General features: G+C 42.6%; 1 protein-coding gene and 2 pseudogenes across 2 annotated transcripts; 1 reads left to right on the forward strand and 2 right to left on the reverse strand.

Moving 5' to 3' along the window:
* Positions 1–22,011: 22,011 nt before the first annotated feature.
* On the reverse strand, positions 22,012–22,631 carry LOC105739746 (annotated as a pseudogene).
* A 91-nt stretch (positions 22,632–22,722) lies between these two features.
* Positions 22,723–58,203, forward strand: LOC100603526 (zinc finger protein 252-like). 2 transcript variants are annotated; one of them, XM_030804620.1, is made up of 4 exons: positions 22,723–22,801; positions 25,817–25,983; positions 31,348–31,455; positions 53,270–58,203. In XM_030804620.1, exons 2-4 carry the CDS (start codon positions 25,860–25,862, stop codon positions 55,456–55,458), a joined length of 2,421 nt encoding a protein of 806 aa, XP_030660480.1. In that variant the 5' UTR covers positions 22,723–22,801; positions 25,817–25,859; the 3' UTR covers positions 55,459–58,203. The 2 variants fall into 2 exon arrangements, with proteins under 2 accessions (XP_030660480.1, XP_030660481.1); XM_030804621.1 differs by lacking the exons at positions 22,723–22,801; positions 25,817–25,983 and adding an exon at positions 42,730–42,798 and having other exon boundaries at positions 31,376–31,455.
* On the reverse strand, positions 30,406–31,070 carry LOC101178421 (annotated as a pseudogene).
* Positions 58,204–60,948: the final 2,745 nt, after the last annotated feature.

Here is a 60,948-nt window from a genome sequence, read left to right on the forward strand (position 1 = left end):
CCTTGCCCCAAGGAAATTCCAAAAGAATCAAAAGACCCAGAAGTCTTAGTTTTGGAAGAATGTGTGGCTGATACTGTGGTGGTATAACAAAACAATAAATTTAGAACTATTATAGACTGGGGCCCTCGAGGCCAATTATATTATGATTGTACGGGCCAGACCCACTCATGTTCACAGGCTCCATCTGTCTGGCCCACTAATCTGGCCTATGATAGTGATTCAACTAAAAGGCTAGCCCAGGTTTATAGAAGGCTAAAATCACCCTATCCATGGAAATGGGGTGAAAAGGGAATTTCATCACCCCGACCAAAGTTATTTAGTCCTGTTGTTGGTCCTGAACAGCCAGAATTATGGAAGCTCACTGTGGCCTCGTACCACATTTGAATTTGGTCTGGAAATCAAGTCATGGGAACAAGAAATCATAAGCCATATTTTACTATTAACCTAAATTCCAATCTCACAATTCCTTTGCAAAGTTTTATAAAACCCCCTTATATGCTAGTTGTAGGAAACATAGTTATTAAACCAGATTCCCAAACTATAACCTGTGAAAATTGTAGATTGTTTACTTGCATTGATTCAACTTTTGTTTGGCAGCATTGTATTCTGTTAGTGAGGGCAAAAGAGGGTGTGTGGATCCCTGTGTCCATGGACCGACCGTGGGAGGCTTTTCCATCCGTACATATCTTAACAGAAGTATTAAAAGGAGTTCTAACTAGATCTAAAAGATTCATTTTTGCTTTAATTACAGTGATTATGGGTCTTATTGCAGTCACAGCTACTGCTATGGCTGCTGGAATTGCTTTACACTCCTCTGTTCAAACTACAGAATACGTGAATAATTGGCAAAAGAATTCCTCAAAATTGTGGAATTCTCAGACTTAAATAGATCAAAAATTGGCAAATCAAATTAATGATCTTAGACAAACTGTCATTTGGATGGGAGATGGGCTCATAAGTTTGGAATATCTTTTCAGTTACAGTTTGACTGGAATACATCAGATTTTAGTATTATACCTCAAGCCTATAAGGAATCTGAACATCACTGGGACATCGTTAGAAGCCATCTACAAGGAAGAGAAGATAATCTTACTTTAGATATTTCAAAATTGGAAGAACAAATTTTTAAAACATCAAAAGCCCAGTCAAATTTGGTGTCAGAAACTGAGGCAATGGTAAAAGCTGTTGATAGCCTCACAAATCTTAACCCTGTCACTTGGGTTAAAACCATTGGAAATTCCACTATTGCAAATTTTGTATTAATCCTTGTATGTCTGTCTTCTCTATTGATAGTCTACAGGTATATACAGCAGCTCCAGAAAGACAGCAACCAGTGAGAACAGGCCATGATGACGATGGCAGTTTTGTCAAAAAGAAAAGGGGGATATGTAGGGAAAAGCAAGAGAGATCAGACTGTTACTGTGTCTATGTAGAAAGGGAAGACATAAGAGACTCCATTTTGAAAAAGACCTGTAATTTGAACAATTGCTTTGCTGAGATGTTTTTAATTTGTAGCTTTGCCCCAGCCACTTTGACCCAACCTGGAGCTCACAAAAACATGTGTTGTATGAAATCAAGGTTTAAGGGATCTAGGGCTGTGCAGGACGTGCCTTGTTAACAAAATGTTTACAAGCAGTATACTTGGTAAAAGTCATCGCCATTCTCTAGTCTCAATAAACCAGAGGCACAATGCACTGCGGAAAGCCACAGGGACCTCTGCCGTTGAAAGCGGGGTATTGTCCAAGGTTTCTCCCCATGTGATAGTCTGAAATATGGCCTCGTGGGATGAGAAAGACCTGATCATCCCCCAGCCCGACACCCGTAAAGGGTCTGTGCTGAGGTGGATTAGTAAAAGAGGAAAGCCTCTTGCAGTTGAGATAGAGGAAGGTCACTGTCTCCTGCCTGCCCCTGGGAACTGAATGTCTCAGTATAAAACCCAATTGTACATTTGTCCAATTCTGAGATAGGAGAAAAACCGCCCTATGCTGGGAGGCGAGACATGTTTGCAGCAACGCTGCCTTGTTATTCTTTACTCCACTGAGATATTTGGGTGGAGAGAAACATAAATCTGGCCTACGTGCACATCCAGGCATGGTACCTTCCCTTAAACTTAATTATGACATTCTTTTGCTCACATGTTTTTTGCTGACCTTCTCCTTATTATCACCCTGCACTCCTACTACATTCCTTTCTGCTGAAATAATGAAAATAGTGATCAATAAAAACTGACGGAACTCACAGACTGGTGCTGGTGCAGGTCCTTGGTGTGCTAAGTGCCACTCTCATGGGCCGACTGTTGTTTCTCTATACTTTGTCTCTGTGTCTTATTTCTTTTCTCAGTCTCTCATCCCACCTGACTAGAAATACCCACAGGTGTGGAGGGGCAGGCCACCCCTTCAGATTGTCAAGAACTCCAATGAAGCCAGCTAAATCTATTTGCCAATTGACTGAATTAACAAAGGCTTGCCAAATCTGATTTTTATTCTTTGGAACTATAATCTTATCTGGATCTGAGCCATGAAGTTTAGCAACTCTAAGGTGAGCTTGCCCAATCAAGATTGCCATCTTATCCAAGTATACTGTGAGTGTTCTAACATTATTGTGGGGCAGAAAAGACCATTCAACTAAGTCCTCACTCTGAACTATAACCCCTGTAGGAGAATGGAGAGTAGGGAACACAATGAGCTGTAATGGTAAACATGAGTCTATTCTATTAACCTGGGCCTGTTGTATTTTTTCTTCAATCATTTGTAGTTCTTTGGCAGCCTTGGGAGTCAGTTCTCATTTACTATTGAGAGCAGGGTCTCCTCTTAAAATAGAGAACAGATTAGACATAGCATAGGTAGGGATTCCCAAAGGAGGTCAAATCCAATTGATATCCCCTAATAATTTTTGAAAATCATTTAAAGTTTTCAGAGAGTCTTTTCGAATTTGAACCTCTTGGGGTTTAATTGCCCTTTCCTGAACCTGCATTCCCAAGTATTGGAAAGAAGGGGACGTTTTAATTTTATCTGGTGCTATGAGCAATCCAGCATTGGCTACCACCTCCTGTAAATATGAATAACACTGGATAAGTCAGTCTTAATTTTTGACCGCACTCAATGTCATCCATATAATGAATGATATATGAATTGGGAAACTGATCTCTCACAGGTGGAATAGCCTTCCCCACAAAAGTTTGACAAATAGTAGGACTATTTAACATACCCTGTGGCAGGACTTTCCAATAATATCTGGCTGCTGGTTCCTTGTTGCTCATAGCAGGAATAGTAAAAGCAAATTTCACAAAATCAGACTCTGCTAGAAGAATATTTAAAAAGCAATCCTTCAAATCTATAATTATTAATGGCCAGTCTCTAGGAATCGATGAATGTGTTCACCACTCATAAGTCGGTTAGCATGCGCCATCTGCTGGATTTTTTCTTTATTACAAACACCAGCGAATTCTATGGAGAAAATGTGGGCTCAATGTTTCCTTTGTTTAATTGCTCTTTGACTAATTCCTGTAACGCCCCCAATTTTTCCTGAGTAAGCGGCCACAGGTCGACCCAAACAGGATTTTGGGTCTTCCATTTTAAGGGAATAGGACTGGGAGGCTCAACAGTGACCATCCCTAAAAATGGTAACCTACACGGTTAGTTCCAAGATGGCCAAATAGGAACAGCTCCAGTCTATAGCTCCCAGCATGAGTGACACAGAAGACAGGTAATTTCTGCATTTCCAACTGAGGTACCATGTTCATCTCACTGGAGCTTGTCAGACAGTGGGTGCAGGACAGTGGGTGCAGCCCGCTGAGTGAGACCTGAAACAGGGTGAGGCACCGCCTCACCTGGGAAGTGCAAGGGGTCAGGGAATCCCCTTTCCTAGCCAAGGGAAGCTGTGACAGATGGCACCTGGAAAATCGGGTCACTCCTACCCTAATACTGTGCTTTTCCAACAGTCTTAGCAAATGGCACACCAGGAGATTATATCCTATGCCTGGCTTGGAGTGTCCCACACCCATGGAGCCTTGCTCATTGCTAGCACAGCAGTCTGAGATTGAACTGCAAGGTGGCAGCAAGGCTGTGGGAGGGGCGCCCACCATTGCTGAGGCTTGAGTAGGTAAACAAAGCAGCTGGGAAGCTCGAACTGGATGGAGCCCACTGAAGCTCAAGGAGGCCTACCTGCCTCTGTAGAATCCACCTCTGGGGGTAGGGCATAGCTGAACAAAAGGCAGCAGAAACCTCTGCAGACTTAAATGTCCCTGTCTGACAGCTTTGAAGAGAGTAGTGGTTCTCCCAGCACGGAGTTTGAGATCTGAGAACAAACAGACTGCCTCCTCAAGTGCGTCCCTGACCCCTGAGTACCCTAACTGGGAGGCACCTCCCAGAAGGGGCTGAATGACACCTCACATGGCCGGGTACCCCTCTGAGATGAAGCTTCCAGAGGAAAAATCAGGCAGCAACATTTGCTGTTCTGCAATATTCGCTGTTCTGCAGCCTCCGCTGATGATATCCAGGCAAACAGGGTCTAGAGTGGACCTCCAGCAAACTCCAACAGACCTGCAGCTGAGGGTTCTGACTGTTAGAAGAAAAACTAACAAACAGAAAGTACATCCACACCAAAACTGCATCTGTATGTCACCAACATCAAAGACAAAAGGTAGATAAAAACACAAAGATGGGAAGAAACCAGAGCAGAAAAGCTGAAAATTCTAAAAATCAGAGCACCTCTTCTCCTCCAAAGGAATGCAGCTCCTCACCAGCAACAGAACAAAGCTGGATGGAGAAGGACTTTGACGAGTTGAGAGAAGGCTTCAGATGATCAAACTTCTCTGAGCTAAAGGAGGATGTTTGAACCCATCACAAAGAAGCTAAAAACCTTGAAAAAAGATTAGATGAATGGCTAACTGAATAACCAGGGTAGAGAAGACCTTAAATGACCTGAAGGAGCTGAAAACCATGGCACAAGAACTACGTGATGCATGTGCAAGCTTCAGTAGCTGATTCAATCAACTGGAAGAAAGGGTACCAGTGATTGAAGATCAAATGAATGAAATGACGTGAGAAGAGAAGTTTAGAGAAAAAAGAGTAAAAAGAAATGGAACAAAGCCTCCAAGAAATATGGGACTATGCGAAAATACAAATCTATGTCTGATTGGTGTACCTGAAAGTGACAGGGAGAATGGAACAAACTTGGAAAACACTTTTCAGGATATTATCCAGGAGAACTTCCCCAACCTAGCAAGGCAGGCCAACATTCAAATTCAGGAAATACAGAGAATACCACAAAGATACTCCTCGAGAAGAGCAACTCCAAGACACATAATTGTCAGATTCACAAAAGTTGAAATGAAGGAAAAAATGTTAAAGGCAGCCAGAGAGAAAGGTTGGGTTACCCACAAAGGGAAGCCCACCAGACTAAGAGCAGATCTCTTGGCAGAATCTCTACAAGCCAGAAGAGAGTGGGGGCCAATATTCAACATTCTTAAGGAAAAGAATTTTCAACCCAGAGTTTCATATCCAGCCAAACCAAGCTTCATAAATGAAGGAGAAATAAAATCCTTTACAGACAAGCAAATGCTGAGATTTTGTCACCACCAGGCCTGCCTTACAAGAGCTCCTGAAGGAAGCACTAAACATGGAAAGGAACAACCAGTACCAGCCACTGCAAAAACATGCCAAATTGTAAAGACCATCGATGCTAGGAAGAAACTGCATCAATTAATGAGCAAAATAACCAGCTAACTCATAATGACAGGATCAAATTCACACATAACAATATTAACCTTAAATGTAAATGGGTTAAATTCTCTAATTAAAAGACACAGACTGGCAAATTGGATAAAGAGTCAAAACCCATCAGTGTCCTGTATTCAGGAGACCCATCTCACATGCAGAGACACATATAGGCTCAAAATAAAGGGATGGAGGAAGATCTACTAAGCAAATGGAAAATAAAAAAAAGCAGGGGTTTCAATCCTAGTCTCTGATAAAACAGGCTTTAAACCAACAAAGATCAAAAGAGACAAAGAAAGCCATTACATAATGGTAAAGGGATCAATTCAACAAGAAGAGCTAACTATCCTAAATATATATGCACCCAATACAGGAGCACCCAGATTCATAAAGCAAGATCTCTCTAAGCAGAGACCTACAAAGAGACCTAGACTCCCACACAATAATAATGAGAGACTTTAACACCCCACTGTCAACATTAGACAGATCCACAGGACAGAAAGTTAACAACGATATCTAGGAATTGAACTCAGCTCTGCACCACGCAGACCTAATAGACATCTACAGAACTCTCCACCCCAAATCAACAGAATATACATTCTTCTCAGCACCATATCACACTTATTCCAAAATTGACCACATAGTTGGAAGTAAAGCACTCCTCAGCAAATGTAAAAGAACAGAAATTATAACAAACTGTCTCTCAGACCACAGTGCAATCAAACTAGAACTCAGGATTAAGAAACTCACTCAAAACCACTCAACTACATGGAAACTGAACAACCTGCTCCTAAATGACTACTGGGTACATAACTAAATGAAGGCAGAAGTAAAGATGTTCTTTGAAACCAATGAGAACAAAGATGCAACATACCAGAATCTCTGGGACACATTTAAAGCAGTGTGTAGAGGGAAATTTATAGCAATAAATGCCCATAAGAGAAAGCAGGAAAGATCTAAAATTGACAACCTAACATCTCAATTAAAAGAACTAGAGAAGCAAGAGCAAACACATTCAAAAGCTAGCAGAAGGCAAGAAATAACTAAGATCAGAGCAGAGCTAAGGATATAGAGACACAAAAAACCCTTCAAAAAATCAATGAATCCAGAAGCTGGTTTTTTGAAAAGATCAACAAAATTGATAGACTGCTAGCAAGACTAATAAAGAAGAAAAGAGAGAAGAATCAAATAGATGCAATAAAATATGATAAAGAGGTTATCACCACCAATCCCATAGAAATACAAACTACCATCAGAGAATACTATAAACACCTCTATGCAAATAAACTAGAAAATCTAGAAGAAATTTATAAATTCCTTGACACATACACCCTCCTGAGACTAAAATAGGAAGAAGTTGAATGTCAGAATAGACCAATAACAGGCTCTGAAATTGAGGCAATAATTAATAGTCTACCAATCAAAAAAAGTCCAGGAGGTATAAGGAGGAGCTGGTACCATTCCTTCTGTATTCCAATCAATAGAAAAAAAGGGAATCCTCCCTAACTCATTTTAGGAGGCCAGCATCATGCTGATACCAAAGCCTGGCAGAGGCACAACAAAAAAAGAGAATTTTAGACCAATATCCCTGATGAACATCGATGCAAAAATCCTCAATAAAATACTGGCAAACCAAATCCAGCAGCACATCAAAAAGCTTATCCACCATGATCAAGTGGGCTTCATCCCTGGGATGCAAGGCTGATTTAACATATGCAAATCAATAAACGTAATCCATCATATAAACAGAACCAAATACAGAAACCACATGATCATCTCAATAGTTGCAGAAAAGGCCTTTGACAACATTCAACAGCCCTTCATGCCAAAAACTCTCAATAAATTAGGTATTGATGGGATGTATCTCAAAATAATAAGAGCTATTTATGACAAACCTACAGCCAATATCATACTGAATGGGCAAAAACTGGAAGCATTCCCTTTGAAAACTGGCACAAGACAGGGAGGCCCTCTCTCACCACTCCTATTCAACATAGTGTTGGAATTTCTGGCCAGGGCAATCAGGCAAGAGGAAGAAATAAAGGGTATTCAATTAGGAAAAGAGGAAGTCAAATTGTCCCTGTTTGCAGATGACATGATTGTATATTTAGAAAACTCCATCGTCTCAGCCCAAAATCTCCTTAAGCTGATAAGCAACTTCAGCAAAGTCTCAGGATACAAAATCAGTGTGCAAAAATCACAAGCATTCCTATACATCAATAACAGACAAAGAGAGAGCCAAATCATGAGTGAACTCCCATTCACAATTGCTTCAAAGAGAATAAAATACCTAGGAATCCAACTTACAAGGGATGTGAAGGACCTCTTCAAGGAGAACTACAAAACACTGCTGAACGAAATAAAAGAGGACACAAACAAATGGAAGAACATCCCATGCTCATGGATAGGAAGAATCAGTATCATGAAAATGGCCATACTGCCCAAGGTAATTTATAGATTCAATGCCATCCCCATCAAGCTACCAATTACTTTCTTCACAGAATTGGAAAAAACTACTTTAAAGTTCATATGGAACAAAAAAAGAGCCCGCATTGCTGAGACAATCCTAAGCCAAAAGAACAAAGCTGGAGGCATCATGCTACCTGACTTCAAACTATACAACAAGGCTACAGTAAAAAACAGCATGGTACTGGTACCAATACAGAGATACAGATCAATGGAACACAACAGAGCCCTTAGAAATAATACCACACATCTACAACCATCTGATCTTTGACAAACCTGACAAAAACAAGAAATGGGGAAAGGATTCCCTATTTAATAAATGGTGCTGGGAAAACTGGCTAGCCATATGTAAAAAGCTGAAACTGGTTCCCTTCCTTATACCTTACACAAAAATTAATCCAAGATGGATTAAAGACTTAAATGTCAGACCTAAAACCATAAAAACCCTGGAAGAAAACCTAGGCAATACCATTCAGGATATAGGCGTGGGCAAGGACTTCATGTCTAAAACACCAAATGCAATGGCAACAAAAGCCAAAATTGAGAAATGGGATCTAATTAAACTAAAGAGCTTCTGCACTGCAAAAGAAACTACCATCAAAGTGAACAGGCAACCTACAGAATGGGAGAAAATTTTTGCAATCTATCCATCTGACAAAGGGCTAATGTCCAGAATCTACAAAGAACTTAAACAAATTTACAAGAAAAAATCAAACAACCCCATCAAAAAGTGGGTGAAGGATATGAACAGACACTTGTCAAAAGAAGACATTATGCAGCCAACAGACACATGAAAAAATGCTCATCATCACTGGCCATCAGAGAAATGTAAATCAAAACCACAATGAGATACCATCTCACACCAGTTAGAATGGTGGTCATTAAAAAGTCAGGAAGCAATAGGTGCTGGAGAGGATGTGGAGAAATAGGAACACTTTTACACTGTTGGTGGGACTGTAAACTAGTTCAACCATTGTGGAAGACAGTGTGGTGATTCCTCAAGGATCTAGAACTAGAAATACCATTTGACCCAGCCATCCCATTACTGTGTATACACCCAAAGGATTATAAATCATGCTGCTATAAAGACACATGCACACGTATGTTTATTGTGGCACTATTCATGATAGCAAAGACTTGAAACCAACCCAAATGTCCATCAATGATAGACTGGATTAAAAAATGTGGCACACATACACCATGGAATACTAGGCAGCCATAAAAAAAGGATGAGTTCATGTCCTTTGTAGGGACATGGATGAAGCTGGAAACCATAATTCTGAGCAAACTGTCGCAAGGACAGAAAACCAAACACTGCATGTTCTCTCTCATAAGTGGGAATTGAACAATGAGAACACTTGGACACAGGATGGGGAACATCATACACCAGGACCTGTTGTGGGGTGGGGGGAGGGGGGAGGGAAAGCATTAGGAGATATACCTAATGTAAATGATGAGTTAATAGGTGCAGCACACCAACACGGCACATGTATACATATGTAACAAACCTGCACATTGTGCACATGTACCCTAGAACTTAAAGTATAATAATGAAAGAAAATTCATTTTGTTTACATTAGTGCAAGAAACTCCAAAAGCTCTGCATACAGCAAGTCATTTAATCCTCAAAGCTGTCCAAGAAGCAAACAGCTTACTGGAACAGACACCAAACAAGGGATTATAAGTGTGGTTGCCATCGGTGAAACAAAAATGCCTCAGGAACTGCTAATCTCTCACCTGGATGCTCAGGGAAGGGTAGATAAATGAAGTTTAAACTAACTTGAAGAGTGGCTGGGTGCAGTAGGTCACACCTGTGGTCCCAGCTACTCAGGAGGCTGAAGTGGAATGATTACTTAAGCCTAGGAGTTTGAGGCTGCAGTGAGCTATGATAGCACCACTGCACTCCACTTTGGGCAACAGAGCATGACAGTCTCAAAAAATATATATTTTAAAAATAAATAAAACTTGAAGAGTGAGTAGAAATTCATCAGGGAAACAGAGTAGGAGAAGAGTGCTGTAGCAGAGGGAACAACTTATAGCAAAGATTCTGAGGAAGGAGTTGTGTGTATTTGAGAACACAAAGCAAGGCCAGCATAGTCAGAAGTGACAGGAGGAAGGTGGTTTGAAACCAGCCTGTTGAATGTTGATTCCAGATTACAGCTCCTACAACTAAGGCCAGATAATGCAGACCTTATATACAAGAGTGAGGAATTTGAAGTTTATCTTAGGAGCAGTGATGGATTTTTGAGTCCTGGCTTTGATCAGTAGACCAAAACCAAGAATATATGTCAAGAGAATAGTTAGAAGGTTACTGCAGTTGCCCATTGAGGAAAGAAGGAAGATGTGGGCTAAGGAAGTAATGCTAACGATGGAAGGAAGGAAGTGGAATCAAGAAATATATAGGTGTCATCACTAGGACTTGGTATTGATTGGGTGTGGGAGAGATAACTGTGAAGAAGGGTCCCAAGATGATGTCCAGATTACAGCTCCTATAACTAAAGTCAAGAAAAACGAAACAAAAGACTTGGATCTGGGGGATTTGGTGGGAGAACATGAGGAATTGAATTTGTACACTTTTAGTTGCAAGACCTTTGGGAATTCTGATGGAAATTTCCTCTTACACACAAGTAGATATGAGGTGTGGAGTTCAGGTAGTGGCTGAAGCCATGAAATAAAAGAGGTTTCCTAATAAGACTGTATAGCCAGAGAAGAGCAGAAGGCAAGGACAGAACCCTGAGAGACATTGACACTGTTAAGACCTTTGACAGGAGAGAGGCCCCTGAAGAATACCAAGAATGAACTACCAGGAAGGTAGCGGCACAAGGAAAAAATATTCAGAGAAGAGCACGAACTTACTTTCTTCCTTTCTTTTTTTTTTCTTGACAATGGTGTTGTTTATTTAAAATGTTTACTCCAAGAAATATATATATATAAGACAATTACAGCACTAAACCAGGCACCTTCGACCAAATCACAACCTCCTCTTTGATTCCCCTTCATGCTAAGCCTCTTTCAAATTCTTTTTCCTGAGATGGAAGACCCAGTCAGATGCCCACGGAGTCGGCGCCAAGCATGTTACCAGCTGGACGACTGTGTACCTTTCTCTAGGAGTGCATGATGCCCTTCCCCCCAACTCCTTGTTTTAAAGGATTTAACCCATTAGGAAGTTCATTTTTCAATCTAAGCCAAAAGGAGGTGCAGGACAAGGCAGTCTTCATTTCAAAGGTCCCTTTCCTGCTCCAGTCCCTGGCTAGGGTTCTAGAAGAGGCTGACTGCTGGGTTTACATGAGGCCACCAGAAGATCTAAGTCCAGCTCCACCCAGGGCAGCTCCTGCAAAGGCTGGGTGGGACCTTGGGTGCTGCTTCCTCAACCCTCTTGGTGACCACGACTCAAAGGAGAGACCTCAAGAGTGCCAGGAGCATAGGTGGTTGGGCTGCATTCCAGGAAAGAGGCCTGTCCAGGGAAATGGATTAGGTGGTCACATGGAAGCTTGGGTCAGAGATGGCGATTTTGGGGAGATTTAGACAAATTAGGATAGTTTAGCAAAGCTCTGAAGTGGCAGAAGCTTCTCCCCTGGGCTACTGATTGAACACAGAACAAGAGATGCGCATGGCATCAGACTAAGTCTTAGAGAGATGCAGGCAAGTCTCCTCCCACAGGGCCTTGGGACTGGCGGGACAGACACTGCTATGTGCCCTCCGAGGGAAGAAGTCACAGTAAGGAGTGACTGGGTGGAAAATAGGGAAAAAAGCAAAAACAACTAGATCATTTTTGGCATTTTAACATGGAGACAGTGACAAGTGGTAACAATAGCAAAAGCCCAAAAAAAAAAAAAAAAACTTGAAGAGACCAACATATTATGGGGGAGATAGAACGAACTTTTAAGAGGGACTAAGTAACCACAGTGACAAATTCAACAGAGGTCCAGGGAATTAAGGACTGAGGCATGCACTGGATCTGGCAATAAAGCAGTCACCAGTGATCTCTGTCACCACATTTCTGGCAAAGAGAAAGGCGCATAAATAAGAGGGCAATGGTTAAGATGTGAAACAGGTGAGAAAGCAAAGATTGTACTCACAGAAAACTTTCAGTAAACTTGAAAGGTAGTGCAATAGCTAGAAGGAGACAAAGGACTGTGGGGAAAAGAGAGATCAGATAGTTACTGTGTCTGTGTAGAAAGAAGTAGACATAGGAGACTCCATTTTGTTCTGTACTAAGAAAAATTCTTCTGCCTTGAGATGCTGTTAAGCTGTAACCTTACCCCCAACCCCGTGCTGTCTGAAACATGTGCTGTGTCAAACTCAGGGTTAAATGGATTAAGGGCTATGCAAGATGTGCTTTGTTAAACAGATGCTCATTAAGAGTCATCACCACTCCCTAATCTCAAGTACCCAGGGACACAAACACTGCGGAAGGCCGCAGGGACCTCTGCCTAGGAAAGCCAAGTATTGTCTAAGGTTTCTTCCCATGTGATAGTCTGAAATATGCCCTCGTGGGAAGGGAAAGACCTGACCATCCCCCAGCCCGACACCCGTAAAGGGTCTGTGCTGAGGAGGATTAGTATAAGAGGAAGGAACGCCTCTTTGCAGTTGAGACAAGAGGAAGGCATCTTTCTCCTGCCCATCCCTGGGCAATGGAATGTCTCAGTATAAAACCCGATTGTATGTTCCATCTACTGAGATAGGGGAAAACGGCCTTAGGGCTGGAGGTTGGACATGCGGGCAGCAATACTGCTCTGTAAGGCATTGAGATGTTTATGTGTATGCACATCTAAAGCACAGCACTTAATTCTTTACCTTGTCTATGATGCAGAGACCTTTGTTCACGTTTATCTGCTGACCTTCTCTCCACTATTATCCTATGACCCTGCCACATCCCCCTCTCTGAGAAACACCCAAGAATGATCAATAAATACTAAGGGAACTCAGAGGCTGGCGGGATCCTCCATATGCTGAACGCTGGTCTCCTGGGCCCCCTTATTTCTTTATACTTTGTCTCTGTCTTTTTCTTTTCCAAGTCTCTCATTCCACCTAATGAGAAACACCCACAGGTGTGGAGGGGCAACCCACCCCTTCAAAGGACCAAGAAGAGTTTTACTAGGATGAACGTTCCTTACAGGTATTTGTAGGCAGAGGAACTTGACAGGGAGATGGTAAACTTAAAAGAGGATACTTGGTGGTGGAAGATTACAATTGTGCTGGGAGTGTAGAGGAAGGGGCTAAATCAATAACAGCTAGAGAGGATGGCTTTCAGAGGAGGAAGTGATTTCATCCGAGTTTTCTCTTTTAAATAGAACAGAAAGCTGGATACAATGGTGTGTGCTTGTAACCCTAGCTACTCGGGAGGCTGATGCAAGAGGATCACTTGAGCCAGGAGTTTGAGGCTGCAGCCTGGGCAACATAGGGAGACTTTGCCTCTAAAAAAACAACAAAAAAAATTGTTTTAAAAAATGAGCTAAAGGTGAAGATTACTGATTAAGGTATTGCTTCCTCAAAGAATATTTGAAATCTTAAGAATAATGGATGTATGAGATTTTTTTAATATAGAAGAATAGGCTAAGTGCAGTGGCTCATGCCTGTAATCCCAGCACTTTGGGAGGCTGAGTTGGGAGGGTTCCTTGAGGCCAGGAGTTTGAGAACAGCCTCAGCAACACAGTGAGATCCTGTCTCTACAAAAGGTAATTTTTAAAAAACTAGCTGGGCATAGTGATGTGTACCTGTAGTCTCAGCTAATCAGGAGGCAGAGGCAAGAGGATCACTTGAGCCCAGAAGTTCAAGGTTGCAGTAAGCCATGACTGCACCACCCTGCACTCCAGCCTAGAAGATAGAGACCCTGTCTCAAAAAATAAAATAAAATATAGGAGAATGGATGTCAGTAAATAAATGAAAGGCACAAAGTCATTAAAGACACCACCAAACAAGAAATTAAAAGCCAAAAAAATTATCATCTAATTTTTAAGTTAGGAAAAATTATGAGAAAATATATACCAAGGAAGATGAGAAAAAAGAATATGATATCAATTAAGGAAAAAAATAACCATATATTTCCATAGTTAAAGAGAATGCTTGGGAAAGGGTACTGCTGTAAATTTTCCTGACTGTAAGCATCTCACAAAAATCAGTGAAAATGCAGGACAGGAATGTGCATGTCCTGAAGAGAAGGCAGGTATCGGAGCCTTGGAATCTTCTTTATAAATGGCCCAACTCCAGAGATGGCCTTCCTATAACAGTCACATTTACTTAGACTGGATTTTGCAAGGTTTTAGCATATGCTTCTTTTCTAAAACAGTTAAAGATAGTCCTAAGCTATCAAAAGTACATTTGCTGGCAAATATGGCTCTGAGAACACTAACAACAGTTCACTTGATCTTACAACTAATTAATGAGGTAGATGAGGTACATTTTGTTATTATCTCCATTTTATAAATGAAGGAAATGGACTCCCAGAGAGCTTAAAGGACTTGCCCAAGATCTCAGCTTGGGTCAAAGTCTTAGACTTTTCAGCTGGTCAGTACATCATAGTGCATGGGCACCAGTCTAGCTGGGTTCTAGTTTGGTCAATTATTAGAAGTGTGACCTTGGCCAAATTACTCAGCTTCCATATGATTTATGTCCCTTATCTGTGAAGTAGGAAAAAAAAATAGTAATTACCGGGATGGTTAATTTTACCTGTCAACTTGACTAGCCATGGGGTGCCCAGACTAAACATTATTTCTGGGCAAGGGCACTTCTAGATGAGATTAGCATTTGAATTAGCAAGGTAGATTCGCCTTCCCAACATGGGTGCACATCATCCAATTTGTTGAGGGCGTGAAATAGAAAAAGGGGAGCAAGGAGGAATTTGCCCCTTTATTCCTGTCTCACCTTGAGCTGAGACATCTAATTGCATTTTCTCCAGCCCTGGGACAGAGGTTTATGCCATCAGCTTCCCTGGTTCTTAGGCCTTTGGATTCTGGCTCAGACTGAATTACACCATTGCCTTTCCTGGGTCTCCAGGCTATAGACAGCAGATCATGGTACTCCTCACCCTCCATAATTGTGTGAGCCATTCCATATCAACCTACCTATCTAGCTTCTGCTGGTTCTGCTTCTCTGGAGAAGCATGATTAATATGCCACCTCAAGAGGATTTTCTGGGGAATAAATGGCACAGGATAAGCACTCAATAAATGCTAAATTATATCATTATTGTTGTCAGGGAAAGTACTGACAGAGCATAATCAGAACTCCCAGGAATGCCAGCTCCCTGATTCCTTTCCCCTGAAATCTTCCCAGGCCCCTCAGGACACACACACAGACACAAACACACACACACACACCATTGCCTTCACCCTCTCTTCCTTCCTCCTCACCTTCCAGCCCCCACCTCTATCTGGGAAGGCCTGCGCTGGTGGCTGCACTATATTGTTCTTAGTCCTTCACCATACAGTCTTTATGGCAATCCCAGCCTATCCATGTGATATGGTTTGGATTTGTGTCCCAGCCAAATTTCATGTCTAGTTGTAGTCCCCAGTGTTGGAGGGGCCTGGTGGGAGGTGATTGGATCATGATGGTGGATTTCCCCCTTGCTGCTCTCATGATAGTGAGTTCTCACAACATCTGGTTGTTTAAAAGTGTGTAGCACCTCCCGCTTTGCTCTGCCTTCCTCCTTCTCCAGCCATGTAAGGTGTGACTGCCTCCCATTGGCCTTCTGCCATGACTGTTTCTTGAGGCCTCCCGAGCCATGCTTCCTGTACAGCCTGTGGAACTGTCAGTCAATTCAACCTTTTCTAAAAACATATAAATTGCCCAGTCTCAGCAATGAGAGAATATAGCAATGAAAGAAAGGACTTCCTTTTTTCTTGTTTTTTTTTTTTTTTTTTTTTTTGAGATGGAGTCTCACTCTGTCACCCAGGCTGGACTGCAGTGGCACGATCTCGGCTCACTGCAAGCTCTGCCTCCCAGGTTCCCACCATTCTCCTGCCTCAGCCTTCTGAGTAGCTGGGACCACAGGAGCCCACCACCAAGCCTGGCTAATTTTTTGTATTATTAGTAGAGACGGGGGTTTCACCATGGTAGCCAGGATGGTCTCGATCTCCTGACCTTGTGATCTGCCCACCTCATCCTCCCAAAGTGCTGGGATTACAGGCATGAGCCACTGCGCCCAGCCTAAGACAAGACTAATACACCATGCCTGCTGTATTTAACAGAAGCGCTTGCTCAAAGGCTGACTGAATAGAAAGTTCTCTCTCATGAGCATGTTTGTCTCTCAGGAGCCCGCTCACCTCAGCACCTTCCTGGGTCAGTCATCCACAGCTATTTATCCATGCAGAACTGTGTCTGACAGATTGTGGAGGGTTTAGTAAAGTCAAAATCTTGCTTCTTGGGAACAGGCTCAGTGGATAACGTCTTCCCCAAGAGCTCTGGAGCTTCAGTGGGGGTGATAGCGTTACAGTAGGTAATCAGGCAGTCTGGAGAGCCCCCCCACCCACCAGGAACACCAGGCGACCATCAAGGGACAGTCAGGTAGTTGTTAATTGTCTCTCAAATAAGAATTGTTTGCTGCCAGCACCAGGGAAAGGCAGTCTCCCAACAGATAGAAAAAACCTGAAGCTGGTTATCAGCAGCTTCCCAGTGAGATCTTAGGAGTTGGGCAAGTGGGCTTGAGCATGCACACTGGGTGGTGAAGTGTCAGAGTTTAACCGGTTGATGACCTTATTAGAAGATTCAACTGGTGAGCATATACACAACTCCAGTAAACACAGTGGGCTTGTGCCCCCACCTCCACCCCCAAGTGCTGGTAGGCCACTGCACATGTGGACAGCCCACCCCAAGGGAGGAATCAGAGAAGGGATGGTCCCCAAACCCCGACCGCCACAACCTTGCCAATGTATAAAACTCCAGGTCAAGGGTCAAACCATGCACTTGATCTTTTGAGTGGCCCACCTGGCCCTCTTCCAAGTGTGCTTTACTTCCTTTTGTTCCTGCTCTAAAGCTTTTTAATAAATGTGCACTCCTGCTCTAAAATTTGCCTCCATCTTTCCATCTGCTTTGTGCTTCATGCCTCTCCGTCAAATTCTTTCTTCTGAGGAGGCAAGAATTGAGGCTGCAGCAGACCCATGTGGATTTACCACTGTTAACAACAGATCACGCTGCAGCGAAGGAGACAGAAACGCCACAAAAGACCCTGCAGCCGGTCAGGGAAGGAAGCCCAAGCGTCCCAGACGGCCAGCCCTACCAGGGGGACTAGCGCGAAGAGCCTAACTGTGCGTTCCTGGAGAGAGCGGGGGAGGGTTCAGAGCTGACAGCAGCACCAGGCCAGGAGTCCCACGCACACCCCAAGACTCATCTCCTTTCCTGCTCCCAGAGGGAGGAAACCACCCGGGCGGGAAGTGTGGTCCTGAGGCAGTCCATGTGCGTCTGGACTTGAACACAGCTGGATCCACTCTAGGTGCCTGTGGAGGACGATGGTTTCGGTGGTGTCCGGACGCACTGAGGCATTCTCTCTACCCTCATTCACTCGCCCGAGCTGTGCTGGGTCCCCAAAAGCCCCAGTGGGACTTCCTTGCCCGCACCAGCCCTTGCGCAGCTGGATGCAAGGGAAGCCGCATGTGATCTTTATGGATAGCTGCGCTGTCTTCAGACACTCAGAGCATCCCCCACTGACCTTAGCTTTCTGCCTTTCTAGCTCCTTTACAGTTGGGATGTGTTTTATTGTCGAGTTGCGCTATAGCAGAATGTCTGTGTCCACCACAATATGCCTGTGTTGAAACCCAATCCCCACTGAGATTATTCAGATGCGGTAATGAGGGTGGAGGCCCAAGACAGGATTAGGATGAAGGGCCCCAGGCTCCCCATTTCCGCTAGGCAAAGGTGCTGTGTGAAAACAACAGTCTGCAAACCAGGGGGCCACCTTCACCAAGAACGGCCAGCTGGCACCCTGATCTTGGACTTCAGCCTCCAGAACTGTGAGAAATAAATTGTTGTCAAAGCCATTTAGCCTATGGTAGTCTGTTTAGACAAGTCGTAAGAGTTATTTATATATTCTGGATATTGTGCCCTTATCAGATATATGATTTGCAAGTATTTTCTGCCATTCTATAAGTTGTCTTTTCACTTTCTTGATGGTATTTCTTGAAGCACAAAAGTTTTTCATTTTGAAGTCCAACTTATCTTTTATTTGGTTGCTTGTGTTTGTGATGTCACTTATAAGAAACTATTGCCTAATTCTGGGTCACAAAAATTTATACCTTTTTTTTCTAAGAGTTTTATAGTTTTAATCTTACAAATAGAGGTTTCCTTTTTTTTTTTTTTTTTTTTTTTTTGAGACAGAGTTTTGCTCTGTTGCCCAGGCCGGAGTGCAATGGCACAATCTTGGCTCACTGCAACCCCTGCCTCTTGCCCTTCTGCCTCTGCCCTTCCATGAAGACATCTTCAGCCTGCTCAGGCTGGACACACTGTGCCAGTCTTGCTATATGGATGGCCTCCACCCTGCTGCTCTTTCCTGCTTTGGTTCCCCCAGCCCTGGTATGGATGCTACCTTGCTCAGCTTTACTTTATACCTTTGGGACTAAGTTGTCTAGAAAGGAGAAGAGGAAATGTAGAATCTTGGTCTTTAGAATTAAAAGGCTGTCGTCTTTTTATTATGCCATGTTTCCTGCTTGCTGCATCATTTCAGGTTGTGAGGCAGATAACAAAGAGTTGCCTCTCCTAAAGGAACCCCCAAAGCATGAAACCACAGTGGGTGGTATAAGTGTTAAAAAGGAGATATTGACTAAGCACCCAACTTTTTTAAAGCCTACAAAGTTGTGAGTCTACTAGAGAAATATCAGGGAAATCTTTGTAGAGGAAAACTAAGAAAATGTTTAAGAAAGTACTAGTCAAGTAAATGTGAAGATAAATCACAGTCATCCATAAAAACATTCCATGGGAGAAAAGCCAGGAGTATAACAAGGTTGACAGCATCCTAGACTTGACCTCAAACCCCGTAGCATATCTGAATGTTCCCACAAAAGAGAAAACCTATCAAAGTAATTCATCTGGACACAGCTTCAGATAACTCACATTTTGACAATCATCAGAAAGCCCACATCCTAATGAAATCTCAAAAACATGCAGAATGTCAGAGTACCGCCTTTAATGAGCACTCAAATAGTTACCGTGGAGAGGAATTGTGTAGTGCAGTGAACATGTTAAGCCTTAAGAAGGACTAACACAATTTAGAAAACCCCAGAGATTTCACTATAAAGACAAGTTCTATGAAGGCAGTGTGTGGGAAAACTTTCAACCATAGCTCTAATCTTGTGTAACACCAAAGAATCCACATTGGAAATAAGCCCTATCAGTGTAACAAATGTGGAAAGGCCTTTGTTCAAAGTTCTAACCTAATTTCCCACCACAGAACTCACACTGGAGAGAAACCCTATGAAGGTAATGAGTGTGAAAGGGCATTCTCTCTGGGATCAACCATTATGAAGCATCAGGGGAACACTACTGGTGAGCAACCCTACCTACACATATGCAAAAAATGGGGAAAGGTCTTTGGTCAGCATCCAGCCTTCATTCGACATCTGGAAGTTCACACAGGGTAAAAATCTTATGAGCATACTGGATGTGGAAAACCCTAAATAACAGTTCTGCCCCCTTTGCCATGGAAGAGCAGACTGGTGAAAGCAGTGTACAAAGTAATAAAGACAATTTGATAAAGGCCATTTAAACCACAGGACAGACTAGATCTTAGAGAAGTACAGTTCCTCCAGGATGTGGCTGCTGTGTGCTGTGACCAGAAAGTAAATTTTACTGTACTAGTTTCAGCTGGAAAACAGTAAATATTTTTCTGAAACATTAATCTGACCTTGCCTCTCCCTGCTTAAATCCTTTAATGACTTCCCACATCTTATAGCAGCATTTCTCAAAGCTGCTAACAGCAGAGGTAATGTGGAAGGAAAATAAAGTAAGTAATATTAAAGTTTAAAATAACAAACATAACATAGGTAATAGTTACCATTTAGTGTAGGCTATTCAGAAGTTATATACAGGCTAAGAAATTTAAGCAGCCCCTACCAGCATTGCTAAGAAGTTGCAGCTGCGAGCTTATCTCAACTTTCCAAGCTTATCTCCGGCCTGGCGACTCCCACATTCTTCTGTAATTCCTGTTTTCCCTTACCCCAGGTCTGTCCAGCTTCAAGGTTGACTGGTCAAGATAACTAAATGTAAGTTTTCTCAGAATTGTCACAGGTTGAATAATTTACTTTCTTTGTCTGAAACTTGTATCCTGCCTTGTTTTTCATGCCTCAAACGACATATAAGCAAGCCTGCTTTCTTTGGCTGGGTCAGCAGCCATTTGGGGCATGAGCCTGCTGTAGACTTGGATGCCCGAATTAAAGTTCTCTTTGGTCTCCAACTGTCTCTTCGTCTTCCTTGGCTAAAGTCTTACTGCAACAGTAAGTGCTCACTAAATACCCCTAGTGAGTTTGGGATCAAGGGAGTAGGAAAGCAGGATGAAAAGAAATAGCAGTCAACAGGGGAAGTGAGAGATGTTGCAAAGGCCACTCTCAGAACGGACCCCACTATCCTTAAAAGAAAAGGCCGGCTTGTGCCAATGGGCCAGAGTGGAACAGGCATCCCATGGAGTATACCTGGAAGATTCCTGGGTCTTCTGCATGAGTTGCCCCTAATGCCCACAGTGTTTCTAAACGAGAAGGCAGGTATGTGGTACTTGGGGCGGCCATCTGTGTCAGCTAACTGCCTTTATCCAAAGTTAAAATAAACCTCATGTCTCTATGACAAGCAGGTAATTGCAACTTGGAGCCAGTCACCTGCTAAACTCCCACAGAGACAAGGAGGGAAGCTATCTTCCTTGGCCTTTATATTTCAAAGAAATCACTCCAAGTTCCTTAAGAAAGACATTCCTGGTTTATAAAATGGGCAAGAGGCTTATGCAGCTTTTTAAAAAATTTACAAACATTTCAAGAGGGCAAAAAAAGATTTTCCTATTACAAAGTTTTCTTAAAAATATGGTCTTAGTAAAGGGAAAGGAGTGTCTCTTCCCTTGGGCACCATGAAAAATCCAACTTTTAAAAAAATATTTAGGGCCGAGCGTGGTGGCTGACACCTGTAATCCCAGCACTTTGGAAGGCTGAGACGGGGGTGGATCGCTTGAGCTCAGGAGTTCAAGACCAGCCTGGGAAACATGGCAAAACACCACCTCTACAAAAAAATACAAAAATTACCTGGGCATGGTGGTGGGCGCCTGTGGTCCCAGCTACTCCGGAGGCTGAAGTGGGAGGATTGCTTAAGCCCAGGAGTCAGGCCATAATTGCGCCACTGCACTCTGGCCTGGGAGACGGAGAGAGACCCTGTCCCGCTCCCACCTCCAACCTCCCCCCAAAAAAATTAAAGAAGATTTAGTGTGGTGGCACGTTGCTTGTAGTCCCAGTTGCCTGGGAGGCTGAGGCAGGAGGATCGCTTGAGCCTGGGAGGTCGAGGTTGCAGCCTGGGCGACAGAGCAAAACCCCGTCTCTAAAAAATAAAATACCCGAGGCCGGGCGCGGTGGCTCACGCTTGTAATCCCAGCACTTTGGGAGGCCAAGGCGGGCGGATCACGAGGTCAGGAGATCGAGACCACGGTGAAACCCCGTCTCTACTAAAAAATACAAAAAAATTAGCCGGGCGTGGTGGCGGGCGCCTGTAGTCCCAGCTACTCGGAGAGGCTGAGGCAGGAGAATGGCGTGAACTGGGGAGGCGGAGCTTGCAGTGAGCCGAGATTGCGCCACTGCACTCCAGCCTGGGCGACAGAGCGAGACCCCGTCTCAAAAAAAATAAAATAATATAAAATAAAATAAAATACCCTATGGCTCTTCCCACAACTGCTCATTCTCTGACATCTTAATGATCCCACTGTCCCACTGAAGACAGGCTGCTTTCCTTTCCATTCTCGTAAGTCCTCCCTCCGGGCGCCCGTGCTCCTCACCTGGCCTCTCCCCTCACTCCGCTTCACCCTCGCCAGCCGCCCGTTCCGCACGCGCGTCTCAGCACCGAGCGGTTGGTTCTCGAATTCCAGCTCCACCGGAATAGGTCTGAAACCTCTCTGCACCTCGGCTTCCTCATTTAAGCTATGGCAGCAGCCTTCTCGAGGGGGCGATGAGGTCAAAAGACTACAGGTGGGAAGTGCTAGGTGCACAGCGGGCGCGAGCTGGATTCTGAGCTTGATCACTACTTGGAGGTGGGGGAAAAGGCACCCGAGAGAGGGGGACAGTGCGCGGCGCGACGTCCTAGGTCAGGAAGGGCCAGGTCCAGTGTACGGAGAACAACCCCGGCCTGAGAAGCGTCCGCAGGAACGCTCTATGTTGGGGTCCCTTCCTTCGCACCCACGCCGCCGGCGGCATCTCTGCACCTGCGCCCTCTCACCCGCAGATTCCGCCAAGGGCTTGTAGGGACTAACCAGGAAGGAACAGGACTGCCAGAGCATCGAGTACTATCAGCCGCCTAGAGCGGACCCACGAAACGTGGAATTCAATTGGTTGGTGAGCTGAAGGGCACGGCGGAAGTTCAGATTAGGCATTTCCGGTCCAGGGGGTTTGGCTCTCCGCGGCACGGGATTTAGCGTTCGCGCTCCTTCCCTTCCCGTGGTCGAGCTGAGTGAGTCCCGAGCTAGGGCGCCTGGTGCGGAGGTGCCGGAGTGGCGCCGGGGCGGGCGGGGACGGTGCCGGGGTTCTGAGAGCCCGAAGGACGGGCCCCGCGGCCTCAGTGACCCGTAGAGGACGCCTCGAGGGCGGCTGCGGGCTGCTGAGCGCCCGCTTTGTGTTGACGGAGGGGTGGTGTGAGGCACGAGCGGAGGCAGTGGGGCGTGCAGGTCTACGGGCTGTCGTCCAGGCTCCCGGGCAACACTGAGGCAGGGAAGCCAGAGGGACAAAAAAGGTCTCGCAGAGGAAGGGAGTTTGGGCAATGTCAGGGGACGAGCTGAATTGTGCTTTTTTTTTTTTTTAAGAAGAGAGAAAAGTGCATTTCATTTAGCAGGAATGTATTGACTGAAAGGGTAAGGCTGTGAGAGAGCTGTGGTGTGAAGGAGCTTCTGTTGTGGGAAAGGAAAGGAACAGGCAGGAGATGATATCTCACAGATGGGCTGGAACAAACAACACGTTCATTTAGTATACACTCGGTAAATGCTGACTTACTGATTAGGACAATTGAGACTTTGTATTGTTTGCGGTTTGCTAATACTGTGCTGAGCATTTTATACATCTTCTCATTTAACTCAATATAGTCACTTACGGAGTAGTGTCAATCTCATTTTATGGTCTGTGGAAAAACTCAAGTCAATTACCTGAGACCTCTGCATTAGTAAGTGGTGGATCCAAGGTTAGAACTCAGTCCTATTCGAGTCCCAGCCCATGCACCTAACAGCAGCATTACATGCCTGCCACATGCGTTTAGGAGTGAAGGCAGAGTACATTAAGAGGTACCGCTTGTGATTCACAAAGGACATAAGCAGCAGGGGCCAGTCAAAGGCAAGCCCTGTCTGAGGACTAGAAGATTCCCTCTGACCAAGGTATGCCTCAGCTGGAGACTGCGAAGACATCAATGAGCTTATGTTCCGCGGCCAGTCAGAAAATCTGTCCAACAGAGGCTTGAATGAAGATGAGACAGGGTTTGTTCCAGAGTTTGTTGTGAGATGCCAGGGCTCTAGAATGTGTCTCCAAGGTTCTCTTGTCAATCCTTTCCCCTTATTTCCTTTCAGATGCCCCTTGGCAAACTTCCCTTAACATCTTGGTGACGAGAACTGGGCCTTGCGGTCACCTAGAGCCAAAGGAAAAGGGCACATTTCCTCCTGAACTAAACTAAGGAATTTGTTTATGTGTAGAGGGCTGTGGGGAGGAGACTTGCTGTGTATGCCGAGGCCAATTGGGAAGGCTTTTGTGGGAGTGACACATGTCACTGCTAAAATAAAACCAGATGTGTGGTTTTAGATGTTATCTGTGTACTGACAGTTTTCAGTATATACCCAGCCAGCCCAACCTCACTCCTGAATTTTCAACTTGTATATCCAAATGCCCTAATTTTCCATTTATAAATCTAATAGGTATCTTAAACATTACTGTATTACAACTTTTACATTTAATCCTTCTGCAGCCTTACTCTTTTGAGTATATGGAAATTTCATAATTTCAGTTGCTCAGGTCAAAACTCTTGGTGTCTCGTCCTACATGAAATTCATCTGCAAATCCTATTGATGGTACCTTTGAAATGTATCCATAATCTGGCTGCTTTTTATCACTTCTGCCACCACCAGTCTGGTCCAAGACATTCATCTCTAGCTGGATTGTTGCTAGAACCTTCTGACTGGTTTCCTGTTTTTGTTCCTTACCCCCACCCCATAGTGTATTCAAAGCACCCTCAAAGCAGCAGCTGTAGAGACCACATCTGAGGTCATATCACTCTTCCCAGACATTCCAGGCACTTCCCATCCATTCAGAATAAAACCCATAGCCCTAAGGCCTACAAGGTACCCACCCCAGAGGGTACCCACCTCTTTTACCCTCCCCTAGTCTGTTTCAGCCCCTCTGGCTTCCTTGCCCGTCCTTGAACACAGGTGTGCTTGCATCTCAGAGCCTTTGCACTTGTGCCCTCCTCCTGCCTGGGATGTACCTCACTGATATCCACATGGTGCCTACCCTCACTCCATCCAGATCTCTGATTTGTTGTCACTTTATCGGAGGTGTCTTCCCTGGCCATCCTGTGTAAAATATCTCCTACCACCAGTCGCTGCCCTCATGCTGCATCATTAATTTTTTGTATCCTTTGTCGTCACCTGACACCACCTGGGCGTTGTGTTTGTGTGTCACACATACGTGTCAATTTCTCCATTTGCTCATTCACTGCCTTAGCACAAGAGCCTGATCCGCTGTTCTCAGCTGTTTGCCCTCTGCGCAGGACCTCATAGGTGGGCCTGGGAAATGCAGTCCATTGTCTCTCCTGGCCAAGTGCACCGCCACAGTCCTGGCTTTCACATGGTGGCCTCAGGATGCTGTCATCCCAGGGGCCTCAGGAAGGCCTCTCTTGAGACATGGAGAAGTATGGCAGGAAAGTGGGGAGGGGATATGGTCTCAAAGACCACTGGCTACTTAGTTCATCCACCTTTCCTGGGGTGTTCAGGCAGCTCATAATTGGGTCTCTGCTACCACAAAATGTCTGGGCCTAGAAGTCTCAGAGCACCTGTGGGGAGCAGAAGGTTGGTCAGGCCCCATCACCCTCCTCTCCCTGCAGCTCTGCCGACACCTCAGGACAAGCTCAGACACCTAGTGATGGCCGTCATGCAGCTCCTTCTTGGTGGGCTCCAGGTGAGTGGTCCTCATGGAGACTCTTCCATGTGACCTCAGCCTTTTCTTGGCAGGAGTCTGTCTATAAGGGGCTGGTCCGAGAGGGTGGACAGCTCCCTGTCTCCACCAATGTCCTCAGTTCCTGAGTTCAAGTCCCTGAAATGTACTTCTCACTGTTTTCCTGTCCCTGGACCAGGTACGGTAGAGGTCAGGGTTGGGGCACACCAAGATGAGCCAATATAGTGTCTGCCTTAAAGAGTTCACATTAGTGGGGAAGACAGGTACATGTTCCCAGAGGGATCTTACCAGTCCTAAGCCTAATGTCTTCTCCCTCCAGGTCCTGACCTGAGGGCTGCATCAGGATCTTGTCATTCCACATCATGGTTTCCTTTGAGGATGTGGCTGTACCCTTCTCCCAGGAGGAGTGGGACTGTCTGATCCCTGCTCAGAGGGGCCTCTACAAGGATGTGATGATGGAGACCTATGGAAACCTAGTCTCACTAGGTAAGTTCCATCCCTGGGGCTCAGCTCCTGGGCTTCCTGCTCCTTAACCTTGAGGATCAAGCTTGGGGCTCAGAGGCTCCTCACCCCCTGGGCCCAAAGACCAGACATTTTGACCCTGGTACCATGCAGGTCTGGTTTGCACAGAGAGGGGGACAGGTGGTACTGGGACCCTCCTTGATTTTTTTTTTTAATAGGCAATGTCCCTGTTGCCCATCCTGGGGTGCAGTGGTGAGACCGTAGCTCATTGTAACCTTGACATCTTTGGTTGAAGATATCCTCCTACCTCAGCCTCCCAAGTACCTGGGACTACAGGCATGGGCTACCATGCTTGTCTTATTTTATTTTTTTAGAGACAGAACCTCCATGTTCCCCAGGTTGGTCTCAAACTCCTAGCCTCAAGGAATCTTCCCACCTTGGCCTCCCATGCCTTTCCAACCCTCCCTGATTTATAGAAGGAGAATATTGTTCATTGTACACTTAGTACATCCCTATCCCCTGAATTAATATTTCTGCGTCTTGATGATCAGTGGTAGGATACACAGTTTATAAATGAACCTGAGGCTAACAAATACTGTCACTTTTCTTAAGTTTACACAGCCTATTGGTGGCAGATCTGGGATTTGGATCTGTTCAGTTTCAGAGCCCTGCTTTCCTTTCACTGGAATGTGCTCTTCCCTTTAGCCCTTTTTTTTTTTTTGGTTTCTACTAGCCTTTACTTGAGAAAATTTACACAAAAATCCTCAATGCAACATTTACAAGTGAATCTGTATAAATTCTATATGCCTCTTTCCCAAACTGAAAAATGGCTTTATGACAGGGGTCCATGACAATGTTATAAAAATACTTACTTAAACTGCATCATTCTCATTTATATTATACAGACCATTTTGGATAGCATGCTCAAAAATTGAGGAAAGCACATAACACCCCTGTTTTTAAAGCTTATTTGCTCTTGCATCAGTCTTTGGTCAAAGGCAAATACTTTTTGGATAAAACCAAGGTGTAATATCAATTAACTTTTAAACTAAAAGCACAAAATGTCCCAGTTGATAGTTTTGGCATGAGTAAAGGGAAGGGACATGAGAGAATGTCAGGTCCTACAAAGCTTAAGTTTAGGGTCACACTTGGGAACAAAAGCATCAACAAAATGAAATATTCTCTTCTCCTATCTTCTTGACATTTTGTCGCATCAGAAGAACATAACTAACAGAGTGGCTTTCATTGCTCCTAAAAAGGGGAAAGGCACCAGTCAGAAATAGGAAAGAAAACCTTGTTAGGTTAATGGTACATGATAGAATTTCACATTAAAAAGTTTAATGATGGAGGATGAGCATAGTGGCTTACACGTGTAATCCCAGCACTTTGGGAGGCTGAGGGCAGCGGATCATTTGAGGTCAGGAGTTCAAGACCAGCCCGGCCAACACGGTGAAACTCCATCTCTACCAAAAATACGAAAACCAGCCAGGCATGGTGGGGTGCGCCTGCACTCCCAGCCACTCTGGAGGCCGAGGAGGAAGAACTACCCAAACCCAGGAGGTGAAGGTTGCAGCAAGCTGAGATAGCACCATTGCACTTCAGCCTGGGCGTCACAGCAAGACTCTGTCCCAAAAAAAAAAAAAAGTTTAAGAATGGATCTTAACCCACATATTATTTTCTCTACTTGGATGCATCCTCTGTAACTTAGTATGTGTAATACTGAAGATCTGTACTCAACATCTGCTGCCTATGGTAAGGATCTGCAGCCAGGTTCTCAGAAGCAGTACCTACCAATTCTTAACAGCAGATGGCAATGTTGTACAAGTTAACGACAGAACTACTTTTATGCCACATGAGAGGAAGATACAAGGAGTCAAAAGGGGAAAAAAACAGGTTTGGGTTCATAGTAGCAGGAACATTAACAGAATAGCCTGAGATTTTGACAACATAACTCATTCCCTCTTCCACCTTTGTACTTTATCGGGTCAACACATCAGGGTTCTCTAACAATTCCAGTATTCTGCTTCTTTACTGTAAGATACATGTAATTCTTGCCACTGTGATTAAATAAGCCCTGTAATAGTCAGCAGGGCTAAAAAGAGATTACAGAAAGGATAAACTCCTACTTACTTTCTTGAGAGATGTGGGAAAGATTTCAAGTGACAGCATTTTTCATAACTGTTTATAAACATGGTCATTTATATCCACATTTTCTCTTATTTACATTAGTTTTGGCCCTTAGGCACCTCATATTCCTGCAGTGATTATTGGCTTTGCTTTCATTGGCTTTGTATTTTTAAGTATTTACTCTCTTAATGGCCCTCCTAGATATCTATTTTATACATCATATCTCTTAATTCTCTAGATGGAACACTGAAGGACAGGAATTAAGTAAGTGACTGGCCATGCAAGAAGAGTTGGAAATTTTACTTATTTTTCCTTGGTAGAAGTTATGTTAAAAATTCAAGCAACCACATATCTAACAGAAGAGTTTTATCTAGGATGTATAAAAAAACTCTGACAACTCAATAGTAAAAACAACAAATGACCTAAATAGAAAATAGACAACAGACATGAACAGACATTTCACCGAAGAGGATATATAGATGGCAAATTAGCACATGAAAAGATACTCAACATCATTAGCTTAACATACTTTCCATCACTGGAAAATGCAAATTAAAACCACATGTGTTATCATTACACACATCTATGTGAATGGTTAAGATAAAAAATAGTAGTAATACCAAATGCTGGTGAGGATGTGAAGAAACTGGATCAGTCATACATTGCTGTATGAATTGTATGAGTGGCTGTATGTAAAAGGTACAGCCACTCTGGAAAAAAGAGTAGGGTAGTTTCTTACAAAAATATACGTGTTTACCACACAACCCAACAATTGCCCTTTTGAGCATTTATCCCAGAAAATGAAAATGTATGTTCACATAGGCCGGGTGCGGTGGCTCACTCCTGTAATCCCAGCACTTTGGGAGGCTGAGGCGGGTGGATCATGAGGTCAGGAGATCAAGACGATCCTGGCTAACACGGTGAAACCCCGTCTCTAATAAAAATACAAAAAAAAATTTAGCCGGGGCTGGCGGGCGCCTGTAGTCCCAGCTATGTGGGAGGCTGAGGCTGGAGAATGGCGTGAACCTGGGAGGCGGAGCTTTCAGTGAGCCGAGATGGTGCCACTGCACTCCAGCCTGGGCGACAGAGCGAGACTCCATCTCAAAAAAAAAAAAAAGTTCATATAAAAACCTGTACGTGAATGTTCACAGCAGCTTTATTAGTAAGGGCAAAAAACTGAAAACAACTTTTATGTCCTTTAGTAGGTGAATGGTTAAGCAAACTGGTACATCCATACCATGGAATGCTACTCAACAAACAAAATAACTGCCCAGACTTTACCATGATGCAATATATGCATGTAAGAAGTCTGACTTATACCCCCTAAATATATAAAACATTTTTAAAAGAAAAAAAGGAAGAAACTTGATACATGCAACAACTTGGATGGATTTCAAGGGAATTATCCTGAATGAAAAAAGTCAACCTCATAAGATTACATTCTATATGATTCCATTCATACAACATTCTTGAAATGACAAAATTACAGAGATGGAGGACAGAACAGTGGTAGCCATAGGTTGGAGTAAGGGGATAAGAAAGGGATGTGGCTGTGGCTGTAAAAGGGCAGCACAAGGGATCCATGTGATAGAACTATTCTGTCTTGTGATGGTGGTCACATGAAATCTACACGTGCGATAATACTGCATAGAATTAAATACACATACACGAAAAACGTTCAAGCAGTTGAGCACAAATATTTTAATTGTCTGAAATGACATTTTCTTTAAGAATTATCTACAGTTTAAAGCTCACTTTTATGAAGTGTCACATCCATCACCATTTTAAGAGACATAAAATCATGAAAAGATATCACCAGAAGCTACTCAAACGTTTCAGCTAAGGGTAAAGAGAAAGTTAAGAGTGTTTTCACAAGGAAATTGAAAGAGGGCAATCTGAATGAAGTCAACATGGTCACACAGAAATCTTGGTAAAAGAACTAGAAAGGAAGCCCAAACTGCTGAGCAAGTGGGAGAAGAAAAGAAAACATGGTTCAAACAGATCACACAAGGGAACCCAGGACAAATACTGACTTTGGCATTATCTAGGTAACCCTTATTTTTTTGTCATAGGTGATTCTAATAATAGACCTATTGTTGCAAAACCAGTCAAAATCCTACCAAATTAAAAAGAAGTCCCTCATTGACTTGTTGGGTGTAGGTGGTACCCCATATCCTCGCACACCAAAAGAGATCATTTCTGGCAAGAAACCTCCAACATTCCTTGATGGTGCTGTTGGTAGGATGCCTTAGGCCAGGCACATCGCAGCAATGTTCTGCTGGCTGAGGTACAAAGTGGGAGGAGAATATGCCTCATTCATTATTCAATCAACTTCTTGGCCTTGAAGCATCACAGGTAGAAGACCTGCCAGGTGGCTAGTCCAATGAAGCAGAACATTGAAAAGATGCTGAAGTATAGGACCCGAGTGTTCGTTGACTCACTGGTATCACCATCTCCTCTTCTCTCTTCTTCATGTAGGCAAAATCATTAACAATAGATTCTGAAAGGTCTTCTAGGTGTTGCAGCTTCACCTCTAATGGTTTGAGCTTCTCAACTTTTGCAATCTCTTTGTAATTTTTCACCTCCACTCCATGCTTCATGTCTAGGATCACGAGTTGGTCAGGTATCCGCCCTGTTCCCTTGCTCTCAAAACACTTCAAACATGTCATAATCTTCAGTGGTAAAGGCAGATTTCCCCTTGGTTGCATCCTCTTTGGAGTAGAAAATATGGCCAGCAGAATCTGTGATCTTGAGGTGGCTGTACATGCCGCCAGTGCCCCCAGACTGGTTAGAGATCTCGTATGTGCCAGTCACTAGTAGGCCTTGTGGATCTCCTCATGGAGGCACTTGCGAGAGTTAATGGGCAGATGGAAGAAGATGGCGAGGACCAAGCTGGGGCCCAGCAGGAACAAAAGCAGCAAGGCTGACGGACAAGGGCCATGATGGACTGGTGGGCCAGACAAACCAGACATGGTGCTGGAGACTCATTCCCCCTTTAGCCCTTCTGCTGGGGTTCAACACCCCCCACTATGAGTCATCTACCGTGATGTGTTCAGGCCCCAACGCTGTCCTATCTATGCTGCCTGTCCCCCTGAAAAGCTAGTTTTGGCCTTTCTTCAGCTTAGGCAGAGGCCTGTGTCTCCACGGTTAGAGACCAGGTGGCAGAGAAGGACACAACCAGCTCAAAGACTCAGACCACAGGTCCATCCTGCCCTCTACCTGGGATGAATTTTCAGGTCTTGCTTCCTTTCTCTGGAGCAGGACTTCAAGCTTCCAAACCTGATGTCATCTCGAGGCTGGAGCGGGGGGACGAACCATGGACCCCTCACATCCTGAGAACTCAGGGGAGCTGGAGGCACAAGAGAGAAGGTGAGTTTGCCCCCACTCTGCTTCTGTGGTAGGTGCTGCAGCTTCACTCACGAATCCCTTCTCTACAAGCTCCAGACAAATCTCTTGTTACCCTCAGGCCTTTGCTTTCCTCCTCCTTTTTCTATCTTGTCCTCTTTTCTTGCTGTTATTTGCCCCTGTTATCTGTCCATAAGTAGTTTTGTGTTTTATTTACCCTAGAAAATGCTCTTTCAGCCACAAAAAATAGCTCAAGTGTCTTTCCCTGGCAGCTGGCTCCCAGTCCCTTCACTTCTATGTCATCCACTCCTTAGGCTGTTTGGGAAAAATGCTAATTACGTTTTTCCTCTGCTCTGACACCACAGCAACAATCAACAAAAACTTCGTGCAAAAAAAATTATTAAAAAAAAAAAATCAAAAAAAAACAAAAAAACAAACTTCATGACCAAATGTATGGAGGGTTTTTCCCATGCTCCAAGCGGCTGTAATTCAATTCAATTCTTGTGCTCTCTTGGAGATAGCCTCAGATCCCACAGGCTCAGTCTCTGAGACTGTCCCCTCAAGGCACTAGTTGTAAGTTCGGGGTTTCCAAACTTGAGACCAACAGGATTCAAGTTGGGATTCCCATGACCCTCACTTTGGGTTCTATTAATTTGCTGGAGCAGCTCACAGAACTCAGGGAAACACTCAGATTTACCAGTTTAGGCTGGGTGCAGTGGCTCATGCCTGTAATCCCAGCAATTTGGGAGGCCGAGGTGGGCAGATCACTTGAGGTCAGGAGTTCGAGACCAACCTGGCCAATATAGTGAAACCCCGTCTCTACAAAAAATACAAAAATTAGCCAGGCATGGTGGCGTGCATCTGTAGTCCCAGTTACTTGGGCAGATGAGGCATGAGAATCACTTGAACCCAGGAGGCAGAAGTTGCAGTGAGCTGAGATCATGCCACTGCACTCCAGCCTGGGTGGCAGAGTGAGACCCTTTCTCAGAAAAGAAAAAAAAAAGATTTACCAATTTATTATAGAGGATAAAGATGAAGAAATTTGTAGGCAGAGGTATGCGGGAAGGGGTGTGGAGTTTTCATGCCCTCCCTGGGTGCATCACCCTCTAGGATCCTATCCACTTAGCTATCCAGCAGCTCTCTGAACCCTGCCCTCTTAGGTTTTTATATAGGCTTTATTATGTAGGTATGATTGATCAAACCATTGGCCATTGGTGATAAACTTAACCTTTAGCTCCTTTCCCCTCTCTGAGTTTGGGGCGTTGGGGCTGAGAATCCCAATCATGTAACCATGACTTGGCCTTTCCAGTGACCAGCTTCATCCTAAAGCTGTCAGTCAACATAAGCCTACGGAAAGACAGCACTTTGGAGATTACAAGGATTTTAGGAGTTGTATGCCAGGTCATGGGGATGAAGACCAAATATATATTTCACACTATCCCACAGGGTTTGTTGGCCAGCTCTGTTTTGGCTGCTTGGAGACACCACTTAGAGAGACGTTCTCTTCCAAGTCTCTCATTCCTGCTGTTATTCACTCAGAGCATCCCAGGCTGATTCTGGGTCTTAGGGAAACAGATGAGCTAGAAAGCGTCTCTTCCTGTGTAGTGGGGGACCTGGGCATGTAAACAGTAAGCAGAGCAGAGTCCTAGGGCTCTGCGCTACCACACAGCTAACATTGGTCATTGGTGCTTGATGCAGTCCTGGCACTGTGCTGTCACAATGAATTTATGGAATTTGCCAATATCTCTGCACAATTGGTGCCCAGGAAACTGATCACACAGCCAGCCAGGGACAGAACAGCGTTAGGTCCCTGGCAGATTGGTCTCAGCCCCATACACTTATTTTTTTTTTTTAAAGAACCAGCTTATTCAGGTGTAATTAACATATAATATGTTAACAAGTATTTAAAGTATATGATTTTATATCTTTTGACATATGTATACACGTGAAACCATTGCTACAATCTAGGGCAGACATATCCATCACCCCCAAAAGTTTTCTCCTCCTTCATCATCTTTCACTCCTTCCCACCTTTCTCACCCCTTCCTACTTCTATCCTGAAGCAATTACTGATCTCCTTTCTGTCACTATAAATTATATATAAACTTTATTTTTTGAGACGGAGTCTCACCCTGTCACCTAGGCTGGAGTGCAGTGGCACGATCTCGGCTCACTGCAAGCTCCACCTCCCGGGTTCACGCCATTCTCCTGCCTCAGTCTCCTGAGTAGCGGGGACTGCAGGCGCCCACCACCACGCCTGGCTAATTTTTTGTATTTTTAGTAGAGACGCGGTTTCACCGTGTTAGCCAGGATGGTCTCGATGTCCTGACTTCGTGATCTGCCCACCTCGACCTCCCGAAGTGCTGGGATTGCAGGCATGAAGCACTGCACCCGGCCTTTTATATTCTTTTGAATAAACCAAACTTTATGTAATTTTATGTTTCTTCTCCACTAGCTTTTTAGTTGTACATTCTTTTTTAAGTGATGACTCTAATGATTAAATATGTCTCTTTGACTTACTGTGGTATACCTTAATATTTTTACCACTTCTTGAAAAATGCAAGATCCTTACGTTTCCTTTTGTCCCTCTCCTGCCTTTCATTATTATTGTCACTTATTTTGTACTAGCTACTTTGAAACCTCACCAGAGAGTTTATTCTGTTGCTATTTTTGATGGTAAATATACATTTAGAGTTACCCTTTCTAGTGTTTTTCATTCCTTTCTGCAGTTCTGTGTTTTTGTCTAAGATCATTATTTTCAGTTTGAATATTTCCCTCTAGTATTTCTTGTACTTAAGTTAGCATTATTCTGTGAGCTTTTGTTTGTCTGAAAATGTCTTTATTTTCCTTTCTTGATTTTTTCCTTTATTCTATGGATATGATGTATTAATTGATTTTTGGACGCTAAACAAACCTTGCATTTCTGGGATAAATCCCACTCAGTAATGGTGTATAATTTTTATATATATATTGTGGAATTTGATTTGCTAGTATTTTGTTGGGGAATTTTGTGTCTGTATTCATTTGAGATGCTGATCTGTTGTTTTATTGCCTGTTTTTGGTGTCAGAGTAATACTGTTTTCATTGAATGAATTGGGAAGTGTTCTCTTTTGTTTTTTTTGGAGGAGTTTGTGAAGAATTTGTATTAAGCCTTTTTTCTATTCTCTAGTTCATTAGTTTCTGTTATATTCCTTATTTTCTACCTTCTGCTTGATTTGGGTTTAGTTTTGTTTTTTTGTTTGTTTGTTCGTTTTCCCCAGTGTTTTAAGGTAGAAGATTAGGTTGTTGATTTACTCACTTTAAAAAAAAATGTAGGCATTGAGGAAGGGGCCAAGATGGCCAAATACAAACAGCTCCCGTCTGCAGCTCCCATTGAGACCAACACAGAAGATGGGTGATTTCTGCATTTCCAACTGAGGTACCCAGTTCATCTCACTGGGACTGGTTAGGTAGCGGGTGCAACCCATGGAGAGGGAGCAGAAGCAGGGAGGACCATCGCTTCACCCAGGAAGTGCAAGGAGCTGGGGGACCTCCCTCCCCCAGCTAAGGGAAGCCATGAGGGACTGTGCTACCCGGCCTGGGTACTACACTTTTCCCATGGTTTTTACAATCTGCAGATCAGGAGATTCCCTCATGAGCCTACACCACCAGGGTCCTGGGTTTCAAGCACAAAACTGGGCGGCTGTTTAGGCAGGCACTGAGCTAGGTGCAGGAGTTTTTTTCATACCCCAGTGGCACCTGGAATCCCAGTGAGACAGAACTATTTGCTCCCCTGGAAAGGGGGTTGAAGCCAGGGAGCCAAGTGGTCTCACTCAGTGAGTCCCACTCCCATGGATCCCAGCAAGCTAAGAAACATTGGCTTGAAATTCTCACTGCCAGCACAGCAGTCTGGAGTCAACCTGGGACATTCGAGCTTGGAGAGGGAAGGAGCACCTTCTGACATTACTGAGGCTTTAGTAGGTGGTTTTCCCCTGACAGTGCTAAGGAGACGAGGAGGTTTGGACTAGGCAGAACACCACAGTGCGGCAAAGCAGCTGTGACCAAACTGCTTCTCTAGATTTCTCCTCACTGGACAGGGCATCTCTAAAGGAAATACAGCAGCCCCAGTCAGGAGCTTACAGATAAAACTGTCACCTCCCTGGGACAGAGCGCCTGGAGGGAGAGGCAGCTGTGGGCGCAGCTTCAGCGGACTTAATCTTTCCTGCCTGGCTGTGAAAAGAGCAGCTGATCCTGACAAAGGGAATTCTCCCAGCACAGCACACCAGTTCTGCTGAGGGACAGACTGCCTCCCCAAGTGGGTCCCTGAACCCCATGCCTCCTGACTGGGAGACACCTCTTAACGGGTCAAGAGACACCTCATACAGGAGAGCTCCAGATGGCATCAGGTCAGTGCCCCTCTGGGATGAAGCTTCTAGAGGAAGGAGCAGGCAGCAATCTTTGCTGTTCTGCAGCCTCCACTGGTGATAACCAAGTCAACAGGGTCTGGTTTGGACCTCCATCAAACTGCAGCAGACCTGCAGAAGAGGGGTCTGACTGTTAGAAGAAAAACTAACAAACACAAAGCAACAATAACAACATCAACAAAAAAGACCCCCCCACACACACACAAAAACCCCATCCAAAGGTCATCAGCCTCAAAGATCAAAGGTAGATAAATCCACGAAGATGAAGAAAAACCAGTGCAAAAACACTGAAAATTCCAAAATCCAGAATGCCTCTTCTCTTCCACATGATCACAACTCCTCTCCAGCAAGGGCACCAAACTGGATGGAGAATGACATTGATGAATTGACAGAAGTAGGCTTCAGAAGGTGGGTAATAACAAACTCCTCTGAGCTAAAAAAAAAAAACCATGTTCTAACCCAGTAAGGAAGCTAAGAAACTTGATAAAAGGTTACTGGAACTGCTAACTAACCAGTTTAGAGAGGAACATAAATGACCTGATGGAGCTGAAAAACACAACACAAGAACTTCGTGAAGCATTTACAAGTATCAATAGCTGAATTGATCAAGTGGAAGAAAAGATATCAGAGATTGAAGATCATCTTGCTGAAATAAGGCATGAAGACAAGATTAGAGAGAAAAGAATGAAAAGGAATGAACAAAGCCTCCAAGAAATATGGGTCTATGTGAAAAGACCAAACCTACGATTGATTGGTGTATCTGAAAGCAATGGGAAAAATGGAACCAAGTTGGAAAACGCACTTCAGGATATTATCCAGGAGAGCTTCCCCAACCTAGCAAGATATGCCAACATTCAAATTCAGGAAATACACAGAACACCACTAAGATACTCCACAAGAAGATCAAACCCAAAATACATAATCATCAGAATCTCCAAGATTGAAATGAAGGAAAAAATGCTAAGGGCAGCCAGAGAGAAAGGTCAGGTCACCTACAAAGGTAAGCCCATTAGACTAACAGTTGATCTCTCTGCAGAAACCCTATAAGCCAGATAAGAATGGGGGCCGATATTCAACATTCTTAAAGAAAAGAATTGGGCTGGGCGTGGTGGCTCACACCTGTAATCCCAGCACTTTGGGAGGCTGAGGTGAGCAGGTTACCTGAGGTCAGGAGTTCGAGACCAGACTGACAAACATGGAGGAACCCTGTATCTACTTAAAAATACAAAAATTAGCCAGGCATGGTAGCACATGCCTGGGAGGCACAGGTTGCAGTGAGCTGAGATTGCGCCATTGCACTCCAGGCTGGGCAATAAGAGCAAAACTCCATCTCCAAAAAAAAAAAAAAAGAATTTTCAATGCAAAACTTCATATCCAGCCAAACTAAGTTTCATAAGTGAAAGAGAAGTAAAACCCTTTCCAGACAAGCAAATGATGAGGGATTTTGTCAGTAGCAGGCCTGCCTTACAAGAGCTCCTGAAGGAAGCACTAAATATGGAAATGAAAATCTGGTACCAGCCACTGCAAAAACACACCTCAGAGAATACTATAAACACCTCTATACAAATTAGAAAATCTAGAAGAAATGGATAAATTCCTGGACACATAAACCCTCCCAAGACTAAACCAGGAAGATGTCAAATCCCTGAATAGACCAATAACAAGTTCTGAAATTGAGGCAGTAATTCATAGCCTACCAACCAAAAAAAAGCCCAGGAGCAGATGGATTCACAGCAAAATTCTACCAGAGGTATAAAGAGGAGCTGGTACCATTCCTTCTGAAACTATTCCAAACAATAGAAAAAGAGGGACTCCTCCCTAACTCATTTTATGAAGCCAGCATCATCCTGATACCAAAACCTGACAGAGACACACACACAAAAAAAAGAAAATTTCAGGTCAATATCCCTGATGATCATCGATGTGAAAATGCTCAATAAAATACTGGCAAACTGAATCCAGCAGCATATCAAAAAGCTTATTCATCACGATCAAGTCAGCATCATCCCTGGGTTGCAAGGCTGATTCAACATATGCAAATCAATAAATGTAACCCATCACATAAACAGAACCTGTGACAAAAACCGCATGGTTATCTCAATAGATGCAGAAAAGGCCTTCGATAAAATTCAACATCGCTTCGTGTTAAAAACTCTCAATCAACTAGGTATTGATGGAACATGTCTCAAAATAATAAGAGCTATTTATGAAAAACCCATAGCCAATATCATACTGAATAGGCAGAATCTGGAAACATTCCCTTTGAAAACCGGCACAAGACAAGGATACCCTCTCACCACTCCTATTCAATGTAGTATTGGAAGTTCTGGCCAGGGCAATCAGGCAAGAGAAAGAAATAAAGAATATTCAAATAGGAAGAGAGGCAGTCAAATTGTGTCTATTTGTGGATTACATGATTGTGTATTTAGAAAACCCCATTGTTGGCCAGGCACGGTGGTTCACACCTGTAATCCCAGCGCTTTGGGAGGCTGAGACAGGCAGATCACAAGGTCAGGAGATTGAGAACATCCTGGCTAACACGGTGAAACCCCGCCTCTACTAAAAATACAAAAAAATTAGCTGGGCGTGAGCCAAGATTGTGCCACTGCACTCCAGCCTGGACAACAGAGCAAGACTCCATCTCAAAAAAAAAAAAAAAAAAGGGAACAACAGATGCTGGTGAGGCCGTTGAGAAATAGGAATGCTTTTACACTGTTGGTGGGAGTGTGAATAAGTTCAATCATTGTGGAAGACAGTGTGGTGATTTCTCAAGGATCTAGAACCAGAAATACCAGTTGACCCAGCAATTTCATTACTGGGTATATACCCAAAGGATTGTAAATCATTCTACTATAAAGATAAATGCACACATACATTTCTTGCAGCACTATTTACAATAGTAAAGACTTGGAACCAACCAAAATGCCCATCACGGATAGATTGGATGAAGAAAATGTGGCATATATACACCATGGAATACTATGCAGCCATAAAAAAGAATGAGTTCATGTCCTTTGCAGGGACGTGGATAAAGCTGGAAGCCATCATCCTCAGCAAACTAACACAGGAACAGAAAACCAAAAACCATATGTTCTCACTCATTAGTGGGAGCTGAACAGTGAGAACACATCAACACAGGGAGGGGAACATCACACACCGGGGCCTGTCAGGTTGTGAGGGACAAGGGAAGGGAAAGCATTAGAACAAATACCTAATGCATGTGGGCTAAAAACCTAGATGACAGGTTGATAGGTAGCAGATCACCATGGCACATGTATACCTATGTAACAAACCTGCAGGTTCTGCACATTTGTCCCAGAACTGAAAGTAAAATTTCTAAAAAATTTAGAAAAAAATTTTTTAACTTTAAATAATGTAGGCATCGACAGCTACAAATTTCCCTGTAAGCACTGATTTAGCTGCATCCCACAGGTTTTGATATGTTGTGTCTTCCTTTTCATTCATCTCAAAGTATTTTCTAATTTTGCTTGGTATTTCTTGTTTGACCCATTGGTTATTTAGTACTGTGTTGCTTAATTTTTACATATTTGTGAATTTAGCAAATTATTTTCTGTTATTAGTTTCAGTTTCATTCCATTATGTTTAGAAAACATAATGACAAGGAAACTTGTACAATTTCAGTCTTTTTAAACTTATCAAGGCTTGTTTAATGGCCTAGCCTGTGATCTATCCTGGAATATATTCCATGTGTGCTTGAGAAAAATGTGTATTCTGCTGTTGTTGGGTGGAGTATTCTCTAACAACTTATATGTTTGTTAAGTCTAGTTTGTATATAGTGTTCTAAATCTTCTACTCTTGTCCCTCAGTATCCATGGGGGATTGGTTCCGGGAACCCCTTCAAATACCGAACTCCACAGATGCTCAAGTCCCTTATATAAAATGGTGTAATATTTTCATATAACCTATGTATATCCTCCTCCTATATACTTTAATACAATGTAAATGCTATGTAAATAGTTGTTATACTGTATTGTCTAGGGAATAATGACAAATCTGTATATGTTCAGTATAGATGCAACCATGCTTTTTGTTTAATTTCCAAATTTTTTTGTATCTGTGGTCACTTGAATCCATTGATGCAGAATCCCTAGTGTATTAGTCTGTTTTTACACTGCTATGAAGAACTACCTGAGACTGGGTAATTTATAAAGGAAAGAGGTTTAATTGACTCACAGTTCCACATAGCTGGGGAGGCCTCAGGAAACTTAACAATCATGGCAGAAAGTGAAGGGAAAGCAAGGTATGTCTTACATAACAGCAGCATTTGTGGGAGAGGGTCAACTGCCAAGCACTTTTAAAGCATCAGGTCTCGTGAGAACTCACTATTATGAGAACAGCATGGGGAAACCACCCCCATGATCCAATCACCTCTCACCAGGTCCCTCCCTCAACATGTTGGGATTACAATTTGAGAAGATATTTGGGTGGGGACGCAGAGCCAAACTATATCACCTAGATACAGAGGGCCAACTGTATTTCCTTGTTGATCTTCTGGTTAGATGTTCTATCCAAATTGAAAGTGGGGTTTGAAGTCTCTGACAACTGTTGTTAACTATGTATTTACTCCCAATTCTTTCAACCTTTCATTGCACGTACTTTGAAGCTCTGTTGTTAGCTGTGTATATATTTACAAGTGTTATAACTTACGAGTTGACCTTGTTATCATTATAAAGTGTCTGTCTTTATCTCTGATAGCATGCTACGTTTTAAAGTCTATTTTGTCGTTATTAATATAACCACTCCAGCATTCTTATGGTTGCTATTTGCATAACACAGGGTATCTTATTTGACTTATGATTTTTCAACTTCACAATGGTGCAAAATCATTCTGTTTTTCACTTTCAGTACAGTAGTCAGTAAATTGCATGATATTCAACACTTTACTATAAAATAGGCTTTGTATTAGATTATTTTGCCCAACTGTAGGCTAATGTAAATGTTCTGAGCATGTTTAAGGTAGGCTAGGCTAAGCTATGTTTGATAGGTTAGATGTATTAAATGCATTTTTTACTTATTAGTCCATTCTAACACTACTATAAAGAAATACCTGATACTGGGTAATTGTAGGGAAAAAGGGTTTAATTGGCTCACAGTTCTGCAGGCTGTACGGGAAGCATACCAGCTTCTGCTTCTAGGGAGGCTTCAGGAAACTTACAATCATAACAGAAGGTGAAGGGGAAGCAGGCACATCTTACATGGCTGGAGCAGAAGGAAGAGATACAGGGAGGAAGTGCCACACACTTTTAAACAACCAGATCTCACAAGAACTCTATCACAAGAACAGCAGCAGGGGAATGGTGCTAAGCCATTCATGAGAAACTGCCCCCATGATCCAATCACTTCCTACCAGGCCCTACCTCCAGCATTGGGGATTGCATTTCTGCGTGAGATTTGGGTGGGGACATAGATCCAAACCATATCAACTTCTGTATTTTCAACGTACAATGGGTTTTTCAGGACATAACCCCATTGTAAATCGAGGAGCATCTGTGTATCTTTTTCCATTCTTTTACTTCCAATCTGTTTATATCTTTGAATCTAAAGTGTATTTCCTATAGACAGCATATAGTTGGATATTGTTTTTTAATCCACTGTGACTGCCTTTTTTTCCTTCCTTTTTTCTTTCTGCCTTTTCTTTGAATTGTTTAGTCACATTTATTGTTATTTTTTGTGTAGTTGGTTTTACATCTGCCATTGTGCTCTTTGTATTTTGTATATCTTGTGTCTTTCCTGTTCTTCCATTCCTCCTTAATTTTTTTCTTTTGCACTGAGATTTTATTTTATTTTTATTTTTAGAGTCAGGTCTTGCCCTGTTTCCCAGGCTGGAGTGCAGTGGCCTGATCATGGCTCTCTGTAGCCTTGAACTCCTGGGCTGAAGGGATCCTTCCTCCTCCGCCTCAAGTAGCTGAGACTACAGGTGTGTGCCACCATGCCTGGCTAAGTGTGTGTTTTTTTGTTTTGTTTTGCTTTTTTTTTTTTTTTTTGAGACAGAGTCTTGTTCTTTCGCCCAGGCTGGACTGCAGTGGCACTATCTGGGCTCACTGCAAGCTCCGCCTCCCAGGTTCACGCCACTCTCCTGCCTCAGCCTCCCGAATAGCTGGGACTACAGGTGCCTTTTTTTTTAAATTTTATTTTTAGAAACTGGGTCTTGCTTTTATGTTGCCTAGGCTGGTCTCAAACTCCTGGCCTCAAGTGATCTTCCTGCCTCAGCCTCCCAAGTGACTGGGATTATAGATGTGAACCACCATGCCCAGCTGCATTGAGTACAATTTTTCTATTATAACATTTTAATTTCTTTACTGATATTTTCACTTTTTGAAAGTTATTCTCTTAATTACTACTCTAGAGCTTACCACATACATTTTATCAGAATTTACTTCTGACTTATACTAACAAAATTCAATGAGATAGAGAATTGTTACCCATATATAGCTCTATTTAATTGTCCTCCTTTATATACTATTGTTTTACAATTATATATTTGTTATAAACCCACCAATACATTTTTATAATTTTTACTTTACATAATTTTCTGTTAATAGTGGAAACAGAAAAGAAATAAGAGCAAGTATATATTGGTAAAGTTTTTAATGTTTACTTTCTTATTTACCATTTATGGTTTTCTTCATATGTTCCTGTACATTCAGGTTACCATATGCTGTCATTTCCTTTGTACAGTACAGCTCTGCTTTCATCCACCTCCTTTGTGCTGTTGTCATATATAATACATTTTTACATCTTAAAGCCTAAACAATATAATTATATAAAATCGACTTATAAAATTGCCTTTTAAATTAAGAAAGATGAAAAACACACATTTATACTGTCTTATATAATTTAAGAATTACCTTTATCTTTGTTCTTTGTGTTTTAGGTGGGTTCTCATTTCTATCTGGGTTTACTTGCTTTCAACCTGAAGAATTTTCTTGGTATATTTTGTAAGGTGGGTCTAGTAGAAATAAATTATGTTTCTATTTATCTGGTAATGTTTTTATTTCATCTTCACTTTTGAAAGATAATTTGCTGGATAGAAACTTCTTTTTTTTCTTCTTCTTCTTTTTTAGAGAGTCTCGCTCTGTTGCCCAGCCTGGAGTACAGTGGCATGATCACAGCTCACTGCAGCCTCCGCCTCCTGGGTTCAAGTGATTCTCCTGCCTCAGCCTCCTGAGTAGCTGGGATTACAGGCACACACCACCATACCCAGCTTTTTTTTTTTTAATAGAGCTGGAGTTTCACCATGTTGGCCAGGCTGGTCTCAAACTCCTGACCTCAGGTGATCCATCCACTTTGGCCTCCCATATTGCTGGGATTATAGGCATGAGCCACTATACCCGGCCAGGATAGAAAATTCTTGGTTGAGAGTCTTTTTCTTTCAGAACTTTGATTATGTTATCCACTGTCTTCTGACCTCCGTTAGTTCTGATGAGAAGTTTGTTGTTTATCTTATTGGGGTACCCTTGTACATGATAAGTTGTTTTTCTCTTGCTTTCAAGATTTTCTCCTTGTCATTAACATTTAACGTTTTTACCATGATGTTTCTGAGTGTTGGTATCTTTGTGTTTATACTACTTGGAGTTCTTTGGGCCTCTTGGATGTGCAATTTAATGTTTTCCTGGAAATATCAGAAGTTTTCCACCATTATTCAAGTATTTCTTAAACAGTGGTAAAAATATATAACATGAGGATCAGTCTACATTCTTAGACATTTTTAAGTGTACAATACAATAGCAAAATGCTGTACAGCAGGTCTCTAGAACTTTCTCAAAACCTTGCATGACTGAAACCCTGTACCCACTGAATAGCAACTCCCCATTTCTCCCTCTCCCCAACCCCTGGCAACCACCATTGTGCTTTTTGTTTCTATCAGTTTGACTATTTTAGAAACCTCATAAAAGTGGAACTATGCAGTATTCATCCTTCTATGACTGTCTTATTTCACTTAGCATAATGTCCTCAGAGTTCATTTATGTAGTTGCATTTGACAGGATTTTCTTCTACAATATTTTATGGCTGAATATTTCATTGTATGGATATACCAGATTTTCTTTACACATCCATCTGTTGATGGACATCTAGGTTGTTTCCACCTCTTGGCTATTGTGAATAATGCTGCAGTGAACATGGGAGTGCAAACCTATCTTCAAGGTTCTGATATTGGCCAGGTGCGGTGGCTCATGCCTGTAATCCCAACACTTTGAGAGGCCAAGGTGTGTGGATCATGAGGTCAAGCGATCAAGACCATCCTGGCCAACATGGTGAAACCCTGCCTCTACTAAAAATATAAAAATTAGCTGGGCATGGTGGCACGTGCCTGTAATCCAAGCTACTCAGGAGGCTGAGGCAGGAGAATTGCTTGAACCCAGGAGGTGGAGGTTGCAGTGAGCCAAGATCGTGTCACTGCCCTCCAGCCTGGTGACAGAGCAAGACTTCATCTCAAAAAGAAAAAAAGAAGAAAAGATTCTGAAATAAATTCTTTTGGATAATTACCCAAAAGTGGGATTACTGAATCATGATGGTTCTATTTTTAATTTTTAAAGAAACCTGTATATTGTTTTGCATGACCGCACCATTTTACATTTCTACCAACACATCATCAACACTTGTTATTTTTCAGGCTTTTAAAAAATAATAGCCATTCTAATGTGTGTAGCGATACCTCTTTGTGGTTTTCATTTGCATTTTCCTGATGATGTTGAACATCTTTTCATATATTAATACCTGTTGACCATTTATGTGTCTTCTTGGAGAAAAAAACTTATCCCATCTTTTTTTAAATGGGGTCTTGCTCTGTTGCCCAAGCTAGAGTACAGTGGTGCCATATGATGTACAGTGTACATCATAGCTCACTGCATCCTTGACCTCCTCTGCTCAATAAGTATCTTTATTTCTCACAGTTCTTGAGGCTGGAAGTCTAAGATTAGGGTGCAAGCATGATCAGGTTCTAATGATGGCCCCTTCTGAATTGCATACTGCCAACCTCTTGCTATGTCCTCACATGGCAGTGGAAGCAAAGGTCTCTGGGGTCTCTTTTATAAGAGCACTAATCCCAATTACGAGGGACCTGCCTGCATAATCACCTCCTAATGGTCCCACCTCCCAATACCATCACCTGTGTTTCAACATATGATTTTTGTTTGTTGTCTGTTGTTTGAGAGAGAATCTCACTGTTGTCCAAGCTAGAGTGCAGTGGTGAGATCATAGCTCACTGAGGGCTCAAACTACCAAATTCAAGCAATCCTCCTTCCTCAGCCTCCCAGGTAGCTGGGACTACAGGCATGTGTCACCACGCCTGGCCTGGGCCTTGTTTTATTGGGAGGTTTTTGATTACTGCTTCAGTCTCCTTATTTTAGGTATAGGTCTACTCAGACTTTCTATTTATTCATGAAATCAGTCTTGGTAGGTTGTATATTTCTGAGATTTTATCCATTTCTTCTACATTGTCCAATTCATTGGCATATAGTTGTTCATAGCAGTAGCTTACAATCTTTTAATTTCTGTGGCATCACTTGTAATGTCTCTTTCATTTCTGATTTTGAGTTTTCTCTCTTTTATTCTTAATCTAGCTACAGGTTTATCCATTTTGTTATTTTCAAAAAACCAACTGTTTTGTTGTTTTTTCTATTGTTTTTCTATTCTATTGCATTCTATAGATTGTATTTATTTCTACTCTAATCTCAATTATTTCCTTCCTTCTTACTTTGGGGTTAGTTTGTTCACCTCTAGTTCCTTGAAGTATGAAATTGGGATTATTTTGGATCTTTTAAAATGGAGGCATTTATTGCTATAAAATTCCCTCTTAGTACTGCTTTTGCTTCATCCCATAAGTTTTGGTATGTTGCATTTTTCACTCACGTCCATGTGAAGAGACCACCAAACAGGCTTTGTGTGAGCAATAAAGCTGTTTATTTCACCTAGGTGCAGGCGGGCTGAGTCCGAAAAGAGAGTCAGTGAAGGGAGATGGGGTGGGGCCATTATAGGATTTGGGTAGGTGAAGGAAAATTACAGTCAAAGGGGGTTGTTCTCTGGCCGGCAGGGGCGGGGGTCACAAGGTGCTCAACGGGGGAGCTTTTGAGCCAGGAAAAGGAATTTCACAAGGTAATGTCATCATTTAAGGCAGGAACAGACCATATTCACTTCTTTTGTGGTGGAATGTCATAAGTTAAGGCAGGAACCCGCCATCTGGATGTGTATATGCAGGTCACAGAGTATATGATGGCTTAGCTTGGGTTCATAGGCCTGACAGCATTTCCATGTTTATTTTGAAATACTTTCTAACCTCTTTTGATTAGTTCTGTGAACCCAGAAAACCTGAGACAGGTCTCTGGTAATTTAGAAAGTTTATTTTGCCAAGGTTGAGGATGTGCTGTGACACAGCCCCAGGAGGTCTTGACATCATTTGCCCAAGGTGGTTGGGGCACAGCTTGGTTTTATACATTTTAGGGAGACATGACACATCAATAAATATATGTAAGAAGTACATCGGTTTGGTCTGGGAAGGTGGGACAACTTGAAGCAAAGGCAAGAAGACTTGAAGTGGGGAGGGAGCTTCCAGATCACAGATAGGTGAGACACAAACAGTTACATTCTTTTGAGCTTCTAATTAGCCTTTCCAAAGGAGGCAATCAGATATACATCTATCTCAATGAGAAGGGGGATAATTTTGAATAGAATGGGAAGCAGGTTTGCCCTAAGCAGCTTGAGTTTTCCTTAGTGATTTTGGGGGCCCAAGATATTTTCCTTTCACAGTTCTTAGATCACTGGTTGTTCTTCATATATTTTCTTCTGAACCTTGTCTGTCTCCTCTCCTGGTTCCCCTATTGGGTGTGTATTGATGTGCTTAAAGATATTCCACATTCGCCTGAGGCTCTATTCATTTTTTTAAACTTTTTTCTCTCAGTCATCTTCAAATTTATTGATTCTTCTGCCAATTCAAATCTATTGATAAGCCCCATAAATTAATTTTTAATTTTGATTATTGTACTTTTCAACTCCAGAATTTTCATTTAGTTGCTTTTTAAATAATTTTTATCTTTATTGATATTCTATACTAGATGAGACATTGTCTTCATACCTAACTTTACTTCAGTAAGCATGGTTCATTTAGTTTTTTGAACACATTTATCATAGCTCCTTTGAAGTCTTTGTTAAATCTGACTTCTCACAGGCAGTTTGTGTTCTTGCATTTTTCCTGTGTATGGGTCACATTTTATTGTTATTTATTTATTTACATGTCTCCTACTTTTTTTGAAAACAGACATTTTAGGTAATACAGGAATTCTGGTTACTGGTTCCTCTCCCCCTTCTCTAGAGCTTGTTTTTGTTGTTTGCTAGTTTATTTGTTTTATAACTTAGACTATTTCAGTGGCATACATTTCTTCATGATGTGGAGCCTCGAGCATAATCAGGGTCATCCTACAATGATAACCTTTTTGGCACAGCTGTCTCTTTCCCTGATCTGCCTATGAAGCTATCTACTTCAGATGGTATTACATCATTCCCATTAGGGTCCACTAATTGCAGGCTGATTGCTCTGGTGTTTTTGACAGTGCCCTAGGGCAGTGGTTCCCAACCTTTTAGGCACCGGGGACCAGTTTTGTGGAAGACAATTTTTCCGTGGATCAGGTGAGGAGGGATGGTTCCGGGATGAAACTGTTTTACCTCAGATTATCAGGCAATAGGTTCTCATAAGGAGCACGCAACCCAGATCCCTTGCATGTGCAGTTCACAACAGGGTTTGTGCTCCTATGAGAATCCAATGCTGTGGCTGATCTGCCAGGATGCAGGGCTCAGGGAGTAACGCCCATTCGCTCACCCACTGCTCACTTCCTGCTGTGCAGCCCAAAACCGGTCCATGGCTTAGGGGGCTGGGGACCCCTGCCCTAGGGCATGAATTGCTCAGCAGTCTGATCCAATTACATTTGGGCAGGAATATTGTTTAAAGTCCATCTTTGAGGTTTGTTCTGATTCCAGAAGCTGTCTCTTTCCCTAGTTCTCTCCGATAAACCAGCTGACCTGTGGTTTACTGTCTTACTAATTTAAAGAGCTATTTTTGAGAGTTACTTTAGGCTTGAACCTCCCCTACACTCTGTTTCAAATGAAGTCAGTTCTTTAAGGGAAAGCTTGAGAATTCTATTATGGACTGCCTCTCCTCCTAGGCAAACTCTCTGAGCCACTTCCTTGGGCAGTGAGTGAGACAGTAGTCTATGGTCTTCCCATTGTGGAACCTCTGCCTATGAGCAAGCTGAGGCCAGAGCAGTTAGGTCCCAAATAGTCTTAGCCTGCTGTGCCTCTGCCCTTGGAGAGAGGCTGAATGGATGAAGGGAGCTCTTGTCCTGTCGGCCTCGTTCACTGGAATTTAGCCTCTTTAACTTGGAGTTAGAGGGTATGAAAAGTGCTGGTGGCCTGTCCTCCTGGTGAGATATGGTAAGCTTTCATTGGAAACTGAGGGGAGAGGGAGCCCCTTCTTGGCCACGTCTGCCTAGAGTGAACCATCTGTTGAGCTGGGGGTGAGGGAGGGGGTGGAGCAGATTGTGATTCAAATGCCACAAACTCTCCAGGAAGGAGGCTGTTGGGGGGAGAGGGAAGTGAGAGAGAGGATGGAGGAGAAGAGGGGGAGAAAAAAAAATAACGAATTCTACATGCTCTCCCTATTCTTACCAAATGTTAGTGGAATTTATTGCATAAATATTTCTTCCTTTGCTGTTTTCCCTTAGGGCATTTGCTGGAGACTTTAAATGGTTGTTTGGTTTGTTTTTTCTTTTTAAATAGTTCTTGCTTTGTTTTGCAAGAAGTGAATCCACTGAATTCCAGTTTATACTGTTATCCTGGAAGTGGAATTTTCAAGCATTTATTTTTGAATAATATTTCTGGTGGATGTAGAATTCTAGCATGGCAGTTATTTTCTTCAAAATTAAAAAATGTCCTTTTGTCTGTTGTTTTCCACCTCTAAAATCACAAAGTCAGCTTTCAGTCTTATTGTTACCTGGAAGATAAATGTCTTTTTCCTCGTGCTGTTTTTTGATATTTTTTTCCCTCAGGTATTCGGTAGTTTTGACTGTGTTATACCCAGGTGTGGTTTTCTTTGTATCTTAGGATTCTTAGAGCTTCTTGAATGTGCGGTGGTATGGTATGGCTCTGTATTCCCACCCAAATCTCATCTTGAATTGTACTCTCATAATTCCCATGTGGGAGGGACCCGGGGAGAGATAATGGAATCATGGAGGAGGTTTCTCCCATGCTGTTCTCGTGGTAGCAAATAAGTCTCACGAGATCTGATGGTTTGATAAGGGGAAACTCATTTCACTTAATTCTCATTCTCTCTCTTGTCTGCTGCAATGTAAGATGTGCCTTTCACTTTCTGCCATGATTGTGAGACCTCCCCAGCCATTTTGCTAAGGCTGGTCTCCAACTCCTAGACTCAGGCAATCCACCTGCCTCAGCCTTCCAAACTGCTGGGATTACAGGCTTGAGCCACATGCCTGGCTGATTTGTTCTGTTTTTGTATTTAGAGATGGGGTCTTGCTATGTTGTGTTGCCTAGGCTGGCCTCTAACTCCTGGTTGCAAGCCATCCTCTTGCCTCAGTCTCTTGAGTAGCTGGGGCTATAGATGTGTGCCACCATACCCAGCTCTCATTTTTAGTTTCAATTTTATTTTATTTTATTTTTTTCTTTCCTTCCTTCCTTTCTTTTCTTTTTCTTTTTCTTTTTTTTTTTTTTTTTGAGATGGAGTCTCACTCTGTCACCCAGGCTGGAGTGCAGTGGTGTCTCAGTCTCCCCAGTAGCTGGGACTACAGATGCCCAGCACCACACCCAGCTAATTTTTTTGTATTTTTTAGTGGAGATGGGGTTTTACCGTGTTAGCCAGGATGGTCCCAATCTCCTGACCTCATGATCCGCCTGCCTTGGCCTCCCAAAGTACTGGAATTACAGGCATGAACCACTGCACCTGGCCTTTTTTTTTTTTTTTTTGATGGAGAACTCTCATTCTGTCACCCATGCTGGGGTGCAGTGGCACAATCTTGGCTTGCCACAACCTCCACCTCCCAGGTTCAAGCAATTCTCCTGCCTCAGCCTCCCAAGTAACTGGGATTATTGGTGCCTGCCACCATAGTTTTCATTTCCTGCAGGTGAATCTTTTTAGTTTCCTGATTAGTCGCTTAGGCCAGTTTTGTTGTTGTTCCATTTTCTGTTTTATTTGCATTCTTGTCTGAAGATTTGTTCCTTCCTCCTCCTCCTTAGGGCTTCATTCCCACTTTTGCAGAAACAGTTTAATGACCTCACCAATGTCCTCCAGGACTCTTCCTTCCCTTCCCTTTCAGCTGAGCTGACCCTCCTCTTGGGCATCTTGGTAGCAGGGAGGGCATGTGGCAGGTGCCTGTGGGATGCAGTTTGCCAAGAGCCCTCCTGAAGCTGGGCTGCCTACTGTTGCTCCATACACTGCCCACGCCACTGGGACCCCTGTGGGTTTGTTTCTATCATGTATTTTCTCTCTTGATTTCTTATTTTTTCTTTCTTTTTTTTCCCCACATGCGTTCTGATGTTTGAGTGGGGTGTGTGTGTGTGTGTGTGTGTGTGTTGTGTTTGAGATGGGATTTCTCTATGTTTACCAGGCTGGTCTGGAATGCTCAGGCTCAAGCAATTCTCCCACCTCAGCCTCCCAAGTCTCCGGGATTAAAGACATGCACCACTGTGCCAGCTCCGAGTGTTAATTATTATAGATAAAAAGGCATAGAGGCCCTGCATGATATCCTCTTGAGAAAGGATTAAGTCTCCTTTTGACAGGAAGATAACATGCCATTGGATCACCTTATCAAAGGTTGGTCTTTATTAAGGCTGGTAGAAAAAAAAAAGTCCTACTCATTGGTCACCTTCGAGGAAAGCTAGGAAACTGATTCATCACTCTGAAAACTGGTAAACAAAAAATCGAGTATTCTGCCTTTACTAGATGTATTGTACATGTAGTATTGGGTACAATACTAGAAAGGCAGGATACCCAATTGATGACAAGAAGTTTAATTTCTCTTCATAGAAATTTTGGCTAAAGAACCAAGGAATGACAGAATTGAAACATCACTATTTCACAATCCCAAATTTGAAAGTGAATCTAGATAATGACCATTAAGTATGTTAACATCACACAAAAAAAAAAACCAGACATTTTGTACCTCCTGATAGAAAAATATACCACTTATGAAGTTTTTTTGGTTTTTTGTCCTAAAAAACTTGAAACCTAAGGTATTATCTAAAAAATCTGAATACAGAAATGATTGATGCTACTACCACATCCTTCTCCCTACCCTGCACCAAGAATACCTAACAGCAAGACATCGTATATTTAGGGCAAAACCCAGGAGATTGCCTCAAAAGAAACCAAAGCTGAGCAAAGACAGCTCAGTTTTTCGTATTTAGGGGTGCTGTGGCCTTATAACCACCTCACTCAAGTACCTTTCCACTTAACAAGTACACTCATATACAGGGATCCCAAGCATCTTTTTATTGTCTCATTTGAAAATACACACAGCCGGCTGGGCGAGGTAGCTCACACCTGTAATCCCAGCACTTTGGGAGGCTGAGGCAGGCGAATCATGTGAGGTCAGGAGCTCAAGACCAGCCTGACCAACATGGAGAAACCCTATCTCTACTAAAAATACAAAATTAGCCAGGTGTGGTGGCATATGCATGTAATCCCAGCTACTCAGGAGGCTGAGGCAGGAGGATCACTTGAACCCAGGAGGCAGAGGTTGTGGTGAGCCAAGATTGTGCCATTGCACTCCAGCCTGGGCAACAAGAGCAAAAAAACTCCATCTCAAAAAAAAAAGAAAGAAAGAAAATAAACACAGCCAACCAAGGATCACCAGATATCTGAGGGAAATGGCAATATGAACTTTAGTGTGAGATGTTGGTTCTTGTCTTATGGATGCCTCTGTCTTGTGGTTTCTCATTTTGTTCACATTTATTTTGTCTCCTCCCAGCAAAATAACACCTAAAAGAATCATCTTTTAGACTTTAGTCCTGAGACTACCTTGAGGACTCAACTCAGATACCTCAGAAATTTTTCTCCCTACATTCAGGATGTTTATTTTCTAGGACACTGTTTGTAGGTTTCTAGAGTAAATTATGAAGTTTGCTTTTTTCCTTTCATACTCTGAATGGCAAAATCAATCCCTCTGTAGTACCATGAGTAGTTCACAGAAATCTATTGAGATTACTTAGCCCAATTTTATTTCATTTTATTTTATTTTATTTTATTTTTTGAGACAGTCTTGCTCTGTCACCCAGGCTGGAGTGCAGTGGCACAATCTTGACTTACTGCAACCTCCACCTCCTGAGTTCAAGCTATTCTCCTGTCTCAGCCTCCCAGGTAGCTGGGATTAGAAGCACCCACCACCGTGCCCAGCTAAATTTTGTATTTTTAGTAGAGATGTGGTTTTGCCATGTTGGCCATGCTGGTCAAAAACTCCTGACCTCAGATGATCCGCCCACTTTGGCCTCCCAAAGTGCTGGGATTACAAGCGTGATCCACCATGCCCAGCCATACTTAGCTCAATTTTAGGCCTTATCCAGTTAGTATTTTTAGCTCAGTCTCCCTGTTCAAGCAGTGCAGTCTCAAGCAGCATCCCATTATAACTAATGATAACTACCATTTGCAAAAGGGAGATTCCATTGTTATTTTGTGGTATCTCAACACAGGGCTGCCCTCTTACTGTTCTGACCTCGGTTATCCTTCCCACAGTCTTTGTATCTATGTGACTTTGTGCTTGTTTTTTGTTTGTTTCATTGGTTGGTTTTGTATTTTTCTTTTTAATAAGCTTCATTTCATTGGGTCTCAGAATTCAGTTTTATAGTTTTCACAAATTTTTGGACACTTTTGTTCACTGGAAATGTGTGATTTGGGACTGTTGTGTATACAGATCAAATAGTTTTTTTCCATCATCTATTGCACCGATGTACACCCCATTCATTATGAGTCATTTATCCTTTATTTTCAACAAATATTTGAATATGCTATGTGTAAGCCTTAAGAAGATACCTTGTTTACAAAGTATGCAGCAAAGACATGAATAGTGGAGGCAGCCTCCAATTCCTCTCTCCTGGTAACTCTCCTCAAATCCTTTCTCAGATCTTGCCTTTCCTACTCCATGTGTTCCTGGTAGCCTAGTTGCAGATTTAAGCCCTTGACCTTGGGCATATTACCTTCCTCTTCCTTCCCACACCAGTGTTCATTGCTTTACCAGCATGCTTCTCTTTTTCCTCTTCCCAATGGGGTCACATTTGTTGCTTTTTTTTATTTGCATTCTGAGTATCAGTATTATCCTAGAAGATGTTTGTTTGATATAAATATTTCTGCTTATTCTCTAATTCTTTCTTCCATCGTAAAATGCAAGCAATTCACTTTTTTTTTTTCATTCTTTCAGGCTATGATTCTAGGATGGAAAAAGAGGGATTCATTCCAAAGCAGGACATTTCTGAAGAATTGGAATCCCAGAGAGCAAAATCAGAAGATCACGTAAGGAATGTTTTTAAGGAAACTGAAGAGATGAGTAAAACTGAGGAAAAGTTAGGGAATTGCTGGAGAAAATATGCAGTAGAAGGAGTTAAGAACTCCTTCTCCCAGAAGAGCAATTTCAGAGCAATTACTATGAGGTATGTGAAAACCCTCTCTAGAGAGAATGGCCAGAAGTTCAATGCTGTTGGAGCAAACTGTATTACAGGCTCAAATCCTGCCAAACATCTTAGAGGGTCTAAAGAGGAGAGTCTCCATCCAAGTGTGTCAAGTGTAGAAAACTTGCAAAAACATGAGGACCTCATTAACCTCCAGAGTTTCCAATTAGGAGAAAGAGCCTGTCAGACAGATGTGTTAGTGAAAGTACCCAGACAGAGTTCAGTTCTTAGTGAGAATCAAAGGATGAATAATCCAGAGAGACCGTTTCAGTGTACCGGGCATGGAAAAACTTACAATCAGAACAGAGCTTTTAACCAGCACCAGAGAATTCATAGTGGAGAGAAGCCCTGTGAGTGCATTGAATGTGGAAAAGCTTTCAGCTGGCCCACTATCCTCAGTAAACATCAGAGAATCCACACTGGTAAGAAACCCTACACATGTGAGGATTGTGGCAAATCTTTCAGTGCTCACTCATACTTTATTCAGCATTGTAAAATTCACACTAGAGAAAAACCCTATGAGTGTATTAAATGTGGGAAAACTTTTAATACACGTTCATCTTATGTTCAACATCTAAAAATTCATACAGGAGAGAAACCTCATGAGTGCAATCAGTGTGGGAAAGCCTTTAGTCATAGCTCTAATCTAATTCATCATCAGAGAATTCATAGTGGAGAGAAACCTTACAAGTGCAAAGAATGCGGGAAAGCCTTCAACAGACAATCACACCTTATTCAGCATCAGAGAATTCATTCTGGAGAGAAACCTTATGACTGTAAGGAGTGTGGCAAAGCCTTCAGTACACAATTATCTCTCATTCAGCATCAGAGAATTCATACAGGAGAAAAGCCCTATGAATGTAATGAATGTGGAAAATCCTTTAGCCTGAACCAAACTCTTACTGTCCATCAGCGAATTCACACTGGAGAGAAACCTTATAGGTGTAATGAATGTGGGAAATCCTTTAGTCAACGCTCACAAGTTATTCAACATAAGAGAATTCACACTGGAGAGAAACCTTATATCTGCAATGAGTGTGGAAAATCATTTGGTGCTCACCTCTCCCTTATCCAGCATCAGAGAATTCACACTGGAGAGAAACCTTATGGTTGTAGTGTGTGTGGGAAAACCTTTAGTCAAAAGGGACATCTTATTCAGCATCAGCGAATTCACACAGGAGAGAAACCCTATGAATGTAGTGAGTGTGGAAAAGCTTTCAGCCAGAGTTTTAATCTTATTCACCATCAAAGAACGCACAATGGCGAGAAGCCATATGAATGTAATGAATGTGATAAAGCCTTCAGTGTGCTTTCTTCCCTTGTTCAACATCAGAGAATACATAATGGAGAGAAACCCTATGAGTGTCACACATGTGGGAAGGCCTTTAGCCAGGGATCACACCTTATTCAGCATCAGAGGAGTCACACTGGTGAGAAACCCTATGAGTGTAATGAGTGTGGGAAAACCTTTGGACAGATATCCACCCTAATTAAACATGAGAGAACACACAATGGAGAGAAGCCCTATGAGTGTAGTGACTGTGGGAAGGCCTTCAGCCAGAGTGCACATCTTATCCGCCATCAAAGAATTCACACTGGAGAGAATCCCTATGAGTGCAGTGACTGTGGGAAGGCCTTCAATGTTCACTCCTCTCTCATTCAGCATCACAGAATTCATACTGGTGAGAAACCTTATGAATGCAGTGAGTGTGGCAAGGCATTCAGTCAGCATTCACAATTTATCCAACATCAGAGAATTCACACTGGAGAGAAACCCTACATGTGCAATGAGTGTGAGAAATCCTTCAGTGCACGCTTATCCCTTATCCAACATGAGAGAATTCACACTGGAGAGAAACCCTATGTGTGCACCAAATGTGGAAAATCCTTCCGACAAAGCTCTCACCTTATTCGACATCAGAGAATTCACAGTGGGGAGTGACCTTATACATGTAATCAATGTGGAAAAACCTTCAGTCAGAGAATAACTCTTAGTAGTCATGAGAAAATCCATACAATTCATATTAGAGAGGAAGCCTAAGAATGTAGTAAGTGTGGGGAACTCTAGTGCAGTCATCTTTCATTCAACATTGTACAGTTCACAGTGGAGAGTAACTGATCAGTCTATAAATTCCTCACAGTTATACATTATATGAGAGTCATACTGGTGAGAAATGAGTCACTTTATGGTTTTCCTTTTGGAGATTCAGCTCTTAAGGGATTTCACTCTCCCAGTGAGCTGCTAACTAAAGGCAGGCTGCTAAAGTGTATAGCAACAATCCCACAATAGCACACCTTACTTCAGATTTAGAGGATGAGCCCCCTTCTTGAGCCCTGTAGATAAGTGAAAATTATTTAGACGAATTTCATAGCACCAGACCTTAAGATACAGTTAGGTATTTCACTTGAGACCACTTGCTTTTCTTTTCTTTTCTTTTTTCGTATCATTTATTTCAACTTCAAAGAAAGTGGTTGAGATCCTTGCACTTCAAAGTGTGATGGAACCAGGCTGGGGTTTTCTTTGTTTGGGCCTCTTCAAAACGTTTTTATTCTGTTATAAGGAATATGGTACCTTAAGCTCCAATTCACAGGGAAGAGAAACATGATTATAAGCAAAAGTTTGTTAAGGAATAAGGTGACTCTTTGTGTAGATTAAAATAGTTGAGACCTTGCTAAAAAGTCAAATAACACTGTACTCCACCTCCAGGTTTCCAAGAGTTAAGATGCTGCCAGCAAGGAGCTTGCAGTCTTGTAGCTGGCCCAATATATCCAACTAATTCAAAATGGGAAATTGTACATTTTACTTAAACAGGATTTGGTAGATGGGTCTTCTAGATATGTTGTCATGAAGAAAAATCAGGAAAATGTCCAAGAGTGGGAGCCTGTGGCTTATGGCTTCACTTACCCATCACAGATAGCTATGTTCCACTGCAAGAACAGAGTTCATGTCTTTTCCTGAGGTGGCTGGAAACCTTAATCTCCTGAAATTAAGTCAAAACTCAATGTCAACTCACCCAGCTGTCTTGCCTGCAGGCTGAGCCAGGGACTTAGAGCTTGTTACCCAGTTACAACTTCTTCTAGAGAAGAACTTTTAGAAGGAAGGAAAAAGAAATTCAGTTTCCCCCAAGGATCTCTTCTTTGAGGTTCCATCTAGAGATGACAAAAGGGGGCTGGGTGCGGTGTCTCACGCTTGTAATCCCAGCACATTAGGAGGCAGAAGCGGGCAGATCACGAGGTCAAGAGATCAAGACCATCCTGGCCAACATGATGAAACCCCGTTTCTACAAAATGCAAAAATTAGCTGGGCATGGTGGCAGACACCTGCAGTCCCAGCTACTTGGGAGGCTAAGGAAGGAGAATCACTTGAACCCAGGAGGTGGAGGTTGCAGTGAGCCAAGATTGCACCACTGCACTCCAGCCTGGCCACAAAGCAAGACTCCAAAAAACAAAACGACAAAAGGGTTAGGAAGCTGTGGCAGTGTCTTTCTCTGAGGCCTGTGATTACAGAACCAAATCAGAAAATAATAACTTTTTTGTTTTAAACCTATTTACCTACAATGGAGGTGTTTACTTAACTAAGGACCTCAGTATTTACTCAAATCCAGTTTTGGGTTTTATGGCTAAAACATTTCTCCAGATTAACCATATCAGTTTGGAATATGTTTTTATTTTTTATTAAATATTTCATCCAAATTATACCGAATTTTATTTATCATGGCTTTTAATGTTCTCTATTCAAGTCAGAAATTTCTGTTTCCTAATTACTTGGCTTGGTGATGGCATTAATATTGGTTGGGAGCTAGATGGTCTCTGCTCTATTTGATGATTGGCATACAGCAATCATAACACTTGGTACTTCCTAGCGTTGTTTTTTTTTTGGAGACAGTATCATGCTGTGTTGCCCAGAGTGGAGTGCAGTGGTGCAGTCATAGCTCACTGTGACCTTGAACTCCTGGGCTCAAGCGATTCCCCTGCCTCAACTTCATGAGTAGCAGGGACTACAGGTGTGTACCACCACATCAGCCTCTCCTGGCTTCTTAACCAATTGCATTAAAATTGAGAGGAGAAAGGCATTTTCAGTTTCTTTAGTTAATAAAAAGAAGCCACTTCTGGAGGAGTTTTATGCCTATACCAGCAGAGGTTCAGCCTTCCAGGAATCTCATCATGATCCATACTGCTGACACAGGCCTTTGTCACCTGAAGCATTCTTAAGAAGACTGACATTAAACAGGACAATTGTGAACTCTGCTTAGTAAGCATCATACATATCTTACAACTCATTCTGAAGACTCCTTTATTCTTGCTTTTCCCAGAGAGCTACTGTGTTTACTCATGCTCACTGTACTCACAAGAGAAAGAATAAGTGGCATATTTGCAGGTGCTGATGGTCACAAGAGCGTTTTACTTTTTCCTCCATGTATGTCTGTTCTGCAGTCTTTCCACTGATGCATGCTATTGTAGACTTCTTAGGTTGACCTTGGCCTTGACCTCCACTACTAGCTCTTGGCCCAAAACTGAAGATGTGCATCAGAAAGGGACAGATTTGGTCTTTCTGCTGTAAAAGATATTCTGCCTTAGTGCCTGCTAATTTGTTGTGCATAGTCCTGTGCAGCCAATCTTCCCCACCAATTGTTAATTTGTTTCATAAGTGTATTCACAAACATTAAAATGTAATTGGTGGATTCCATTACTGCCCATTTTCATGTAAGGTGGGAGGCAATTTGTATGGCTGGGAATCTGTAAGATTTTTAGGACTAAAACTCCTACCTCTAATCCCAGTTTCTGAGGCCCTGGCTCTCCAGGCAGCATGACTGAGTTGGATTTGTCTCTGCCACAAAACCTGCCAAGGCTTCTTCATCACCCAAAACACTCCCATGACCAACCTCTATGAAAAGAGGGGCAAAGGTCATTATTAATCACAGACATGCAAAATGATATTACAAGATGTCATTTTACCCTTACTAGGTTGGCAAAAATTAAAAATCTGACAGAGAATGACACCAAAAATACTTAGCAACAGTTACTCTCATACACGGCTGATAGTGGAAGCTGGTATGACACACTGGAAAATATTTTGGCATTATTAATACAGTTAAAAATTAGCCCTGGCCAGATGCGCTGGCTCACACCTGTAATCCCAGCACTTTGGGAGGCCAAGGCAGGTGGATCACCTGAGGTCAGGAGTTTGAGGCCAGCCTGGCCAACACAGAAAAACCCCATCTCTACTAAAATAATTAGCCAGGTGTAGTGGCGGGAGCCTGTAATCCCAGCTACTCAGGAGGCTGAGGCAGGAGAATCTCTTCAACCTGGGAGGCGGAAGTTGTAGTGAGCTGAGATAGCGCCCCTGCACTCCAGCCTGGGTGACAAAGTGAGACTTCATCTCAAAAAAGTAAAATTATGTAACCCACAACCCAGTTCCACTCCTGCACATACATGTTGGGGATGCACTTGCATGAGAACTAGAAGATGTGTCCCAAAATGTTTAATAGCAGCTCTTCCTGTAATAGCAAAAAAAAAACAAAAAAAGGAAAAACAAGTCCCAGTGTTCATGGAGAGGGGGAGAAAAGAAGTTTGATTATAAGTATAATATAGAAGAAAACTGTGTCAAAATCAATTACCTGCAGCTACACACATTATTCTTAATGCTGTCACTTTGCAGGGGAGTGTGGATTGTTCCCAATACTGACCAACTTTGATTGCTTCCTGTAGTGAAACTCCAGGAGACCTGGGGAATGGGATAAAAGTGTGACCTGAGAGACAGTACCAAATAATTGAAAGATTTTTCCAGCTTACTGTTGGCAGAAGTGTGGGTGATATGAAAGGGAGCAGATTCTAAGGCTGTTCAACTAGAGATAATGTAATGTTGGATTGGACTGGATTTGTTATATAAGTGCACACATGGCAGGCTGTGAATTCACTGTGCTAGTTGCAGTAGCACTTGTTAATGGAAGTCTATATTTGGTCATGGCCTCCATTAAGTGAGGCTGACATGCAGAATTGCCTGATTTTACAACAGAGAATGGATTCAAAGGCTCAGGAGATGCAAGAGGGCACTCCTTTCACCCAGGCTTAGAGAAGTGCATTGGTGACGGAACAGTAACATCCAGGAAAGACTCTGTAGTGGCTGTTTTATATAGTCTATCAAAGGAAGTAGGAGAGACTCATGAAAATGGATTTAGGCTGGGTGCAGTGGCTCACGTCTGTAATCCCAGCATTTTGAGAGGCCAAGGTGGGTGGATCACTTGAGATCAGGAGTTTGAAACCAGCCTGGACAACATGGTGAAACGCCGTCTCTACTAAAAATACAAAAATTAGCCAGACATGGTGGCAGGTGCATGTAATCCCAGCTAGTCAGGAGGCTGAGGCAGGAGAATCACTTGAACCTGGGAGATGGAGGTTGTAGTGAACCCAGATCACGCCACTGCACTCCAGCCTGGGTGACAGAGCAAGACTCCCCTCAAAAAAAAAAGAGGAAGGGAGAGAGAGAGAAAACAAGAAAGAAAAAGGAAAGGAAAGGGAGGGAAGGAAGGAAGCAAGGAAGGAAGGTGGAAGGAAAGAAAGAAAAAGGAAGGAAAGAGAAGGAAAGGAAAGAAGAGAAAGAAAATAGAAGAAGATTTAACTCAGTAGGAATGGTCAGGACAAGATGGCAGCATGTAACCCTGTCGTAGACAGGGAAGTTGTCGCTGTAACAGGTCTGGGGCCACAACAGTAATGAGAATGGTTTGACCATAGAGGTTTTGACCCTGAGTAATGATGGTGACTATGGACTGAAATAGGTAGACCACCTACTAAAGTCTTTATCAGTATCAGTGAGTCACTAAGCCTTTACAGACACCTGACTTGGATCAGCACAACAGTCATCCACCTTCACTTACTTCCTAGGCTTGAGCCAGTTCAGACCCAGAAACTGATGAAACAAGAGGAGGCCAGATTTCCCTTGAAAGATCTGGCTACATTTTCCAAATTTTATGCTGTAAATCTTATTCCCTTTGCCAAAAGGAATGTGAACATTTACCAGGGTAACTATATACCAGAGGACAAGAATACCCACTTTTTTAGGGATAAGGAAGTAACATCTTGGATGGAGAAAGAAAAATCTGTTAGGCTATTAATCAGACTGGAATAACAGATAAAACCAGCCGTAAAGTTAATAAGAAACTATTTCTGCCAGAGATATATGCAGCTCTAGAATGTCATAAAATTTCACCTCTGCTTTCTTACTGAGAAACTTTGTTCTCTTGTAGACTAACAGAAACATGTTAGAAGTTATATCAGTAAGAATGGAACATTCTACTCTTTCCTGGCAGATCTGTCACTTTGACATAGAGAAGCAGCCTCAATTTACAACCCAATTCATATAATAAGTTTTTGGACACCATATTTTACACCTATCTTAATTTTGTGGTTCCCAAGGAAATGAGCCTGGGTGTAC

The sequence above is a fragment of the Nomascus leucogenys genome, chromosome 23 (genome assembly GCF_006542625.1).
Source record: "Nomascus leucogenys isolate Asia chromosome 23, Asia_NLE_v1, whole genome shotgun sequence".
Lineage (NCBI taxonomy): Eukaryota > Metazoa > Chordata > Mammalia > Primates > Hylobatidae > Nomascus > Nomascus leucogenys.

Excerpts from the sequence above, each read along its gene's own strand:
- LOC100603526 (XM_030804620.1), top strand. The coding sequence starts at position 25,860 with ATGGTTTCCTTTGAGGATGTGGCTGTACCCTTCTCCCAGGAGGAGTGG. Across the intron at positions 25,984-31,347 it reads TGGAAACCTAGTCTCACTAG|GACTTCAAGCTTCCAAACCT; the intron begins GTAAGTTCCATC and ends TCTCTGGAGCAG. Across the intron at positions 31,456-53,269 it reads CTGGAGGCACAAGAGAGAAG|GCTATGATTCTAGGATGGAA; the intron begins GTGAGTTTGCCC and ends TCATTCTTTCAG.